Source organism: Felis catus, chromosome E2 (assembly GCF_018350175.1).
Source record: "Felis catus isolate Fca126 chromosome E2, F.catus_Fca126_mat1.0, whole genome shotgun sequence".
Classification (NCBI taxonomy): Eukaryota; Metazoa; Chordata; class Mammalia; order Carnivora; family Felidae; genus Felis; species Felis catus.
Genome location: NC_058382.1, coordinates 26,577,896 through 26,637,992, shown reverse-complemented (window position 1 = coordinate 26,637,992; position 60,097 = coordinate 26,577,896). Strand labels below are relative to the sequence as shown.

The following is a 60,097-nucleotide window of genomic DNA, read 5'->3' as shown; positions in this document are numbered from 1 at the left end:
TCGGTCCCTGAGAAAACCGATTTCTGAGGGCACAGCCCCAGAGAGGAGAGGCCGCTTGTTCATCATCGCGCTTGCATCTGGCCGGCCCAGGCCTCAGCACCGCCCAGCCTGTGCCTCTCTGTCTCCTGTAGGCTCCAGGAAATCACCAAGTCCCTGCTTTCAGCGAGGGCCTTCCACAGGCCTTCCTTTGTTACTCTCAGTTTCTCTTTAGCTGCTTGAAGAGTCCTACCCTCCCAACATGAATTAGAAGGCCTTTCAAGAACTGTCCTGTGACCCATGGGGGAGGGGAAGGAAAAAAAAAAAAAGAGGTTAGAGTGGGAGAGAGCCAAAGCATAAGAGACTGTTAAAAACTGAGAACAAACTGAGGGTTGATGGGGGGTGGGAGGGAGGAGAGGGTGGGTGATGGGTATTGAGGAGGGCACCTTTTGGGATGAGCACTGGGTGTTGTATGGAAACCAATTTGACAATAAATTTCATATATATAATAAAAAAAAAAAAAGAAGCCAAAAAAAAAAAAAAAAGAACTGTCCTGTGTCTCCACCATCCACATCCTCCTTCAGTCTCTGCTCCCATCCCTCACCACATGTCTGCAGCCAGCCCAACAGAACTGTAAAATAATAGCTAAGATTTACCATGTGCTTACCATGTACACTGTCTCATTTATATCCCATGAACTGGGTGCAGTCATCAGTCCTGTTTTATAGATGAAGGAATTGAGCACAGAGAGGTTAAATAACTTGCCTAGGGTCACACAGCCTGTAGGAAGTAGAGTTGGAATTAGAACTCAATGTAACTTGAGAAATCTTAAGGGCCTAACCAGTATGTTTGTCATCTCTTGCAGATGCCGTTTCTGTTCAAGTGTTTCAGTGGGCTATCCCTTGTCTGCCTCCCTATCTTTACACTTGCATTTCCCTTTTCCTAATGTGCCCTCCACCTTGCCTAACTCTACTCACTCTTCAGATCTCAGCTAAAATACCACCTCCTCTGGGAAGCCTTCCCTGATTCCCTGGTTGGTTTACTGCCCAGCTGGTTGGTGCTATCCCATAGCACCCTCTGATCTCCTCCTTGTCCTTAACTGACATAGCTGTTTATAGGCCTGCCTCCCCCACCCAAACTGTAGGCTCTATGAAGCCAGGGAGCATGTTTGTTATGTGAACAGTGACCCAAACTAGGCACTTCATATGTATTTGTTGGATGAACAAATTTAGCAGTGAACTTCTCAGCAAAACCTTTACTGTGGGCCAGCCTGAAGGTAAAACTCAAATCATATTTTCAGGCTACTTGTATGATCTACATGTTGGGGGGGGGGTGGCGGGCGGAAGGAGGAGAAAGAAAGAGACAGAGAGCTGGAGTCAGCCTATTGCTGGTGGCATTCACAGCCCTGCTTTCCTTCACCTCCATAAATCACCAAGAATTAGTTGTATTAAATTTATATGTTTTTAGCCCTGATCAAAACCACTGGCCCTCACCTTCAACAATGCAGCCATTCCAAGAGTCGTTCCATCCAGGCCAGAGCCAATAAGCAGCCCAGGGACGCACTGGTGGTCACGCCACCTTGCAGCAGGTGGAGCAAGGGCTTTTGACTCAACTTCAGGTGAGGAGTGAGGTAAGGACAGTGGGGCCACATGGCATCACTTGTGTATAAAGGAGGGGCCTCCACATGGCTTGGTTCCCAGAAACAAACATGCCCTGGGAGACTGCAGGACAGGAGTGAAAGTATTCCTTTTTCCTTTGACATGGGAAAAAAAAAATCCCTTTGAAATGTTGGAATTTCACTTAGTTTTTTACTATGGGCATGTGTTGTCTGTTTAAAAATAACCAGAATGTTGATTTTTACAATAAAAGTATGTAGTCATAATACTTGCAAAGTTCCTAACTCAGGGATCCTGCCCTCGGAGACTGCGAGGAGGCGGCCCTGGCTGCTGGCCCTGAGCACATTCAGCGGGTTTGGCTAACTGGGCAGCTCAGCCTCACAGCCTCCCCACTCCTGACACTGCAGTTCCTGCACCTTCTTAGAATGGCAGACTCTCTCAACTTTCTCCCCAGTGACTCACAGAGGGTGTTTCCCAGGCCCTGGTTGTCTGCTGGCAACCCCAGGCATTTTAGGGAAGGATACACCACGTTCAGGTCCCAGGTCTGGCCAGTTTAGACCACCTTGGTAAGAGCCCAAATGGAAACATGGGGATTAGGAGGGACTCTTGCTTTCTAGAGCTTCTTCTTTTTTTCCTTTCTTTTTTATTGTTTTTAAAACTTTCTGTATTATTTGAATGTGTACAATGTGTACGTGTTAACTTTTGCAAAGAGAAACATTTGAAGGCATAAACAGTGTGTGGTGAACTCGTGGTTGCAACCAGTCCCCGTTGCAACCAGTCTGCTGAGGACAAATCCTGTGTCCTGTGGGAAAGGCCCTGGCCCTAAAGATGAGTAGGGAGCTGCCTGCATCCAGAGGGCTTGCTTTTGATTCAGAAGCACAGCCAGGTTAGAACCAGTGCCTTAGGCAAGAGGGACCACTGACCACGGTGAGTTTTAAGTGAGGCAGGAGAGTACCGTTCGTGGTCTGCTCGTGGTAAGCTTCTTTAAATTTCTTGTAAGCATTCCAGACTTTGATTTTTCCCATTCCATGATGAGTGCCACCTCCCACCCTCCCTGTCTTTACCATCCCAATAAATAAATGAATTCACCGGATGCTCAAGCAGGACACATAGGTGTATTTATCCTTTTCTCTCCCCTCCCAATGACTAGTCCTTTGGATTTCCTCTCCAGAAAGTATTTCCAGTTCAGCCTCTGCTCTCTACACTCAAGCCCAGACCACTCCCCTCTCCCATCACTGCTACAGCCTCTCACTGGTCCCCTGACTCCACTCTTGCCCCTCTGCCCCTCTCCATCCCTCTCAAACTTAGCTGCCAGAGTGCTCTTCCTCAGATCCAGTTAGTTACTCACTTGTCTCAACTCTCTGATGGCTCCCCAACACACATAAAATAAAATAGAAACTCTTTGCAGGATATCCCAGCATTGTCCCAGAACTCACTGCCTGCTCTTTCCCCCACATGCATTCCACCCTCCACATGGACATTTATTGGCAATTTTGTGGATGAATTTTCATGCAATTTCATGTCTTTGCATGTGCTTATTCTCCTAGGATCTGGATTTCTTCACAGTAATCTGTTGCTTTGCTCTCCCCAACCCTCTCCCAAAATTATATCCACTTGATCCTATCTATACTTACTAACAACAACAACAACAAAAAGTCAATATTTGATTTCCGCATCAAACCCTCCCCTTCTCCTTGATCAATCGATTAGGTCCACTTAAACTTGATAAATCACCTGGCTGACTTTTTTTTTAATTTTTAAATTTTAAATATTTAAAAGCATTGGCTTCAGGAACAGAACCCAGTGATTCATCACTTACATACAACACCCAGTGCTCATCCCAGCAAGTGCCCTCCTTAATGCCCATCACCCATTTAGCCCATCCCCCTTCCCACCTCTCCTCCAGCAACCCTCAGTTTGTTCTCTGTATTTAAGAATTTCTTAATGGTTTGCCTCCTTCTCTTTTTTTATCTTATTTTTCCTTCCCTTCCCCTATGTTTCTGTTTTGTTTCTTAAATTCCACATATGAGTGAAATTATTTATTTTTCTCTGATTTATTTCACTTAGCATAATACACTCTTGTCCCATCCACATTGTGGCAAATGGCAAGATTTCATTCTTTTTGATTGACCTGGCTGACTTTTTTAAAAAATTAAAGCAAGTTAAGCTCAGAATTCAAATTGGGAGATATCATTTGACAGCTCCTAGGAGGGATTTGAGAAAGGTGCCATGCGTGCGGAGAGGGTGTCTTAGTGCGGAAGCACACTTCAGGAAGGCAACAGCAGCCTGACCTGCACTCTCTGACGTCATGGTCACACAACCACTACCGTGAGGGCTGGTGTTGAGCAGTGCGGGAGGTTTTCCCCCTGAGTCATCTACTCATCTGGTGTAGGGCCCTTGTATAGTAATGCTAGTTAACTAACCCCCAGAATATCACATCTACCACCCACCTTCGCTGAGCAGGCTAACTTCTTCGACCACAAATATATTTTTCAGCTGTTTATTCTCTAACCCAACGCTTACATACTTGTTTCCAACAAAGACACACATTGCTACATTCTAATGACTCCACATTTGAAGACCCCTCGACAAGACTGGGGTCACAGATGGTTTTGGTATACAGCTTGAGGTAGGTAATTTTCTGAAGGAGGCCAAATTGCTTTGATCGCTAAATAACAATTTGTTTTTAGTGGCAAAATTGGGCGAGGTGAGGCTTGTGCAATTGTGTCCTCGCCCTGACTGCCTACATTTTTAGTAAGTTCATTTCCATCAGCAGAGGCTGCCATGCACCTTGCTGAGCAGTTGTTTGCAGACATACGCCCATAATGGGCGTTTAGAGGAGCAGAGCCATGTCACGAACTTCTTGTACGAGTGCCAGGAGGGGGCAGGTCAGATAGAGGAGACTTCTGGGCTGACCTGGGAGCTCCAATGGCTCACCCGTGTTGTCCATCCTCAAGCTCCGAAGGGCCTCATGGAAACCACCTCGCTGACTCTTCAGTCTCCACAAAACAGGAGCTCCCAGACAAGACGGGAGGGGGTTCAGGAGAGGGGAATGCACTCAGCTACTTTGAGGCCTTTTTTCAAGTTAATGTTTGCACCATGACCCCTGGCCTATTTCTGATCTGTTGTTACACGTTAGGTAATTAGTATGTGGAGCAGCCCAGTTGACTCACCAAAGTGACTGATAAACCCTCTCTCTTTGCAGTAAGGTGAAGATTTGAATCTACTTTGGGAAGAAAGGTATGTGAAGTCAGTTTAGAGTATTTCAGGCCATGTGGAATGTCTCTTCTGAGAAGATCCTCCTACGTTCCACCTAATAAACACATTTGTCTATTTTGTTTTGTTAAAAAAAAAATGGAAAAAAAAAAGGTCTTATTTTTACCTTCTAGCATTGTAAGAATCATTGCCCAAACTTAAAGGACCACAAATTCAATTTTTAAAAATTACATAATAGGGGCGCCTGGGTAGCTCGGCTGGTTAAGCATCTGACTCTTAATTTCAGCTCAGGTCTTGATCTCAGGGTCATGAGTACAAGACCCACATTGGGCTTAAAAAACAAAAACTATATAATAAATAAGGGTCTGTGGAAATGAGATACGATAGCCATAGAAGTTTCTCCAACTCTAACTTTTTAAAATGCCATGAATCCCAGAGATTTGTGCCACTCAAACCTGTTCAGCAAACTTGAATGAAGTTGACATACCAAAATGTAGGACTTAAGAATTCACTCAAATTAAAAGAATCTGTAACTTAATTGAACTGATGCCCTGAAGTAAGAATCCAGGTGAAGGACTTCTGTTAATCCTGCCTTCAGTAAACCAACTGTCTGTGACTAGGGAAAAAAGAGCAGGTTTCCTGAGGTGGAGGCATTTCGTAGATGCCCTGGCTTCCGATCTGCCCTGTTCCCTTTCTTCTATATTTGCCTTTTCCTTCACCGTGACTTTCAACCTTCCAGCAAGTCCCCATTCTTCCATTTGTCACCCTTGGATGGCCTTCTGTTTGGCAGCTTGAGTCCACACATTCACAAAAGCACGCCAATAAACTAATGCAGTCCACATTTCTTAGGTATTCAAGCCCAATCTGACTCTAATGTATGTGTCGAGAGGCAGCTCCCCTCCTCGCCAGCTAGGACTCTTGCCCAGCACTCAGACCTCTGTGCCCCTCCAGTATGCATGGCCCCTGGGGGGGGGGGCTTGTCTCCCCGCCCAGCTGCTTCCAGCCACATGATCCAGGTTAAATGCTGCTGTTTCCATCAAGATGTGCCCCCTACCCTGCATTCCTGCAACTTCCGGGGCATGCCTCACCTTTGCTTTTATTTAAATTATTTGTGCACAAGGTAGCTCCCTCATAACACGGTAAATGCCTTTAGCGTAGGGAATGGGAGCTGGTACATTTTTCTATTTCCCACTGAACTTACTACAGATAGGAAAACAATATATATATTTTTAAATGAGTGAATTAAGGTTTGAAGAACTTCTCTTTGCTCTATTTAGGTCCAGTCATTGCTCTCCCCCAACAGAACAAAGAAACTAATCTCTTTATAAAATAAAGGAGGAGAGAGGACTAAGACTCCAAATGTTTAACAGGCTCTGAAATTTTCTTTCCTTTTATTTGATATTGGAACTTACTTTTGTCATTATAATGGATTGTATTTTTTAGTATTTCAAATCTTTTTTAATTGTAAAGTCATATAGCTAATTGTAAAACAGTATAACAATATACAAGTACACAGAGTTACCCCTCCCCCAAACCATATTATTCAGGATCATGGAAGGGAAACCCCATGGTGCCATCCAGTGCCTTGAACAGAGAGCAGTCAGCTGACACAAAGTCACAAAAGGATCAAGCAAGGTGTACAATAAGCTTCATGCTTTCTCCTCTTACATTTGGTGATGTTGCAAATTGGTAACATCTTGATACTTATAAACATCTCAGTACTAATGAGATTCCCTTATAGTATTATAAATAAGTTTCTAAATAAACTCCCTGGCAATTTTCTACCCCAGAAAGATCACAGACTTCAGGGTTGCTGTAACTCTGTGCTGTCACTGACGGCTGGAGCATGAGTGAAGCAAAAGTGTGTCACCTGGAGCAAAGTTTGGCTGTGGGTGTCAAGAATATGAAAGGTTTGGGCCTTTACCTTACTTGCAAGTCAACTAGTTAGCCTTCCACAATTTCATGGATGTTGGAAGAAGACAGAGACTCCTGGGTCAGAGGCAAAGGACTTTATTAGTCATAGCAATAGCCATAGCTCTTGTGTCAGCAATGTCTTGTGTCAGTTCCCTAAGTCCTGTTCCCAGGGGTGATGTGGAGAGGCCAGGTGGCACTTGCAACTCACAGTGGGTTGCATTGCTGCATGTATTTGGGCATTCACATCTTTTATAATGGGCAGCGAGCCCATTTCCTCCATCTCCAGATCAAGCCATTATCTCTCTCTCTCAAGGCTGTCCAGCAAACCCGCTCTTTGCTCTGGAGGGAGGGTACTATCTCTATCTCCAAAGGCTATTCACTACACAAACACCCTTGAAAACGAGTGAGAACAAAGGCAGTTGTGCCTCTGTTCTGTTTAAGAGATCCATGGAAAATTGCCTCCAAAAAGTAGGCTTCCATTCCTGATGATGCTCTGGGTTAATCAACAAGGATCAGAAACAACAAATGGCAGAAAATTCAAACAAATCAAGTATTTACCGTGTGCTCCTTAGTAGGGGAGGCTAGGGTGGTCATAAAATAAATTAAGAAACAAATTAAAAGGGCTCTTTAAAGACATGACAAAGGCTGAAGTCAGATTTATTCAGTCATGTGACCAAGGGTAAGAGAGGTAGGCGAGGGTCAGATCATGTAGAGCAGGAGTTTGGATTTTATTCCAGTGTGGTGAGAAGCATTTGGAAGTATAGCTGTTCAAAGGGGCATCTCCTTATGCTGGCATCCAAGGCTTTGGTTCATCCATGTGAATAATGGGAACATTCAGCCAAAGTCAGTTAAAAACCCAGTTTCCAGGGGTGCCTGGGTGGCTTAGTCAGTTAAGCACCAGACTTTGGCTCAGGTCATGATCTCACAGTTTGTGGGTTCTAGCCCCACATCAGGCTCTGTGCTGACAGCTCGGAGCCTGGAGTCTGCTTCGGATTCTGTGTCTCCCTGTCTCTCTGCCCCTCCCCTGCTCATGCTGCGTGTGTCTCTCTCTGTCTCTCAAAAATGAATAAACGTTAAAATATTAAAAGAAAAAAACCAGTTTCCAGTGAGTCCTCATGGAAAGGCAGAAAGATGTGGCCTCTGCCTGGAAGCAGGTGGTGCCCCCTGTATTTGCAGAATGGGCACCCAGAGAATAACTGTGGGACAGAAGGAATTGAACTGACATCCAATTTGCAAGTCCTGAACCATTGGCTTTTTAATAGTTGATCTTGTCTGGGTTATGGACCATGCACAGTGCTAGGGGAATGACCCTTTTGTCTCATCAAAGGGAAGTTCTATAGCCTAACAGATCAGACCCTCTGGACTCCTATCTCAACCTAGCTGTGCCGCCCCTGACCAGTTACTTAACCTCTCTGAGTCTGTTCTGTCCTCTGAGACGTGAGATAACGACAGAACCTATATCAGAGGGTTGTAATGAGGGTCAGAGGAGTCATGTGAACAGCTCAGCACAGTGCCTGGCGCAAAGTAGGGTTCAACTCATATTTTCAGTCAAGTCAAGAGAAGGCAGTGGCCCAAAGATCAAGGTTGCTGGAGAACAAAGTCTGCAAGATGTAAACACAAAGCCAGACTCTGAAGGCCTCCCAGGATTACAGAATGGCTTCATCTGTGATTTCTATCAGGTTTTCCAGGGCTGGTGACTTATAATAGAAAGTGGTAAAGACATAAAAGGTGATAGGGAGCAGAGTGGTATAAAGAAATGGACTTTGGACCCAGACAGACCTCAGGGTGAAGGCTGGTGTATGCCTGCCTGACTTTAATGACCTCAGTTATTATATTTCCCAAACCTAATTTCCTCATTTATAAAATGGGAGAAACAATTGACAAAACGGACAAATCCTACTTGAGTTTTGAGGATTAAGTGTTAATAAGAAGCAGCTGACACATGGTAGCTATCCAGTAAATAGTAAGTCTTCTGAGAGCTTTTTTTTTTTTTAAATAAAGATTTGCCTCTCCACACAGAATTAAAGCTGAAAAGTTTCTAGAACAACACCTTCACTTCACAGATGGGGAAGCACAAGGTCTCAGTAGGCTGGTCTTAGGGTTCTTGTTCAGCTTCCTGGCCATTGCTTTGCCCATGTGACCCAGCTTCCCCGAGTGAAGGGAGGCTATCTGAGATCCCCAACTAGGAAACGAGGTGGGGAAACCTAACCCAGCTGGGACTTTTGTCAGCTCTCCAGCAGGGCCTGCGTCAATTAGTTTAATGGACTCTTTTGTGCAGCCCTGGCCAGGGGGCAAGAGGGGACAGTATTTATTTGCTTTTTCCTTTCGCTACCTGGGCTTCACCAATGCTCATCCTTATATTGACTTAGAGGCCTTCAGCATTTGGAAATCTATGCTTACCCATCCCTGTTACCGTAACAACGAGGCCCCTAACAGTGCCAGATGCATAATGTCCTACCTTGTTCTTTAATACCCAGGAAAAAAAAATGTGACCACTCTCAGATCTTATACTTTTTCCAAGGGGGAGAAAAAGCCCCCTCTGTTGTTAACATAGTTTTAAAATATCAAAATAAAAAAAAATTGGGGCACTTGGCTGGCTCAGTCGGTGGAATGTGTAACTCTTGATCTCGGGGTTTTAAGTTTGAGTCCCACACTGAGTATAGAGATTACTTAAAAAAAAATAAAATCATTTAAAAAATCCACCCCCCAGCCCCCTGACCAAATTATCTGCAAGCTGCTGAGCAAGGTACTTACCTACCCTGGCCGTTTGCTTCATGTCTCATCCTTGGCTGCTCTCTACCACGGCCTTCAGGTCTTGTACTACTTATCAAGCTGGCAAAGGACGCCTGGAAATCTGACAATTCTCCCTGTCATCCCTGTACCAAGGGTCCAAGTTCAATGGCAAGAGCTCAATTCTTCATTATACGAATAACTTCACTTTCTTGGGCCCAAAATTTAACAACTTACTGGGGATTCAACACCCTAAACGCATTTTCACATAAATATTCAGTGCCTTTTCACTAACTCTGATTCTATCAGGTGGGCGTGGGCAAGAAAAGTTGCATCGTTACTTACAGGAGGAAACCAAACTGGGTAGTGGAACCCAATTTTTTTGTTCTTTTTATGTTTACAAAATGATTTTGGTTGGCATGTTTAGCCAGCAAGAGGCGCTCCGGGAATTATCTGCAAATTGGAGCCTTTTAAATTCTGGAATCTCTTAAAGATAACCCTGACACAGTGATCTCTGTTTTTATATTTCTAGTCTGTTTTCATCCTGTAACTTCCCTTCAGGGAGTCTAAGAAAGCGTGAACTCCAAGGGAACAAAAAATGGACACATATTCTAAGGAAGGTGCCCAAGACAGAATGAGGAAGGAAATGTTTGTTAAAGGTGTGGGTGAGGGTACCAGAGAGTCTGTGTTCCGGCATAGCCTTGATTGCATAGATGACCTCTTTAACATCCCTGCTTTGATTCCACCAACAGCACAGACCACTCAGAGATGTTGTACACATCACCAGCCTGAAATTGCCATCAGGACTCTAGAGTTAAGTCCTGTCTCCTTCCATTTTCCATCATACTTACTTCCCTGCCTTTCTTCACTGAAAACATTTCTATCATCTGTTATGGGAAAACTAGAGAAGTCACAATGCATGTGTGATTTAGTGACGGAGACAACACATACAAACAGCTAACAGAGAACAAAAATGAGGAGATGCTGGCCAAATTTTGTCTGCCTGCCGAAAGGGGATAGAGCATAAGGTTAGTCACAACACAGCTGGGAAGATTTTCCAGAAAGGGCACCCTTTGGATTGGCTCTTGCAAGACGTGAGGAGGTGGATTGTCAGAGAGGTGGCCTTCCTGATAGGGAATGCAATGAAGTGTAAGGGAAGGAATAATCAATTGGGAGTTAGGAGAACTTGGGGTTTGTCCAAGGTCTCTTGATGTGGGATCTATTTGAGGGGGTGGGGTGGCTCAGCGTCCTCAACACCATTTTCCAATGCTAACAATCTCTGATTAGGCTATGATTCTGTGATGGGTCAGGAATACAAGAAGGTAGGAATGAACCTCAGCTGTCAGCCAGCAAACAAACAGGGATCTCAGTCCTGTAACTGCAAGGGAGTGAATTCTGCCAACAACCTGAATGAGCAAGGAAATGGATTTTCCCCTAGAACCTCCAGAAAGGTACACAGTCTGCCAACATCTTGGTTTTAATCCTGAGATCCTACCTGACTTCAGGTGGGATCCTACCTGTCTTCTGACCTACAGAACTGCAAGACAATGAATTTGTGTTGTTTTCAGCCACTAAAGTTTTGCAACAGCAAAGTATTGCAACAGCAGTAGGAAAATGATGCACTACCTGTAACAGACCAGCTTTGGTCCTCCTCTGGCCATGCCCCTCAGGTGTGAGGAGTCTAAGAGACCAGAGAGAGGTGCCCACCTGAAGCTCCCTTCTGGACCATGCTTCAGTGAGTGGGGCCTTGGAATCTCTGTTCAACAGCCCTGTTCAACTCCTAAGGCTTTGGGCACCTCCCCCTACTTTCTCTCCTCCAGGGGATGGACAGAACCTTAAGAGAACACCTGCTTAGGCCTGCGTTTGGGAGTGGGGTGAGGCCAGAGCTGGGATACCGGGCTACAATGTCCACTCAAGCACAGGTGAGTCCCCTCGATGTGAGGCAGAGTGAGGGTGGGGGACATGTGGGGAGAAAAAGGGGTCAGGAGGAGGGCTAAAGGTTGAGCTGGCTCTCTCTATGCTGCTGTGTTCTGGTGTGGGACTCTGGGAAGGCTGCAGATTTTAAATTCATATCATGTATTCCAGGTCTTTATGGGGACATATTTCCCACACAGGATAGTAGAACATATCTTCACAGTCTGTTAGCTTGATTTATACTTCTAAATACTTAGGCATATGTCTGGGGCCTCCATCTGTGCCCTTGGTCTGTCCCTGCAATGATAGCGGCAGGCCTATTGTCTACCTCATACCCATAGTCATACCCTGCCTCCCATCCCAGGAATCTCCCCATTACCTTGTTTTATTTTCTCCAGAACACCTAATGCTGTCTGAAATTATTTATGTGCCTACTTGTGTCATCACCACTGCCTTTCCCCATTAAAATGTAAACTCCAGGTCTGTCTTACTCAATGCTGTTTAGCCAGTAGTCAGATGAAGTAGGTGCTTAATATTTGTGGGATGAGTGGATGGGCAAATGCACTGAGGAGAAGGAGACTTGCAGGGGGGCAGAGGTGTTTCACTGTGTGTGGGGAATTTGGAAATGTGGGTCTTTGTGTAAGCTCTGCCACCAACCCTTCCCCACTCTGGAGAATTGGAATAAGAGTCCCTGTGGCCTCTTTAGGTTTTATGTTTCTAAGATATTCCAGGAAAGGGGGAAACCCTAGTGGTTCCTGGCCAAGAGGCTCCTATTGCTAACTTTATTAATTATCTATTGGTGTCTATCAAATTACCCCAAACTTAGCAGCTTCGAACAACATGCATAGATTATTAAACAGCTTTTGTGGGTCAGGAATCTGGGAGTGGCTTAGCTGGGTGATTCTGATTCAGGATCTTTCATGAAGTTGTGGTTTCATGGGCCTGGGCTGCCATTACCCGAGGGCTCACCCACAAGGCCATTGGCTGGAGGCGTGGGGTCCTTGCTGGCTCTTGGTAACAGGCCTTGGTTGCTGACCATGTGGACTTCTCCAGAAGGTCACTTTAGTGTTTTCATGACAAAGTGACTGGACCCCCTAGAGCAAGTGATCCAAAAAAGGGAGAACAAGAGGAAAACAAATGCTTTTTTTCCCCCTGTGTTGGAAGTGACACACCATCACTTTTGTCTTATTTGCTGGAAATGAGTCACCAAGTACAACCCATGCTGAAGGACTGGGGGATTAAGGTCTACTTTTTGAAAGAAGGTGTATTTGTAGATATGTTTTTATTTTTAATTTTTTTACTTAAAAAAAAAGTTTATTTTTTGAGAGAATGTGCGTGAGCATGAGCAGGGAAGGGGAAGAGAAAGGGAGAGAGAGAATCCCAAGCAGACTCTGATCTGTCAGCCCGGAGCCTGTTGTGGGGCTCTAACCCACAAACTGTGAGATCATGACCTGAGCCGAAATCAAGAGTCAGATGCTTAAACAACTGAGCCAATATGGTTTTTTTTAATTTTATTTTTTATTTTTTAAAATTTACATCCAAATTAGTTAGCATATAGTGCAACAATGATTTCAGGAGTAGATTCCTTAGTGCCCCTTACTCATTTAGCCCATCCCCCCTCCCACAACCCCTCCAGTAACCCTCAGTTTGTTCTCCATACTTATGAGTCTCTTCTGTTTTGTCCCCCTCCCGGATTTTATCTTACTTTTGTTTCCCTTCCCTTATGTTCATCTGTTTTGTCTCTTAAAGTCCTCATTGAGCCGATATGTTTTAAACCATCGTACTGGCCGAGACAGGTATGTCTTACTTCCAGGTCTAACCTTCCTCTCTGCTTTTTTCATCATCACCTCTTGTTTGTCTTGGGCCTTTGAATCTTTCCCTATTTTCTCTTTATGTTGCTTCTCCTATTTTCTCTGGCCACAGAAGTACACAGATTGCTGGCATTCTCAGAAGTCCCTTTCACTCCTAGTTGTTATCCCTACGTTCTAGGATGCATCTCCCAAGAGGGTCCCTCCTCCTCCTGCTCTCTCTCTCTCTCTCTTTTGAAGTTTATTTATTTATTTTTGAGAGAGAAGGAGAGAGAGCTCGTAAGTGAGGATGGGGCAGAGGGAAAGAGAGAATCCCAAGCAGGATTTGCGCTGTCAGCATCAGAGCCTGACATGGGGCTTGAACCCATGAAATGCGAGATCATGACCTGAGCCCACATCAAGAGTTGGACGCTCAACCAATTGATCCACCCAGGCATCCCCCCTCTTTTTTTTAAAGTTTATCTATTTGTTTTGAGAGAGAGCACACATGCATGAGTGGAGGAGGGACACAGAGAGAGAGAGAGAAAAAAATCCCAAGCAGGCTCCACACTGTCAGCCTGGAGCCCAGCATGGGGCTCAAACCCACAAACCTTGAGATCATAACCCAAGCTGAAACCAAGAGTCAGATGCTTAACCAACTGAGCCACCTAGGTGCCCCAGCCCCCTGTTCTTTTGGTCTCGCTCCTCCTGCCTTCCTGTCTGAACATGGGCATTCCCTGATACCCTCTTGTTTCAAATTGACCTGTTTCCAGGGTACCCAGTCCCATCTTTCCTGCTCAGCATGCCCAGACCCATGCTAGTACACCAGGGCTCTGAGTATGTTACTCTCCCTGCTCAGAAAATTTTAAGAGCTTCCCTTGGTTTCAGACATAGGAATGGACTTTTCAGCTCAGCATCACTAGTCTCACAGTATGTGAGGTTATAGTGCTTTGATGTTTAACCTGCAAGGGGCTTGAAATCCCAAGATCTGAGGTGAAATCCTACATGTGTCACTTACTCAAGTTGCTTCACTTGAATAAGCCTGTGTTTTCTTGTCTCCTAAAGCAAAACAGCATTATTTCCAATCAAGTATCTTGATTATTAAATTAAATAATATATATGAAGTATTTGTTCACATTTAATCATAAGCTACACTGTAGCTGCTATCATTAGCATCCCATATAAAGGCGCTTAGCAAAAAGTGCATGGCACAAAGTAAGTGCTCAACAAATCAGTGCTTTCCCAAGGCGTTGCTTGAGTGTGTCCTGCTGGTGTTACTTTTATTTTAAGGGGCGCCTGGGTGGTGCAGTCGGTTAGGCGTCCGACTTCAGCCAGGTCACGATCTCGCAGTCTGTGAGTTCGAGCCCCGCGTCAGGCTCTAGGCTGATGGCTCAGAGCCTGGAGCCTGTTTCCGATTCTGTGTCTCCCTCTCTCTCTGCCCCTCCCCCGTTCATGCTCTGTCTCTCTCTGTCCCAAAAATAAATAAACGTTGAAAAAAAAATTAAAAAAATAAAAATAAAATAAAATGATTTGTTCCAGTTGCTTTTCATTTATAACAAGTGACAGGACTTCCAGATGTATATGTTAATGCATTTACTTTATATCTGAGATTGGCAAACTTTTTCTTTCTGTATAGGGCCAGAGAGTAAACATTTTAGACTAGGTCATGTATGGTCTATGTCACAACTATTCAACTCCACTGTCACAGCACAAAAGCAGCCATAGACCATGTGTAAATAAATGGGCACGGCTGTGTCCCAAAAAAACCCTTTATCATTGGGCACTAAAATCTGGATTTCATATAGTTTTCACAGGTCATGTAATATTATTCTTCTTTTGATTTTTTTCTCAACCATTTAGAAATATAAAAACTATTCTTAGCTGGTGGGCTATACAAAAACAGACGGTGGGGTAGTTGGTCTGTGGGGCCATTTTTGACCCCTGATACAGTGTTCATTATATTTACATAGGGGTGCCTGTCTGGCTCAGTTGGTAAAGCATGTGACTCTTGACCTTGGGGTTGTGGGTTTGAGCCCCACATTGGGTGTAGACATTACTTAAAGATAAAATCTTAAAAAAATTTACATAACACAGTGAGCTGATAGGGAATGACGTGAAGTAGAGTACAGATGATATGTGGATCTGGAGAATATTCAGACAGTGGTACAGGAATAATCTAAGTTGTGGCAACACATCAACAAGTGTTCGGCCCATAAAGCTGAACAATCTGGTTCAAAGCCGTCCATCTGTACTTCTTTGAGGGCCCAGCCAAACTGGGCTTCTATTTGCCCAAGCACACCTTGCACACGTCCCAGTCTCTTGGTATGGAATACCCTCTCTGAGTTGGTTTTACTCACAATACTTCTTACAACAAATGTGTGGGATTTTTCCACTGGAAAAACCATTCCTGGCTTTAGGAGACAAGAAAACACAGGCTTATTCAAGTGAAGCAACTTGCCCAGGGTCACATCAGGAGTAAGTGACACATGTAGGATTTCACCTCAGATCTTGGGATTTCAAGCCCCTTGCAGGTTAAACATCAAAGCACCATAACCTCACATACTGTGAGACCAGTGATGCTGAGCTGGTCTGATACGAACTGGATGTCCCACAACTCAATTCAATTCTGACACTAACTCCCTGGAGCCAGCATCAGATTTCATAGGTTTAAGGGCTCAGTTCCACAAGGATGCCCCCAATTCAGATACCAGTTGCAAGGAATGGGTACCAAGGTACCCACACTTCTGTCTGACTCGGCTGAGAAGTCATGGCTTCCCACAACCCCTCCTTTCAGGTTCAGTAATCTGCTCAGATGGTTCACAAAAGTCAGGAAAGTGCTGTGCTCACCATTCCCGGTTTACGATAAAGGATATTATAAAGGATACAAAAGAACAGACAGATGGAGAGGTACACCGAGTGAGGAATGGAAGCGTCTGGAACACAGGTGCTTCTGTCAGGGACAAGGACCAAATACAAATCTTTTATATTTCTTTTTATATATTTATTTGTATATCATGATGTCACACCTTCCCATTAGGCTCACTAAAATCACATCCTTTAAAGGCTATATTAAATGCCACCTCTGTCAAAAACCTGCCAGTGATTCCTTCCTACCCCCTACAAATGCTATGTTCCCTTCTCTTCACGCCCTTTTCTCTCAGCAATAGCTTGTTGGCACCTCCATTATTGTATTATAGTTATTTGGCTATTTATCTTACTTAAAATCAAGGTTCTTGCAGTCTGGGACCTTGTCTAGCTAGGATCCCACAGTGCCTGGCACACAGCACGCACTCAGAAAGCATTTCTTGAGTTTTGTTTCCTTGAATTGAAAATGGGCTTTGACATTATTGTGGCCCCTGTGTAACTGACATAATGGAGTGAAAGAGATTAGCTAGTCAAAAATATAGTAAATAGAGCAGGCCTGGTGGGAGGCTGAGGAGGGGAAAAGCCTTTGGAACATGGGGCTAACAGAGAGTCTGGCTCGCTCTGCAAGATGGCATGGCTGGTCTATGTTATTGAGACCTTAGGCAGGAAACGGGTCTGAACAGAGAGAAAAGTAGGGCTTCCTAGAGCTTCCCACGCATCTGAGAGGCTAAGCAAAGAGCACAGTGAAATTCAGCGGCTGGCTCCCTCTGGGCCTCAAGAGAGCTGAGGTCTGAGAAGGCCTCATGATACACATCGTGCCCCAGTTCCGCAGAGTGAATCAGTCTCTGAAGCAATTGGCAATCAGCCTTAATCACGAGCCACATCTCGCAGGTTCGGTACAGACGAGCTTTGTCATTTCTCTGAGGGAATCACTGCCATTTCTCTTCCAGGCTCAGAGCAGTTCTCCCTGCCCCATCTAGGCCTGATGAGATGGCAATTTAAACCGCTCCGATTACCAGGTTTCATTAGGTAAGAAGGACCGATTAAGCAACAGTGGCCCAAATAACCTTAGGGGTACAGACACTTTTTCAAAGCCAGCGGAAGTCTTGCCAAATTAAAGGATGTCAGGATGAGATACTATGAATATCAGTTTCCTTCTCTTTGGCAGTGGAGAGGATTAATTAAATGCTTGTGAAGTGCTTTGAAAGTTTAAGCTGTTAAGAATTATTGTTCTGTGTAATAGGGAAAAAATAGAATTCTTGGCTCATTAAAGCTGTAATGTTGTAAGCCTGAGTGCTTTTCTCAGGATATCTTTGAGAGCTACATTTTTATTAAAAGAAATAAAGAACAAAGAAAAGAAATGTCTATGAATACACATATACACCTGGAAAGTCAGCCGGGTTTATCAATGTTTCTGTTGATTAAGGGGTGAACAGCAAGAAGCTGTTTCTTACTGACTACCAAAGAGACAGTTATGAAGAATCAATTGTTCAAATGTGTAGGGACAGTCGCACTAAAATATTAGCAGGCAGGCATTTGCTTTCTCTTGAGGGACTAAAAGGCTGTGAGATTCCCTGCATGTAAACATGCAGCTCAATGAGCTTTGATGGCCTCTTCAGTCCTAATGTCCTGACTAAACCAGGAAGACATCCTTCTGCCTTCACTTTGTTGGCTGATTTGCCCTGGGACGGTTTTTGCTTTGTATCCAGATGTTCTGTGATATTTGAAAGGGTGCCATCCTAGTGGGCTGTCACTTCTGTTTCCATCTTTGTTGACTGAGGGCTTATACTTCCTTTTGTGTCTGTGCTAGCTTCCTAGTGCTGCTGGAGCAAATTACTATAAACTCAGAGGCTTAAAACAACACAAATGTATCTTCTTACGGTTCTGGAGGTCAAAAAGTCTAAAATCAGTCTCACTGAGCTAATGCTAAGGTGTCTGCAGGGCTGGTTGCTTCTGGAGACTCCTGGGGAGAGTCTGTTTCCTTGCCTTTTCAGCTTTCTGGACTCCACCTGCTTTTCCTGCTCAAGGCTCTTTCCTGCCACCACTCTGATCTCTGCTTCTGTCCTCACATGTCCTTCTCTCTGACTCTCTTCCTCCCATCTTTCCTGATTAAAGACGCTTGTGATTACAAGGGACAGTCCAGGATGATTTCCTCATCTCAAGATCCTTAACCCCATCTGCAGAGTCCTTTTTGCCCTGTAAGGGGACATAGTCACAGTGCTGGAGATTACTTGTGGGTGTTTGGGGGGCCATTATTCTGTCTGCCACAGTGCCCATCCCCTTGCCCCTTTCTGTTGTGTTCTCTCTACCCCAGCCAGGCCTTGCCTTAAATGTTTTACATGGATTAACTCATCTAATATTCACAACTACCCTGGAACAGAGGTCTCTTACTATAGATGAGGAAACGAAGGCAACAAGTTTAAATTACTTGTCGAGGGTCACTAATTTAGTACTCAAGTCTAGAATTCACAGACTTTGGACCCACATTGGGCTCCACGCTGGGCATGAAGCCTGCTTGGGATTCTCTCTCTCTCTCTCTCTCTCTCTCTCTCTCTCTCTCTCTCTCTGTCCCTCCCTCTCTCTCTCTCTCTTTCCCCCACCCCTTTTGCCCCTCCCCTGCTCACGCTCATGCTCTCTCTCAAAAACAAACAAAAAACTAAACTCACAGACTTTGTCTTTAAAGACTTTTTGTTGTCTTTATTGTCTTTAATTATAAAAGCAACACAATACAGGTGATTAAAAATAATTCAAATGAAAGTCATTGTCCCTCTCCTTCACTGGGTCTTTATCTGGAACCCCCTTTCCTAGTGGCCATCTGCAACTTCAGTGTTTCTGGTAGTCACCACTACACCCTACCAGTTACACACATTCCTTAATTTTTTTTAAGCTTATTTTTGAGAGAGAGAGAGAGAGAGAGAGAGAGAGAGAGAGAGCATGTGGGGAAGGGGCAGAGAGAGAGAGAGAGAGAGAGAGAGAGAGAGAGAGAGAGATTGAGGATCTGAAGCAGGCTCCACAATGAGAGCAGAAAGCCCAGTGCAGGACTTGAACTCACAAACCTTGAGATCATGACCTGAGCCAAAATCAGATCCTTAACCGACTGAGCCACCCAATTCTCTCTTTACACCTTAATTTTTTAATTAATATAGATAGTTGTATGCAGTTGTCCAGATAATATACCATAAACTTTTATTAATTCTAAAATTATTAAAATGCAAATCCTGAACTTGAAAATAATTCATGTGTAAACCCTTACAGATCAGCACAACTTAGTTGGAACACACAGGCACGGAGCAAAGAGCAAAGCCTTTGGAGTCCAGTGGACTTGAATGTTAACTTTCACTCCACCACTTATTAGTATGTGTCCTTGGAAAAATCACCCTTTCTTGAGTTTCAGTTTCCTCATCCTGAAATGCACCCTTCCTACATATTCCTAATTTTAAATTAAGTAGTGTGTAAATTTAAGCATGTTAGGAGTTCAACAAATGCTAGTTCTTCTAAGAAAGAAGGAAAAGATATCTGCTAATAATGAGTGAAAGCATGGACAAGAAAAACAGTAAATAGATTCCATCTACAACCAGTTTTTAATCACATGGTTCTTGTCTAATAGTCTTCATTTGCTTAACGAAAACTTTGAGGGCCCTGTGCTAGGCACTGCGTTCTTAATGGGGACACAGTGGTGAATGTGTCCTGTCCCTGCCTTTACTCCTTAGCACATAACAGGAAATCAACATATAATTTTTTTAAAGGGCTAAATCCTGATTATAAAGAAAAGATTTGGATCGTTGGAAATGACTATGTGTGTACTGGGGGTGGGGGGGAGCAGTGAGGGTGGGCAGGATTTATAGCAAAAGCCTCAGGACGTATACTAGCTGCATTTCAATGATTTAAAGACTGACCTTTGGAAAATAATTGTTAATATCATGTTCTCCCACAGACCACCAGGTGCATATAGGCCCGCAAGATTTTCTAGCTTCTTGCAAAATTTATTGACTAGCTTGTAATCTTTTTCCTGAAGAAATAGATTAGATGCAAGGAGAAAGAAGTTGTGGGCTAATGCATTTTCTGATCATTTGGGCTTTCTGGAAGTTTCTACAGTTAGTCCCGGTCACCTTTTTAGACATTCATGGTGTATCTCCAATTTCTTCTCTACCATGTTTGGCAGAATTCATTTTGGATGCTGTTTAATACAGTCACTAACCCCAGACAGAGAATGACTTGCAACAGGTGTGTCTGATAAAGAAAACATTGTTTCTGCTCTGCTTCAGGCATGTCTGACATGTTGGGGACCTGCTTTCCTTTGCAAAGCTGATAGGAATCTACTTGGGAGGGAGGAGTGCCTCCCAGTTTCAGGCCAGAAAGCCTCTCCGTTTGGCTAGCAGCAGAGTTAAGCTTGGAAGGAAATGCTAACATGTCTTCAGAGCTATCCTGAAGGAGCTAAGCTGAACGATAAATGGGTATTGATGGTCTAACATAAGAGGAGTTAGCAGTCATTTCCTGGGCAGGAGTTCTCTATGACTGCCTGGAAGCAAACAGGCCATCAGTGATTACAGAGTGATGGGTTTGGTCGTGTGAACTGGTCCATAGTAAAACAACTGTATTGACAACTTTGACATTATCTGAGATTGTGTATAATCCATGCAAAGGACAATTTGCTTTGACTACAGGACAGCCTGTGTGCCTTGATATTAATGCATTCACCAAATTAGTCAGTGAACTAGTAGAGGCTTGATGGAAGAGAAATTTGAAGTATGGGCCTTCTAAAAATTCAGGGATTGCAGAGACCTATTCAGAAATCCACTAATTAGAGCAGCACCAAGCAAGGACTAAACAAAAGCAGGATTTGTGCTTTGGGAAAAGGGCAGTGGTGACTGGGGGGAGGGAGAGCTATGCTAAGAGAGACTAAGGCTTTGAGCTTTTGGGAGCATTTGGAAAGTTACTATAGCATTGTATTGTATTGGAGGGATGATATGGAGTATATCTGAGTATAACATATAATATAACACAAAATATTTGTAATTTGACTATATATAATTTGAACTCATGTTTCTTAAATTAAGTACACTGGTATGCCCAAAGATCTGGCTAGACAGATGTGTCCAAGTGCTTTTAATTAATAGAACTGTTTAAAAATAGTCATGTAAGGGAATGTGGGGTGAGGAAGAATGTGTGTGTATGTGTGTATTTTTAGAGAATTCCCATGTGAAAGAAATAATGATAGCTAATGGTGAACACGATTCAGTTGTTAAAAATCATGGACCAATGTAGTAAAACACTTTCCACTTATTCTACTTGCTCCTACTTCATCTCTTGGGTAGAATCTCACCAGGCATCATGAAAAGAACAATTGTCTTTGAGAAGATGCCAGTGAGTTGGTATCTGACCCATATTAAATATCTGGTTATTGTGAGTTCATTTAAGATCCCAAAGTGTTGATGTGTCATCAGTGTCTTCTTTATTCATAAGTAGGAAAGAGGAAAGTCAAGTTGCTTAGTATCACCAGAGCAGTTACTAGGGGTCAGCTACAGGACTAGCACTGTATGTTTCATTGGAGTAGATGGAATTACCATTTGATGTGATTTGAGGGGAACAGGATGTCTCCTTACCTTGAAATATTTTCCCTGCATGGCCTGAAAATATTTAGCACTCATCCTGAAATACTATCAAGTAGAGCACTAGTGGGGTTGGCTTTACAGTTTACAAAATGATTTTCTACAGATTAGATGTCCTGGAAGGAGAGTTGTCTTTTTTTATTTTTTATTTATTTTTTAAAAATTTTGATATTGTAAGTAGACTTCACGTCCATTGCGGGGGCCCAACACGGGATTTGAACTCATGACCCAAGATCAAGACCTGAGCTGAGATCAAGACCTGAGCTGAGATCAAGAGTCGGAAGCTTGTCCAACTGAGGCATCCAGGCACCCCTACAGTTGTCTTTTTATTCAGAAAAGGATGCCTAATTACTTCACGATTGGGCTATTTTCCTTCAAATGTTTAACATTGATAGTAGTGATGTTTGTGTCTCACCTATCAGCTATTCATACCTCCAATAGGAATGAACTAAATCTGACGGAGCCCCTCCTAGATCTGGTTAAGATTAGTACAGATGAAATTAATCAAATGAGATTAGTTTTGCATAACCAGGAAGCTGGAGAAGGAAGAAGTAATTTTGGCTCTTCTAGCTGAGAGCAGACACGATCAAAGCCAAGGAAAGCAAGTGCTAGAATTCCAGGGGCAGAGTTGCTTCTGAGTAGCTGAGGTAAAAGTTCCAACCCTTTGAGATTGCTGTGTGGTGTCTCCAGGGAACGCTTTGTCCTGGGAACCCCTGTGGCTTAAAAGAGTCCACCAGCTAATAAGGTGACTTCCCTCCTGTCAGCAGTGGGCCAGGTGAGACTGCTATTTTCAGATGGACAAAATGCTGTTGGATAGGAGACTGGTCAGGGACATAAGGGGGCCAAAATTTGATTTTGGCAAAGCCGGGTGTGTGGAACTTTGGCAAGTTTCATATTGGCAAGTTTTCTTTGGTTAATGCCCATTGCACTGTTAGCACAGGCCAAGAGGTCCTGAGGAGCAATTCCCCAGTGTTGCTCCTCCCCCTTAGGGCAAGAAAGTGACTGCTTGCATCCTTTACAAACCAGTATGAAGCCACGTGACTATTCCCAACACATCACCTGTGAAAATGAAAAACTTACCTCCAAGCTGCAGTGAAACTGAACTCTGTTGACCTTATAACAACTCCCCACCTCCAAAAAAATGTGAGAGGAAACTGCAGTTTAAATAATGTAAAATTATATTTTGTGTAAGTAATGTTGGGCATCTATACGTACATATCTGGTATGGGATTGTATTAACAGACAATGTAGGCTAATTTATGGGCAATTGAAAGGATTTTTAAGGGTTATTTTGATTACATATATTTTTCTTTATGGGTGGAATTTAGAACCTAATCCCAATAAGAAATGACACCTTGGCTCTTGGCTCTTCCTCACATCCTATCCTCCCCTAAATCCAACTGATTTCACTCCAGATCCAACTGTCTCTTGAACACCCTCCTGAACATGTTCTTTGCCATCTTTTGGTTCAGGCCTTCGTTTCTTTCTTAGACAGATGTGTTCTCCCTGGTCAGCCTTCACTCATTTTGGCCAATCTCCTTAGTTGAGCCCTACATCCCTATCATGTTCAGTTCTGGACATAACCATTCTTTTTTGTGATTATGGCTTCCCGTATGTTACCCTAGCTTGGAAGGCCCTTTCCATCTTCCTCTGGACAACTCTTACCCTTTAGCCAAAGCCCAGTTCCAACTTTATCCCTCAGTAAATCCTTTCTTGGCCTCACCAGTCTGAGAAGTATTGTCTATTACATAATTTGGATACCTTGACCCACAAAGCCAAGATCTGTCCTGATCTCACTGACTTCAGCATTGTCTATACCACATACCCATGACTTGTGCCCTCTCAGTCCCTTCTCCATCCCTCCAAGGGAAAAAAAAAAAAAAAACCCACAGTGGAGATTGTTTTTCAGTTCCCGCAACTGGGCAGGCTTCTTAGCATGCAAGGCTTTCTGCTGAAATGCTTTTCTCCTTTTCAAGTCTTCCAGTTACCCCACAATGTGGTTAATTCCTTCTAAAACTTCTGTTCTAACTCAATCACCTATCCTATATTATCTATCTGGCCTGTTATGTATCTTCTTGGCATCAGATACCTTTTTATTTCTTTTGTAACATTTTCCACAGTCCTAGTGATATATTTGTGAGATTAATATTTGTGTACCTCATTAGATTGTATGCACTCCATGAATGCAGGGCTACTGTCTCTATTCTCAGAACTATTCCACTGCATCTGTCATTGATGGAATGAATGATTGAAGAATAAATGAGTTAATGTCTTCCTGACTAGGTAAGCTCCATGCATGTCCAAGCACAGTGTATGACAGAACATATTAGAATCACTATGTAAATACTTATTGTTGAATAAGTGAATGATATAACATATCAATAACTGCACATAACTCAACCAAAGTTCTTCATCTGACTTTTGGGCTTTGGGGACAAGCATAACAGAAGTATATTAGTATTATAGCTTGCAGCTAAGAACATGTGGTCTTTTACTTTCCCAACCTCAAGAAACACTGGATGTGATAACGGTTCCATAGAAAGAGAGCAGCCACAATAAGTATTAGGTTGAAAACAGAAGTAGAGGTATCAACACACAACAGTCTACAAATTTGTTGAGGGAAGCCAGAAATTAGCAGCTTGCACCAGTACCTAAAATAACTGTGTCTTTGGCTTTCGATCTGAAACTTTCAGTTTGTTCTCAGTAAAGTGATTGCATAAAAACTTACCATTCCCAAAGCTTTCCTATTGGTGAAGAGTTTGGAGATAATGGGGAGACTACTCCCTGGATATTTTCTAATACCCCATGTAAAAAGTACCTTCTTAGTTTTCGTATAGAATAGTATTTTTATGGAGCATCTTACATGGAAACCCAGTTTGTAAATGTCTCAGACACTGGCGTTTGCTCAGATATATGCATTGTACCCATCAAAGAACTGTTAATGACTTTTCATTTTTTATTTAAAAAGAAATGCAGTCCCATGAGTGGGACTTCCGGGGAAAGGCGTGCTTTCCACACTACCCACTTTTCAGCTAAAATAAGCCTTTGAAACTCATCCGGGTTTTGCTGAAGAGCTGCTCAAACCAAAGGGAGGGGCTTGGACTTCTTGTTTAGGGGTGGGGTCCCGGTCGGTGGGCACCGCAGCCGGCTTCTTTTCCTTTGGCAAAGAGTGGAGTTGGGAAGGGTCGGTGGAGGCACTGCGTGAAACCAGCAAACCCGACAGGAGGGGCGGTAAATAGGGGCGAGGGTGCAGGACTACCCCCTTGGGCCGCGCGCGAAACAAAGCCCCGCGGGGGACGCTCGACCACGCGGCAGGCAAGCGCTAGCTTCCTCCGGGCGGAGATGGTTGCGGGCGAGAGCGTGACGTGCCCGCGTTTGTCGGGCGCGAGCTGTTAGTAGCAGCAACGGTAACCGAGCAGCCAGAGCGCCAACCGCCACCCTCGGAGACCCGCACCACGATGCCCACGCAGCTCGCCGCCGGCCGGACGAGTGCCTCTGCGCCTGCGCGCCCGCGGGAAGCCCCGCCCCCTCCGGGCTGCCGGCGCGCGGGGCCGCGCCTCCTCATGGCGGCCGCCGCAGTGTGTGGTATTTAGCGGGGGCGCGCGGCGGGCTCGAGGACGCGCGAAACGACGGCGGCGGCGGCGGCGGCCAGGGGGGAGCCGGGACAGCGGTTGCGGGGCGCGCTCTCGAGCGGCGGCGGCGGCCCAGGGTGTCCCGTCGGTGCCGGCACGGGGAAGAGGCGGTGGCACTGCCCGCGGTGGCGGGAGTTCGCGGCAGCGACGGAGCGCGTTTGAGCCAGGACTGGGGTCCGAGGCGCGCTCTCCGCCCACAGGTAAGTGGGGCCCGGCCTGGAGGGAGGAGCCGGCCGCGAGGGGCTCTCCGGGAGGAGGACGCCCAGGCCCGGTAATGGCGGCGGGCGGGAAGGGCGGCGGGGCCGGGTCGCGCCACTCGGGCGGGGGCGCGGGTAGCCCCTGGCGCCGGGCGCCTTTGTCTCGGCCAGAGCCCGGCCGCTCGGCCGAGCGCCGCCCCCCGCCCCTCCCCTCCCCTGCTCGGCCCAGCCCGCGGTAGCGAGCCGGCTCGCCCCCGCCCCCGGCGCCCCGGGCCCGGCAGGCCCGCGGTGGGGGTCGGCCCCGCGCGGTCGGGCGAGGGCGGGGAAGGGCCTCCTGGCCGCCCGGCCCGGCCCCCCTGCTCCCGGGAGGCGGGCCTGGCGGGGGGAGGCGCCGGGCGCTCCCCGCGCCCCGGTGCCGGCCTTTGTTGTCAAGGGTCCCGGGGTGTGCGGCCAACATGGCGGAGGTCAGCTGAGTGCGGGCAGTGGCCGGCCCTTCGCTCCGGCCCCTCCCGGTGCCGCTCTGGGCCCGGGGGCCGGCCGGGGCGACTTGGCCGTCCTTGGCCTCCTCTGCCTGCCCGCGACCCCGGGAGCGGCCGTCCCCAATGGCGCTGCGTTCTTGCTCCCGCTCCCGGCCTCAGCCTTCATTGTGCGGTGGGAAGAATGCAGCCTCCTCCCTTGTTTATGTCTTTAGAGAGGAGATCGCGTGAACGGCTTGCCAGGGAAGCCCTAGTTTTTATTGTAAACCTTGGTTTTCCTAGGCTTCATTTTTCGGGTAGTTTGGGGGCCTTTCTTGAGTCTCTGAGATTATAACTCAGGAATGTGGGAAACCTGGGCCACAGTGTTGCGTAGGTTTTTCTTTTCTCCATTCCTGGAAAGATTCAGAATTTGTTTGCTCTGACATCCAGAGAGGTCCCAGTTTGTGTGTTCAGAAAATCAGATTGTGTAGCTGATTTGTCAAAGTCACGGAAGCCGTGAGTCTGGATATAGGGCAGCGATCAGACTGCCTGTTCTAGCAGTTGAACATTTACCATTTCCAGATAAGCGGCTGTCAAGGGTAAATTGTTAACTCTTTAAAGCAGTTGAATGTTGGGAGCACAGACTCGGAAGTCGTATTGCCAGCTTTGGTTCCATCCTGTCCCACCCGTTTGTGACCTTGGGCAAGATGCTTAACCTCTCTGTGCTTGATTTTCCTTATCTGCAAAATGGGTGTTATGACAGTACGTACGTCCAGTAGGATTGTTGGGAGAGTTGATAAGATGATAGTAGGTGAAGGGCTTAGAGCAGTGGGGTTAGTGGTTAATAAATGTTTGCTGCTTGGGCTCTTGTTCTTTCATAATTAATGAGTTCATTTTGGCATGATGGATATGTTGGAAGTACACAGACCAAAATATGTGAGCTCACATTGTACGTTGTTAGTGCTTTGGTTTTTATTTTACTGCATTTTTTTAGTTAAACAAAATGAACAGAGGTTTAGATAGTAAATTGACAGGCACTCTGAGATAGTGGCATTTGGAAATTTATATAGTAAGGAATTTGGATAGGTCTTGTGTGGTCTGGAATTATAAAAAAAAAAAACAACCAAGTGCTTAAGTGAGGTTTCCTTTTAGCACTTTCACATTTATGGATCAGTTCACTTCCAAGGGCTTGTGTTAACTAACTTGGAAGAGTGGAATAACGAATCCTTTTGAATGTTAGGTGTCTATGGTGTTACCACCCCTTTTAGACATAAGGGAAGAGCAAAGGGTAGTATGGTTATAAATGTAATGGTCTGGGGGCGCCTGGGTGGCTCAGTCAGTTAAGTGTCCGACTTCTGCTCAGGTCATGATCTCAAGGTTCATGAGTTCCAGCCCCGTGTGGGGCTCTGTGCCAACAGCTCAGCCTGCTTCAGATTCAGTGTCTCCCTCTCTCTCTACCCCTCCCCTGCTCACTCTCTGTCTCTCTCAAAAATAAATAAAGATTTAAAAAAAAATTTTTTTAAATGTAATGGTCTGGTAATTTTATCAGGGAAATATTGGTTCAAATTGTGGAGGAGAGAATATTGGTAGCTGTTAGGAGAACTTTATGATAAGTACGTTTTGAGACTTAAAAGTGGATTATACGAATTGTGTAATTTTTCATTCTGGAAATTACAGAAACTTGTGATTTGGAATGGTTAAGTGGCAACCCTAAAGTTAGTTTTGCCAAAATCTTTTCTTAGGTATATTATAGAATTGGTTCAGGTGCCCCCTGTTGGGATCTTTTCAGCATAATTTAGTAACATTTATTAATATTTCAAACTGAAGTACAGTATAATTAATAGATGTTGAACTTTTCAGGATAAGTAGTACACAAACTACAAATTTAGAAACAAACTTAATTCACTTTGTTCATTCTGAGCTTTGGGAAGCTCTTACAAACCTGATGTAGAGCAATATTCTTTAATTTCTGTAATTATATTATAATTAGGCTACAGTTAATTGATATTACAAAGGAAATATTTAGCCAAGACAGCAGTGACATAATGTGAAGACTAGGATTTTATTTTCAGTATATACGGTGTTCTGAAAACAAGTCTTACATAACCCTGCAAAGTGACCCCTTAAATTGTGTTTTAAAGCTTTGATTTATTCAGTTTCCAAAAGATTGGAGGTTTTTCTTTTTTTGCTTAAAGAGATGTTACGGACTTTTGGTTATGATTATGGAATTTCTGTACACATGTTGTAAATGTATAAATTCTGAATATTTTTGATATACACCACCTTACAAATAAAATCAATATATGAAAGCCTCAGACTTCCCATCCCACCCTGCCTCCCTTCTTCCCCGCAAAACCAACTGGAGTTATTTTTTTCACTTTATAATAGTATGATCCTTAATCATTTCTTTTAAATAGTGTTTTTTCTAATGCCCTTTAAATTATTTGGTTTTCCATGGCTGTGGCTATAGTTATTAGAGCACCTGATGCATAAGGGCAAAATTGTGTTTTGTATTCCTATCTCCTCAGTGCCTAACACTCAATACTTATTTGTTTCCTGACCTACTCCTATCTATAATGCTGATAACCCATGTATTATCCTCTTGCCTGCAGGTAATTTGTTTTAATGAATTTTTTTTAGAGCAGTTTTGCGTTCAGAGCAAAACTGAATAGAAGGTACAGAGATTTCCCATATTCACCCAGCCCCAGTGATATCCTTCCCCATTATCAACATCCACCACCAGAATGGTATATTTGTTACAATATGATCTACCTACATTGGCACATCATTATCACCCAAAGTCCATGGTTCAGTCTTGGTGTTCTGTATTAGGAGTTTTGACAGATGTATACTGAGTGCTGTGTATTCACCACTGTAGTGTACAGAAGAACAGTTTCTTTGCCCTAAAAATCCTCTCTGCTCCACCCACTCATTCATCCCTCCTCCAAGCTGATCTTTTTACTGACTCCATAGTTTTGCCTTTTCCAGAATGTTGTATAATTGGAATCATACAGCATGTAGCCTTTTCAGATTGGCTTCTTTCACTTGGTAGGATGCATTGAAGGTTCTTCCATGTCTTTTCATGGCTTGATAGCTCAGTTCTTTTTAGCACTAAATAATATTCACTGTCTGGTTGTACCACTTTATCCATTCACCTACCAGAGGACAACATCTTGGTTGATTGCAAATTTTGGCATTTATGAATAAAGCTGCTATAAACACCCTGTCAACTCCTTTGGGTAAATAGTAAGCCACAGGATTGCTGAATCTTATGGTAAGAGTATGTTTAGTTTTGTAAGAAACCTCCAAAGTGCCTTTTATAGTTGCATTTCCACCAGCAGTGAATGAGAGTTCCTGTTGCTCCACATGCCCACCAGCATTTGGCGGTGTTGGTGTTCTGCATTTTGGCTGTTCTCCTAGATGTGTAGTGGTATCATCTTGTTCTGATTTGCATTTCCCTGATGACCGGTGATGTGGAGCACCTTTTCATATGCCCATTTGCCATCTGTATATCTTTGGTTAGGTGTCTTTTAAGGTATTTGGCCCGTTTTTAGTTGGGGTTGTTAGTTTTATTGTTGAGTTTCAAGAGTTCTTTGTGTATTTTGGGTAACAGTCCTTTATCAGATAAATCTTTTACAAATATTTTCTCCTAATCTGCGGTTTTTCTTGCTATTCTCTTGACAGTGTCTTTCCCTTCAGGTCATTTTCCACTTTTATGTACCAAGGTATACTTAAAGTTTACATGTCGAAAAGTAAAACCTTTATTATTTCCAACTGTCCAGGGCTCTTACCCCCTATATTCGGTTAGTCTTAAGGTCCTGACTTTTCTGCCATCTGGTTATCTCAAATATGGCATTGCTTCTCTCACTCATTTTCACATTTGCATTCAAGTCTTCTACCTTCCACGTGGTCTGTCTGCATTTGGTCTTTGCCTCTTCCCTTCAGTTCTTCCTATTGTAGTTTAAGAGAGCTTAAACTTGTAGGTGACTTACAAGAACTTAGAAGAACTTCAGTATAAAGTCCAAAATTCCTTGATGGATGATAGTCAGTACACAGCCTTTCCTGAGTTTGCTCTGGGTACTTCCTGCCATTTGCAATTATATACTTATAAGTGCCTATGTGCACCATATTCTCTCTCTCCCTGTTAAAGTGTGTAATCTCAGCCTAGACATCACTTAGCTGAGACACTGTTCCTGGACTTCCCACCCTGAGTTGGGTGTCCTTTCTTTGTGTTCCCATAGCACTCTCTGCTTTGCTCCACTCTAACAAGTATCCCTCTGAACTGTAAGTGTTCTGTACTACTTTGCTCCCCAATAGACTGTAATCTCTGTGAGGACTTGGTCTTCATCACCCTTGTTTGTCTAGAGTTTAGCATTGTTTCTGGCATGTAGTTGGTGCTCAGTAAATATTTATCGCATGCCTGATAAACTAATACCTCACACTGTTCTTAAAATGTGCTAGAGCCATATCCTCCAACATTTCCTCTTGCCCTACCTGGTCAAGCTGGATTCTTTTTGTTTCTTGAACGCTTTCTGTACTTTAAAGCTCTGTGCCTTAGCTGATGATTGTACTTAATCTCTCAAATATCTACCTGTGCAGCTTTGGACAGATGATTTAAACTCTCCAAGCCTTAGTTTTCATTAGCATGTGAACAGCCAATTAAGCACATTGCTGCTTCCCCCATCCCAGATATCCTAGTGCTAGAGTGGCAGTATAGTTGAAGGGTTAAGGAGATAGGGCTCTGAAGAATCAGACCTGGATATGTCTCTTGACTCTATCACTTACTAGTTGTGTTTGTGACTCTAACCTCCATGAGAGCAGGGACACTGCCTACTTTTGTACCTTAAAAGCACATTGCCTATCCATAGAAAGTGCTTAAATAATTAAAAAAAAAAAAAGTTTTTGAGTAAGTTACTTAATTTCTCTAAATATTACCATTTACATTCTAGTGAGGGAATAAACAGAATTACAGATTGTGATATGTAAAGATCTTCCTCCACTTACTATGGGGTTATGTCCTGATAAACTGTTTGCAAATTGAAATTGTTGTTAAGTTGAAAACACATTTAATACAGCTAATCTACTGAACATCATAGTTTAGCCTAGCCTACCTTGAACATGCTGAGAACACTTGCATTAGCCTACTGTTGGGCAAAATCATCTAACACAAAGCTTATTTTATAATAAGGTGTTGAATATTTCATGTAGTTTATTGAATACTGCACTGAAAGTGAAAAACAGTAGTTATAGGTGTATTGATTGTTTATCCTCCCAGTTGCCTGCTGACTGGGTGCTATGGCTTGCTGCTGCTGCTTAGCATCATGAGAGGGTATCATACTGCACATTGATAGCCTGGGAAAAGATCACAATTCAAAATTCAAAGTATAGCATATCGCTTTTGCACCATCATAAAGTGAAAAATCATAAGGGAAACCATTGTAAGTTGGGGTCCATCTGTACTATAAAGGAGTTAAAAGTGCTGAAGTAAAAAATAGTGGCGGTAGGAGGGACACCTGCTGTCAAAAGTGGTGACATTTAAGCTATGATACAAGCTAGCTCTTTGAATGAGGGAAGGGAGAACCTCTCAGAATGAAGGAGAAGCAGAGGTAAAGGCCCAGATGCTGGAATGAGCATGTACTTACTGTTCTAGAAGTTGAGGGAAAAGAGTGTTCCTGGAGCCAGCGGATGATGGGGAGAGATGGCCAGGGATCAGATCCTGCAGAGTCAAAGCAAGGAATGTGAGTTTTATTTTAGGGGTACTGAGAAGCCATCAGAAGGATTTAAGTAAAGGAGTAGTATAATTCACTTCTAACTTTTAAGATAGCTTTAGCTGTTGTTTTGGAGAATTGATTGGTCAGACAGGCTCTTTTTTTATGACCTGGATTAAGGTGATGGCAGTGAAGATGAAGAGAAGTGGATGGATTTGAGATATATTTGGGAGACAGAATTAACAGGATTTGTTGATGGATTAGATGTGAGAGGTGAGGGAAGGAAGGAATTAGGTGGTTTCTGGCTTGAGCTGCTGTGTGGAACATGGTGCTGTTTACCAATATGGGAAAGACTAAAGGAGGGGATGGGACAGAAGGATAGCAATAAAATTCAAAGTTGTGATATGTTGGATTTGAGGTTCTCTATGAGACATCTAGAATGATTCAGTGCAGTGGAAGGGATATCAGGGGGATGTGGTCTTACAGAAGCCGGATGGGAAATATTAGAGCATGTTTAGGTGTTAGGGGGATGGTCTGGTAGCAAAAGAGGGAGGAATTGATGTAAGAGGAAGGGATAATAGAAGGGGTGTGAAGTCTGAGTAGGTGAAGGGATAATAGAAAGGGTGTGAAGTCTTGAGTAGGTGAGAGGACAGACCCAAGTGCAGGGTCACTTTATTCTAATGTGAGGGAAGGAGGTGGTAAATCAGTATTTGATGGCTTCTCTGGTATTTTCTGAAGGAAACATGGGTGAAGCCATCAGTTGAGAGTATTTGTAGTTAGTGAAGGAAACATGGGTGAAGCCATCAGTTGAGAGTATTTGTAGTTAGTGAATACCGGATGGTGGTAGGTTAAAGGTGTAATAGAGAAAGACATATTGAGAAACTGAGCAGAGGGAAAGAGAGGAGAGATGCTGTGATCTATTAGCTAGTGAGAATGCCTGATGCTGTTTCAGTAGATTCTAGGAGACTATCTAGAGCAATAGTATTTTTGTTTCTTTTTAAATTTTTTTAAATGTTTATTTTTTAGAGAGAGAGAGACAGCATGAACGGAGGAGGGGCAGAGAGAGAGGGTGACACAGAATCCAAATCAGGTTCCAGGCTCCGAGCTGTCAGCACAGAGCCTGACATGAGGCTTGCGTTCATGAACTGTGAGATCATGACCTGAGCTGAAGTCAGTGCTTAACCAACTGAGCTACCCAGGCGCCCCAGTATTTTGGTTTCTAAATGTAAACTTTTTTGTTGAAGTATAGCATAAATAGATAAAGCAAAGTGCTCAAACTATACCTATAGCTTGATGCATTTTCACAAAGAGAGCACCCTGTTGGGACCAGCTCTCATGTGTCCCAATTACTTTTACTTTTTTTTAAGTACCTTTTTTTTTCTTAATGTTTATTTGTTTTTGATAGATAGAGTATGAGCAGAGGAGGGGCAGAGAGAGAGGGAGACACAGAATCCAAAGCAGGCTCCAGGCTTTGAGCTGTCAGCACAGAGCCTGATGCGGGGCTTGAACTCACAAAGCGTGACATCATGACGTGAGCTGAAGTCAGATGCATAACCCAGGTGCCCCCCCAAAAAGTACTTTTTAAAATCTTCAGGGACTCTAGGCTGAATAATACAGATAAAATAGTCTGTTTTGGTTCAATTTATTCCTTAAGCTTGAGCCACAATGAGCAGAATGATATTGACGAAGACCTTTCATTAGGTCTTAGCTTGCCCAGTGGCATTGAACTTATTTGTGGGTTTTGTTTTTAATTACAGAGGTTGTGGGGAGCACATGGGAGGAACTAGAAAGAGAAGGTTGGAGGGAAAACCTTTGGACAACTAATCTGTATTTTTGAAGTAGATATTGGCAGTGAGAAGTATTTTCTTAAAAAGTTAGAGGAATTTAATGCCAGTCTTGAATTTTATAGGAAGCATTATACTGTCCTTGTTATAGTTATTTATTATTGTCATGTTGACAAGCGTAGCTAGTGATGGTTGATAACAGTGAAATTTAATGTACATTGGCTTCTTTGCAAACACTCTGCCTTGGAAAGATTGCTTTAGTAGTTGGTTTAAATAAGTTGAATAATCTCATTGTTCAAAACTTGCTTTTTTCTTCTTTGCGTTTTACCTTTTGCTCTTTTGAGTTTGGTTAAAGCTCAGGCTTTGTGTGTGTGTGTGTGTGTGTGTGTGTGTGTGTGTGTGTGTCAAGGACCCTTTGTCAGGGACAGCTTCAGACGTTTATATAGTTGTGAATTAATTTCTGCACACTGTATTCTTTTGGTTTTTTTAGGAGAGATGATCGAACATGTTATTTTGTCTTATAATTTTAAAATGGTAAATTTTTATAACTATAAACTAAAATATGTATATATGTATATGAAATATGTGGATTTTTAAAAAAATACTTACTTTGAGATAGAGTGTGTGCACGTGTGTGCTCATGCAGGGGAGGGACAGAAAGAGAGGGAGAGAGAGTCTGAGCTTGTCAGCACAGAGCCCAGCTCCATGGCTTGATCTCACAAACTGTGAGATCATGACCTGAGCCGAAATCCAAAGTCAGATGCTTTACCTGGCACCCCTGAAATATGTGGATTTTTATGTGAATGGGCTGTTTCAAAAATTTTTTCCTTGTTAGTACCCATATATTTGAGTCATTTTAAGAAAGAAAGAAATCAAAGAAAAAAAGCCATCAAGGCAGGTAGACAGAATTAGCTCTTGGTTTCTCAGTGTTTCAATTTTTTTTTAAACTTTTTTTTTAAGTTTGTTTTGAGAGAGACAGAGGGAGTGCGAGTGGGCGAGGGGCAGAGAGAGAGGCAGAGAGAGAATCTCAAGCAGGCCCCTCGCTGCCAGCGCAGAGCCCAACCAGGGCTCAAACTCATGAAACTGTGAGATCGTGACCTGAGCTGAAATCAAGAGTTGGGTGCTTGACTGAGCCACCCAGGTGCCCCTCTCATTGTTTCAATTTATATATGAAGTCACCAGCAATTTCTTAGCAGGTAAGTGTGGGGACACAAAATATGCACTAAAATTTCCCTTTTTATTACCAAAATAATATATGTGCTTTAATTTGAGGAATATATACAGAAATGCAACCCTAATCTTCCCTATGATCATTCATAATCCCATATTAAACATTTTGGCATAGTTTCTAGTCTCTGTGTGTGTGCTACACTTTTTTTAAGTCAGCAGGAGATATTTTAATTTCTTTGATCTGATGTAAATCCTTGTAGATATTTTCTTGAATGATTACCACTGGTCAGTAACTACATGTTTGAACTGTGTAATTCCAAATGATGATGTTTGTGCTTATAGTCTGTACCCTGCAGTTTTTGATATTTTGTGTACCTATAGTTCGGTGGTCCCATGTCTGATCTCTGGTTTCTGGTTCTAAACTTGACTTGCCTGTCTTCTCTCCTCCCTCACTTTAAGTCTTTAAACCACATTTTGCAGTTTGGATGCCCCTCCAGTTTCTTTTCTGTCTCGTTACATGGAAATACATGCATAGAGACAACAGCCTTGTAAGTGTATATATTTACTTCTTGTAACATAAATAGGATTATGCTATGTGACTTTTTTTTTTTTAACCCACTCATTTAAACAGGTTGATTCTTATATTACTAGATGAGTCCATCTTCTTAAAAACAAGGCAGCATAGTGTTCTGTTGTGTGGACTGTATTTTAGTCACTCCCTTAAGATAGGGCTTGAGTTTTCAGTTTATTTGCTGTTACAAACAGGATTGCTATAGGCATCCAGATACATACACCTTTGCCAACATGTAAATTAGAAGAGGGACTTGGAAGAAATTTCTGGGTGAAGAGTATACACTTACATTTTGAAACAAGCTGTCAGATCTTATTAGAAGCTTCCACGGTGGACATTTCCAACAGTGTAGTTAAGTCTCTTTCCCGACATCTTTGCCAATACTTGGAGTCAAATCTTTGAAAATAAATTTCTGTCCTTTCTTAAGTAACACATGCAATTTGTGACATTTCTTATATCAAGTCTTTGAACTTCTTTTTCCTTTTTTCTAGACTTTTACATGCACCTGTAATTCAAAATAAAATATTCCATTAGCTTTGTGTTTTATTTTTGATTTATTTTTTTAATGTTTATTTTTGAGAGAGACATGAGCAGGGGAGGGGCAGAGAGAGAGGGAGACACAGAATCTGAAGCAGGCTCCAGGCTCTGAGCTGTCAGCACAGAGCCTGAGTGGGACTTGAACTCACAGAGAGCGAATCATGACCTAAGCCGATGCCAGAGGCTTAACCACTGAGCCACCCAGGCGCCTCTAGGTTTGTGTTTTTTTTTTTTTTTTTTTTTTTTGAAGAAAAATTCCCTGGCCTTACTTCTCTCCAGGTGTCCTTTGCCAGAGGCAACTATTTTTGCTGAGCTGATTATTTTTGTATTTACCATCTTTGTCTCTAACATGCTTCTATTGTTAAGTTTTTTTAAAATTTATTTTTGAGAGAGACAGAGTGCGAGCGGGGGAGGGGCAGAGAGAGAGGGAGACACAGAATCTGAAGCAGCCTCCAGGCCCCAAGCTGTCAGCACAGAGCCCAATGTGGGGCTCAGACTCCCCAGCCGTGAGATCATGACCTGAGCTAACGGTGGCCGCTTAGCCGACAGAGCCACCCAGGTACCCTTAACATGCTTCTATTAAATCCAGATTTCAATTTTAGGTGTTATCTATTCAGTTCCTGTTGTAGATTTAACTTGTCTTCCTGCCTCTGTCACATGTACAGACCTTCCCATTTACATACTCCTTTAATTTAGTGACATAATTTTGTATTTGCATTATTATTATGAAAGTTATTCGCAAATTGAGCTATATAGTAAGCTGTTGTGACTTTTTTCCTTATACCGTTTAATTGGAATTTGTATATGTCGCTAATATTTGTCCTTTTTCTTTTTTCTTTGTTTTCTCTGTGCTTACTGCTAATACCGCCCCACATTCCTTACTACTTGTCTTAAGTGTTCAGGTTGCTTGCTGCCTCATGTTGCCTTCTTTGCTAACGTAAAGTTGTCCTTGTCTGTGTTCCCTGTACCTTTCTTCTGGGTTAAGTCTTACTTAACTGTAGCCATGTTGTCCTTTTTCTTGGTTCATTCCTTATCTATGAAAGGCTTGTCCTCCAGGAGCCTCCTGAGAACATTTCCAGGGGAAGTTCAGTTTTGAAACTTTGCATCATTATTCTGCCCTCAACACTTTTAGGATAATTTGGTTGCGCATAGAATTCTAGAACAGTAATCATTCTCTTTGAGGATTTTAAAAAACATGGTTCTATTGCATCCAGCTTTGGATGTGACTACTCAAAGTCCAAAGTTCTTTTGCTTTCTGATTTATTTGTTCAGTCAACAAATAATTTTTTGAGTCTGTGTGCTAGGCACTGTTTTAAGTGTTTTGAGATACATCACTGAGCCTACCTTCCTACCTTCCAGAGTTGGGGGGGGGGCTACTACAACGAGCATAATAATTCAATTGTATAGCCTGATAGAGGGTAATACATTCTGTGGAAAAAAAATAGAGTAGAAAGGGAGGAGGGAAAAGGAGAGAAGAGGAAGAGTCTGGTGGAATAGGTGAGGATTAGGAGTGCATAGTGGAGGGTCAGTGGGCAGAGTGCTGATCACTGTTTGCAATAGAGGGGACAAGGTAGGCCTCATTGAGAAGATAGCAAACAAGCAAAAATAAGAAGGAGGTGAAAGAATCTGTTGTTATGTACATCTAGGAGGAAAGTATGTTAAAGCAGAGGCCCCAAGGAACAGCTTAGTTTTATGGAACCAGGAGGCTAGTGCAGTGAGTGAGGGCGAAAGAAGTGGGAGATGGAGTTGAAGAGTGATCACCATATTATTTAGGGCCTTACAGGCTGTTCAAGATTTTTCTGTTACTTGGATAAGGGTTGCCAATGGGGAGGGTAGTGAGCAGAGGAGTGACATAACCTGATATAAATTTTAACAGGATTTTTCTGGTTGCTATGCTTAGAACATACTGGGATGGGTGTGGGAGACAAGGATGGGAGTGGGGAGACTGCTTAGAAGGATATTGTGGTAATTCAGATGAGTGATAATGGTCGCTTGGAATATATGATATGGTAGTGGTAGAGGTGGTGAGGAGTGGCTGGATTCCGGATATATTTTTAAAGAAGATACACTAAGATTTCCTGGTGGTTTTATTTATTTTTATTTTTTAAGTTTATTTTGAGAGAAAAAGAGAGGGAAAGAAGTTGAGTGGGGGAGAGGCAGAGAGAGAGGGAGACAGAGGATCTGAAGCAGACTCTGCTGACAGCAGGGAGCCTGATGCAGGGCTCAAACTCACAAACCACAAGATCATGACGCCAGCTGAAGTCAGATGCTTAACTGAGCCACCCAGGTGCCCCCTGGTGGTTTTAGGTATATAGCATGAAAAAAAGAATCAAGGATGACTTTAAGGCTTTTGAACCGAGTAACTGGAAGGATGGAGTTGCCATCAAGGGAGGGGAAGGTGGTGGGTGGAATAGTTTGGAAGATAGGGAGTTCAGTTCTGTTCAGCACTTTCCCCACCCCTGCCCCCAGGGATATCTAGGAAGCAGTTGGATGTACAAATCTTGGGTTTAAGAGAAATCTGGAGGGGTTTTTTGTTTGCTTTTTTAGTCTGGGCTGGGCATACACATTTTTAAGTCCTAGGAATGTTGGTGGAATTTGAAGACTGCAAGACTGAATGAGATCAACAAAGCCAGGAACAGTGGACCATGGACAACTCCCAATTTGAAGAGTTTGGGGAGAAGAGCAGGAATCAGTAAAGGCAGCTGAGTTGCTGGTGAGCTAGGAAAACTATGTGTGCAGGGTCAGTGAACAGAGTTTATCAGGCAGGAGCCAGTGATTGATCAGTTCTGTCAGATGCTGGTGACAGATGAAAACTTGCAAATTAAATACAAACAAAACTGCAAAACCAGTGAAATTCAAATTATACTCATTTTACTAAAGCATTGGGTCCTGTCTGCTAAATTGAAATCTTGAAACAAAATGGCTTATAGAATTGACTATGGTTATGCTGTAGGTTCTTTTTGAGTTAAACATACCAAGATTGACCTGCATGGTGTGGTCACCATGTTTTGCATTTTCTTACCAGCATATAAATGCTTCAGGGAAAAACCATGATGCCACTGGGCTTTGCTTCACAGAAATGCATCAATTTCATTTGAGGTTCCCTTCTGCTTTTGTCTTTAGCCTGTCATTATTAGAGTATTGTAGTACTGACTTGGAGCCAGCATGACCATAAATGTGAATGGGAGCATTCAGTTATTTGGCTACCATATGGAGTCAGATGATTCGGAATGTGCTACTACTGCTTTTTAGATTATTAAAAACAGGAAAATAAAACATTCAATTTTTGTAGAGAAATGTAGATCTCCCCCCTCTTCCAAGAATAGAATCTTAGGTTGAGGAAGTTTTTTCTAAGTTTGTTTATTTTGAGAGAAAGAGCGAGCAGGGGAGGGGCAGAGAGAGAGGGAGAGGATCATAAGCAGGCTCCCTGCTGTCAATGCCCAGCCCCATATGGGACTTGAACTCACAAACTGTGATATCATGTCCTGAGCCGCAACCAAGAGTCAGACGCTTAACTGACTGAGCCACCCGGGCGCCCCTTGAGGAAATTTATTTTATTTTTTTTAAGTTTGAGGAAAATTTGAGTATGTTAATTCATGTATTATATCCTTATGTGAAATAACAAATTATTTGGTTGGAGTTTCAAGTACAATGCTTATGAAGATAAATTATAACAATTTCAGTGAAATATGATTTAATTTGAAAAGGATCCATGAATTTTTTGATACGGCATTTCTTTCCCATACATTCCATTGTTTTTCTACTCTTTTACTAGTAAAGAGCTACCTATCATATGTCATGTTAAGACTCTGTAATTATGATTTTGCCTCATTTCTTTAATATCTTCTGTCTCCCAAGCAGTGTATAGTTTTGTGTTTAGCTCAATATCACCAACTCTTTATAGATTACTGCCAATTTTGATCTGCTTTAAAATTTTTGGCCAGTGTGTGTGTGTGCGCGCGCGGGGTGGGGGGTGGGGGGAGGGCGGTTACCCTACCATATTTGTCAGGTGGAATGTGGAGTTGAATGGGTTGTATGTTCTAGTGTAGAACTGGCTAACATAGCTTAATGCCAAGACAGAGCAAAAGAGGAAACATCTATTGGAATGTGTGATAGTTTTACATCCTGAAAGAATATAAAACATAATCATGGTAGTAAACAACAGTTGTAGTAAACCTTGGACACAACTAAGTGAATATTGGACAGTTTTTTCTGGATGCTGTAGGGTTTGGTTGTATTACAGTAGTGATTGTGTTGTAATCATGACTGATACAGTTTTGATAAGTTCAGGTGTGTTACGAAAAATTTTGTTAGCAATATGTGGTATGAAATAAAAATGTTGAGAAAGCCTGTTTGACCCTCTTTTGACTCTCTTTCTGCTTACTCATATTTTTGTGCTCTTGCCTCACTTCTTGATACTTGGATTTAATGTCTAATTGTTAATGACAAACTCAGATTATCAGATTCTACCACTTTGATACAAAAAAATTACAGAAGCAACTACTTGTTAGGGCTAAAGGTTTAAATAACTTAGGGAAATTTTAATTTTTTGGCCAATTTTGTAAATACTGAAAAGGTGTGTTGGATGCTAAATTAAATATTCTGTCCCAGTACGAGGTTTTCCAGTTTTGAGGGTTATTTGAAAGAAATGAGATTTAGGGACAAAGCAGACAATGTGGTTCTGTGCTTATTCTTATTTTTTTTTTGATCTTCAGTTTCCTCATCTACAATATGAAGTTATAACCTACGTTATGAAGCTTAAATAAATGGTGTGTATGAAGCTGACACAGTGCCTGAAAAGTTGATAGGTGCCCAGTTTATGCAGCTTTGTTCACAGCAAACTCTGTAATCTTTATCAGATTTCAGATACCATCCTAAATTGAGGTTATGAAAATGAACACAGTAGTTTGAAACAACAGTTTCCAGCAAAATCCTGTATAATCCAGGTGTTTTTTATTTAGTGATTAATTGCAGGGTTCATGGTATGACTCTATAAACATTACCAGTGGTTGTATTGTTAATAATTTATCAAACATTACCGTGTATTTAATCTGTTAATGTCCAAAAATCTGTTGTTGTTGGTTTTATCATTGTACAAATGAGAAATTTGAGACCCAGAATATTGTAATTTTGCTCAATGTCAAAATAATTAGTAAGAGCTAAAGTAGGAGTTCAGGTTTGAGCTTCTGATTCCAATCAAAGTCATGGTTCTTTTCACTATACATAGGCAACCTTCTTGAGTTATGTTATTAGGGCATTACTAAGAATTGAGGTTACTGTCTAGGAATTGATGGGTTTATGGGACTCTGATGTTATAAACATAAACATTTTGAAAAGTTAGAGAAGTGGTATGGAAGTACATCCATTTCTTTTTTCTTTTTTAGATTCTGTTTATAATGATAAAATTATTTCATACAGTGTTTCTTTTTTAAAGTAGGCTTTATTTCTTTTGGGCAGTTTTAGATTCAGTAGCAAAACTGAATAGAAGGTACAGAGATTTCCCATATTCACCCAGCCCCAGTGATATCCTTCCCCATTATCAACATCCACCACCAGAATGGTATATTTGTTACAATATGATCTACCTACATTGGCACATCATTATCACCCAAAGTCCATGGTTCAGTCTTGGTGTTCTGTATTAGGAGTTTTGACAGATGTATACTGAGTGCTGTGTATTCACCACTGTAGTGTACAGAAGAACAGTTTCTTTGCCCTAAAAATCCTCTCTGCTCCACCCACTCATTCATCCCTCCTCCAAGCTGATCTTTTTACTGACTCCATAGTTTTGCCTTTTCCAGAATGTTGTATAATTGGAATCATACAGCATGTAGCCTTTTCAGATTGGCTTCTTTCACTTGGTAGGATGCATTGAAGGTTCTTCCATGTCTTTTCATGGCTTGATAGCTCAGTTCTTTTTAGCACTAAATAATATTCACTGTCTGGTTGTACCACTTTATCCATTCACCTACCAGAGGACAACATCTTGGTTGATTGCAAATTTTGGCATTTATGAATAAAGCTGCTATAAACACCCTGTCAACTCCTTTGGGTAAATAGTAAGCCACAGGATTGCTGAATCTTATGGTAAGAGTATGTTTAGTTTTGTAAGAAACCTCCAAAGTGCCTTTTATAGTTGCATTTCCACCAGCAGTGAATGAGAGTTCCTGTTGCTCCACATGCCCACCAGCATTTGGCGGTGTTGGTGTTCTGCATTTTGGCTGTTCTCCTAGATGTGTAGTGGTATCATCTTGTTCTGATTTGCATTTCCCTGATGACTGGTGATGTGGAGCACCTTTTCATATGCCCATTTGCCATCTGTATATCTTTGGTTAGGTGTCTCTTAAGGTATTTGGCCCGTTTTTAGTTGGGGTTGTTAGTTTTATCGTTGAGTTTCAAGAGTTCTTTGTGTATTTTGGGTAACAGTCCTTTATCAGATAAATCTTTTACAAATATTTTCTCATTCTCTTGACAGTGCCTTTTGCAGAGCAGAAATTTTTAATTTTAATCAAGTTCATGTGTTTGGTGTTGTTCTTGAAAAGTCTTTGCTAAACCCAAGGTCATCTAGATTTTCTCCCTTTCTAGGAGTTTACATTTAGGTCAGTGATCCATTTTGAGCTAATTTTTGTGAAGGGTGTGGGATCTGTGTCTAGATTCATATTTTGGTGTGTGGATATTGAATTGTTCTAGCATCATTTGTTGAAAAATCTATCTTTTCTCCATTGCCTTTGCTCCTTTGTCAAAGATCAGCACAGATCAGCACACTTATTTTAAAGTGAATTTTTAATCTCAGTTGTGAATTCTCTTTGAATTCATTTAAGTAAATGCATTCTACTTGTAGGGACACCAGGGATAAGTGAATTCTGGTTGTATACATATGCCATTCCTTCTCCTTGGAATCCTTCATGCTGTTTTACTTGATTTAGTCATTCCTTCAAGAAATATTTAAATTATCTAGTCTGGGCTTGGTACTGTCCTAGGTGCTGGAGACATGAGAGTGAACAAAAACAAACAAGGTCTATTCTCATGCAGTTTCTCAGTGCAGAAGTTCTGAACCAAAAGTGAATGGTTCAGGGATCCTGGCAGTTCTCAAGGTCCTTTCAGGGTCAAAACTTTTTTTTCACAATAATGAGACGTGAGAGTACAGTGGAGTTTCCCAGAGGGTACATGGCATGTGGCATCTTAACAGATTAAATGCAGAAGCAGATAATGAATATCCAATTGCATTTTATTGCATCAGACATTAAGAAGTGCAAAAATGTGAAACATAGACATTCTCCCTATGAAAATATTTTTCATAAACATTTAACGTGTAATGGATTTTTACATGTAATTTATAATGATATTAAAATAAAGAAATACTTAAAAATTTATTGGATTGAATTTCTAATATAGTAGAATAATATATTCTAATATAATAATGTATTAGAAATATGTAAATATCATACGTATAAACCACATAGACGAAAAGCTCTTTTGGGGGCCTTAATAATTTTTAAAAAGTACTGAAAGTACTAAGTAATAATTTTTTAAAAGCAGTGAAGACTAAGTTTTTTTTTTTTAAATGGGCAGGTAGGCTTAAAGGGCTTAGAAGTCACAGGGTCAGCTAACTGCTTTCGATTCTAAAGCAGTTATTGGCAATATGTAAATGAAAGGGTGTGACTATGGTCCAGTAAAACTGCTTACAAAAACTGGCAACTGGCTTGCAGTTGTAGTTTGCCAACCATTGATATTAAGTGTTCCTGATACCAAAAACCTTGAGAATTACAGTTGTGAGTAAAAAGTTGGTGGTGTAGTTGGGAGGGAATAGGGGAGAGAATAGACAATAAGTAGTTAGAATTTCATTTTTTTCACACTGTTTTAAAGTTTATTTTGAGAGAGCACATGTGTGCGTGTGGGCAGAGGAGGGGCAGAGAAAGGGAGAGAGAGAACCCCAAGTTGGCTCCATGCTTTCAGCATGGCTCCAACCCACAAACTGTCGAAATCAAGAGTCAGATGCTTAATTGACTGAGCCACCCAGGCACCCAGTAGTTGGAATTTCAAATGGAAATAGATACTGTGAAGACAATGAGAAGGGTCATTTGGCCTTTAGATAAATCGATCAGGAAAGGTGCCTTAAAGAGCTGACTTTAGTTAACTGGTTACTTGTTCAGGACTTGACTAGGTATCATCTCTTCTCCTTTTCCTCCACCTCCTGCCTTCTCCTTCTCCTCCAAGTTTAATTTATTTATTTTGAGAGAGAGCACAAGCAAGGGAGGAACAGAGAGAGGGGAGAGAGAGAATCCCAATCAGGCTCTGTCTGGACTGTCAGTGCAGAGCTCAATGTTGGGCTCAAATCAAGAGTTTGATGCTTAGCTGACCTGAGCCACCTGGGTGCCCCTCATCTCTCTTTTTTGATCTCCCCTTGGTAATTAGGGATCCCTTTTGCAATTGGGAGGCAAAGGAAAAGATAGTTTAATTAAGTATATATATTTTTATATTGAATGTTATTAGACTTAAAGATTAATTTTTCAAGTTGAATTATAAAATGTCTAAAGCATATTTGCTTTAAAAGGATTGAGGAAATTATACAGCCTAGCTTAGAAAATTGACGTAAGTTACGTGACATTAAGCATGTTACTTCTTTATAATTCTTCTTTTCTGAAATTGAGAGTTGGTTAAATTTCTTCCAAGTTTAAAATTTTCTGGTTTGTTTGGTTGCCATTTGTCTCCCTCCCCCATCCCTTCTAAATCTTCCCTGATCAGATAAGCTCCAACTTCCATCATCTACTAATTAATTCTATGATCTGAAACCTTTAATTTGTAAATTTATTTTCTTATTCTTGAGGTAGGGGATAGATGCTTAATTTGGAAGTTCATTGAAATGGTTAAGTCACGGTTGTATGTAAACCTTTGAGGACAATACCTGGAACATACTAGGTGTTTAATAAATGTTTGGGGCAGCTGTTTGAAAGAAAATGGAGGAAAGTCTCTACTTTTCCTTATTTAGCTTGCTGACCCTAGGGCTCCACTGAGACTGGCAAGCTCCAGTGAGAGGCATGAAAATTAAAAATGAAAACTGTAGAGGGGTTAAGGAAGTACAAGAGCAGTATAATCCAGATTTATGTATCCATTCCAACTTTAGGGAAAGGACATGGAAACAGCTATTCCTGCCATCAAAATCTCTGTTCCCTTGTTGAAAAATGCTTTACCATATCAAGACATAAGTAAATTTATTTATTTATTTATTTATTTATTTATTTATTTATTTATTTATTTATTTATTTAAAAAATTAATGTTTATTTTCTGAGAGAGACAGAGTGTGAGCAGGGGAGGAGCAGAGAGAGAAAGGGAGACACAGAATCTAAAGCAGGCTCCAGGTTCCCAGCTGTCAGCACAGAGCCCGATATGGGGCTCGAACTTACTAACTGTGAAATCATGACCTGAGTTGAATGAAGTCAGATGCTTAACTGACTGAGCCACCCAGGCACCCAAGACATAAGGTAATTTTAGCAAAATCAAATTCATGAATTAGAACTTAATGAGTTCTTTTGGAACGCAGTGCAAAAACAAAGACTGGAATTATGAGGGGAAAAAATATGTGATTGGAAGATAGATCCAGCAGAGAGTCAATATCAGAATTAGGTGCAGAAAAGAACCGAGTAGATGGAAAGGATTAAAGAATAATTAGAAGTCCACAAAGGTGAAAGATTTGAGCATTTGGATTGAAGACTCACCTAGCGTTTTGTTCAGCAAGTGCTGATGGCACATATTTAGATGTTTTGGTGATAATTTCTTTCAGAGACCAGAGCCACCTGTCGAGGGACATGTTACCTGCAAAGGAATAAGAAAAATGGCATACATTTTTCATCTACATCATTATATGTCATAAGACTGTGAGCAGAATTTAAGAATTTTTATAGTTCTTAGGGGAAACGGGTGTGTGACAAGAATGGTAAACTTGTGCAGTTGCTGTAAGAGCTTCAGATTGCCAGGCCCTGAGGCGGTTTCTGCAAACTTTCTTGAGGTGTGGTGGCTGTATCAAAAAATGAACCATAATTAAGGATTCAGGGGGAAAAAAAGATAGGCATTTGCCTTTTTTTTTTTTTTAAGTTTTTATTTTAATTCCAGTTAGTTAACATGCAGTGTTATATTTCAGATGTACAGGATAGTGATTCAAAACTTCCATGTGTCACCTGGTGCACATCACAAGCACAGTCCTTAATTCCCAAGGATGGGCATTTGTTTTGTGATGTAATTGTGAGAAATGAAACCAGAGTTGTTGCAGTTGGGTTTAAATGATTGTTTTGACACAGTTTTGAAGTTTCATACAATCTTTACCTTGGCAGGTGGGAAAGGGGAAGTTTTACTATTAGCCTGTTAAAAGCAGGCTTCCCTTGTTTTGCAAGATGTTAGTACTTTCATTCTTGATGTTAATAAATTGTAGGTTTGATATAAAATGAAAATATGATAATTGCTAGTAAAATAGAATTAGGATGTAGAACCAGGTGTCCGACAGAACTTTCTGCAGTGAAGACATGGATGTACTGTGACCTCCCCCACGCTCCCACTAAAAGAGGATGCAGAGACCTTGTTGAGAAAATGGAAACTCTCATATTGAAACTTTCTTAACTTTCAACTTCCTGAACTAGACATCTTCTATCTTCTCTGTTCTTACCATGGAGAAAGTATTTCTTCTAACGAAGTCTAGTCACTCTGTCTTGAGTTTTGAATCCCTCGTCACCAAAAACTTTATTGTTCCATTTCTTGGGATTATCCTCTTTTCTGGACTCATCATTCACTATATCAGCATTCACTATATTCTGGTCCCTCCCATTTCAAAACAAAGAAAAAAGAAAAACAAAACAAAAACAAAAACAAAACCCAAGCAGATAACTACCCTGGACCTTTCAGCTACTTCTTAACTTGCCTCTTTCTATAGCCATGCTTTTTAAATTTACACAGCATCGTGTTCAGTCTCTTTTGGTCTGATTTACACACCGACCTTATTTCCAAGGTTGCTTTTGCAGAGGTCACCAGTAACTTCCATATCGCCAATCCATGAACACCTGTTCGGTCTGATCATATTTGACCTCTCAGCAGATTCCACATGGTTGACTGTGCCATTATTTTTACTACTTCTCACTGTAGATTTTTTATTGTTTATGTAATTGCACTTTGCCAAAGTTTATACTGTTTGCATTCTAATTTGTAATTCTAATGCCTGTGGTTGGTGGGCTTATTTCCATGTTTAAATGGAGTCATTAACTAACTTTAATCCTTTTAAAAGATCACCATTTCTAAATTGCTTATTTTGATTCATTGCTTATTTTAAATAAAGTAACAAAGGTTCATGGGTGCTATATTCCATGAGTTCTTGAATGTTTAAGCATGTGTGCTTATTACCTTTATTTTTTTTTCTGATTACAGAAATAGTACAAGCTCCCTATAAGTATATAATAAAGCATAATTTATTCTAATATTTGTACATGTATCAATAGATCTTCTTCTTAAGTCTGTACCTTCCCTTGACTTCTGAGTTACTGCCCTTTCCTCCTCAGTTCTTTTAGGCTTTTGCTACTCATGTTAGCCTCAGCCAGCAATTGGCCACACCTGCGGTTAAAAATTTAGAGTCTCAGGCCCAGCCTTGGCATAATTCTGATTCTGAATCAGAACCTGCATTTTAATAAGATCCCTAGATGATTAGTGGGCACAATAAAGTTTGAGAACTGCTGCAGGCTAAGGGCCACTGCCTCTCTTTAAGGAACCCTTCAATCTTTAAATCTTGGCATTTGTCTTGTTTTAGGCAGGCTCCTCATCTCTGAGACTTTAGATGACATTGTATGTTAATCCTCCTCATCTGCACCCTGAGCTCTCCTGTCAACTGCTTTTCTGCTTAAACATCTCACTCCCACTTTGCATGTCTTCTGTTACTGCATTTCTGTATCTAGCACAGTGCCTAATGGGTTCTGATTCAGTATGTGATGCTTTTTACTGGGGTGGAAGTCTCAAAATAGAGTGATTTCAGCAGTAAAAAGACAGATGTGTAAAAAGACAAATGTGTACTTTGCTTTACACATTTGAATCAGGGTTTGCACTTTTCTCTCCATTTATTGGGCTGTATCACCTTTGTTCAGACTTTCTGTTTTTCCAGCAGCCTTTTACCAGGTCTTTGTCCTGGGCTTTCCCCATTTCAAATTACCAGTCTTACTAGACATATAAATAACTCTTCTTTTGTAGCAACAGAGTTTTCAGAGTTATCTTCAGGAAAATAGAGCTTTTAGGAAAATACATACAATTTAAGTTCCTCTTATTACTTTGCTACAGTTTTGGAAATTAAAATAGGTTGTTTAATTTTTTTCTTAGCATCATTGTTTTATAACAGTGTTTGAATTTTTTTTTAATTTTTGGCATTTTAAGCTGTTAAGGTTTTTTTTTTTTTTTAATTTTTTTTTTTTTTCAACGTTTATTTATTTTTGGGACAGAGAGAGACAGCATGAACGGGGGAGGGCAGAGAGAGAGGGAGACACAGAATCAGAAACAGGCTCCAGGCTCTGAGCCATCAGCCCAGAGCCCGATGCGGGGCTCGAACTCACAGACCACGAGATCGTGACCTGGCTGAAGTCGGACGCTTAACCGACTGCGCCACCCAGGCGCCCCTTAAGCTGTTAAGTTTTTAAGGAGACTTGTGTTAAGTTTAATTTTGTCAATATGTGAGAAGTAAATCTTAAAAAATGATTTTTAACATAACATTTTCTGCATATACCCTTTGCAATGTCAAAATATAGAAAGTACCTCTTTTTCAAAAAGGAGTTGTAATTATAAAGAAAGGAGGAAAACACTTAAATGTTTGAATGGAAGAGTTTTATTTAACTCATTGATTCCTAACAGAGCAAATACATAATCTGAACCTGTACTTTATTTTTACAGTGAGTATTATTATATTTATTATTAATTATATCAGTTCTAGGAATAGTTTTTGGAGAAGTAAAAGAGGTATGGTGATATTTGCATCCTGTCTTTTTTACTAAATTAAGAATGCAAATTTTACTTATTTTGACAATTGTTTTCACTTCACCACTCCCAATCAGGCTAATCTTGATAAAGCGGTTTATTTATTGCCCCCTCTGAAGAAAAAAATGCCAAAAATCACACATCCATATCATGACCCAGCCGGTACCTCCCATGTATGTTGTGTTTGAAACTTGCTTTACAATAATACACTAGTCGTTTTTCCCTGTGTGACTACATTTCTCCATTTTAAATGTTTCCTTTGAAAAAAGTAACTGTATTAGCTTCCTGTTACTGCTGTAACAACATTTCCACAAGTGTTAGGATGCAGACATAGTTGAGAGGGGCATTATTTGCCTGCTATAGTAACATTTTGTAAACTGCAAAAGGTTGTTATATATTAATTACTAAGCATGAGGTATGACTAATCAGAGAAATTGTTCATCAGCCCTTGATAAAAGGAAACTAAGGTTCCCGCATGAAATTGATAATAAAAGTTTAAATCCAGGGGAGCCTGGGTAGCTCAGTCAGTAAAGTGCCCCACTTGGGCTCAGGTCATGATCTTGCAGTTCCTGAGTTTGAGCCCCACATGGATTGGGCTCTGCACTGATGATGCAGAGCCTGCTTGGGATTTTCTCTCTGCCCCTCCCCCACTTGTGTGCACACGTTCTCTCTCTCTCTCTCTCTCTCTTTCTCTCTCTTTCTCTCTCTTTCTCTTTCTCTGAAATAAGTAAACTTAAAAAAAAGTTTACATCCATCTACTTTATATAGTATGTTAATGTGACAAAGTAATGGTTAAATGCTCTGAAATTACTGAGATAGCATTAAAGGCTGATTATAAAATATTTCGATGTGGATTAAAATTTATTTAAACTTTATACCAAACTGGGCTTGAGATGTAGGCTTTAGAAAGTATAGGTAATACAGGGGATGAATCACTGGAATCTACTCCTGAAATCATTATTGTACTATATGCTAACTAACTTGGATGTAAATTAAAAATTAAAAACAAAAGAAAGTGTAGGTAATAGGTCACTCTTGCTAAATTTTGTAACTTTTTAACTTTGTATTCTGTGGGTTTGTCTTAGTGTAATGTAGTTTTTGTGAAATTTTCAGCTCTGTAAAACCAGTGTAAATATTCCACCTGGTCGAGCAATTCTATTAAGGTTTATTGTGCTAAAAATTAAATTGCAGTTGATCTTTGGCAGACATGGTTGATCACCTTTACAAAGTAAACGTATCTTTTGGAACCCACACTTTCTAGGTTTCTTGTTGATGAACTCAGGCGAGGCAAGAAACTTTGGGAGGTGTCAGGTGAATACTTACGTATTTTGGACTATGTACCATCTATGATATACATAAATACCCATCTCCCTTAGTCCAGACAAAAGCTATGTGAGGCTGGAAATACTGTCCCAGTTTTACAGCTGAGCAGGTGGTGAAGACTAGGTTTGAATCCCAAGTGTGTGTAGATGACTCCAGAATGCTTCCTCTTTTATTGTCCTGACTCACTTGTTGAGTGGTTTGTCTGTAGATTAATGGTTTTCAGATGGTGCTGTAAGGCTCTGTACAGATCCTTGGAAGTTTGGGAAAAAATGATTTTTTTTTTTTTTTTCTTGAGGAATCAGTCCTTCCCTTTGACTTGTTTTTTATATTTGGGTTTGGAAAGAGTTGCTCTGCCTAAAACATTTGAAGCTTCCTTCCCTAGAAACCTGAGACCTATCTAGAATGAATATGTATCAGAAAATAAAAATGTAAGTAATAGTAATTTATATTTGTTAGCAAACAGACTATTTTCAGTGATCTTTCTATTCCTAATGATGTTTTGTGTAGCTTAATGTTAAAATAAGTTTGAAGTGATCGAATGTACTATTAATAGGGTGGGGAAGTGATTAGAATTAAAATTTGATGTGGAAAGTGGGTAAGCTACAATTTACTGCACAGGGTTCTCTTCCCACTACCAGCTCCTGCCGTGTTTAAAGGCTGCCCTATAAGCATGATGTAATGACAGGTTAAACCCCTGAGTGTACTACCTGACGCAGTGCAAATCTGAGGCCCAGGACTTTATTGGGGCACGGGTAATGCTTCTTTAAAAACAAAACAAGCTTCTCTGTTTAATGAGGCCATTTAAGATGCTTTTCCCAGAGTGGGAAGAGAATATAATCTCCATTTGGAGGTTGAAGAAGGAATTTAATATGGTTATGTGTGTTTACTACTCTCACTGTAGTTTTTTCAAAGGGAGAGAAGGTGTTTGAAAGTATGGTGCCAACAGGGGTAGAAGTGAAGTGAGTTAGAAATTGAGGAAATATGGTAGTTGACATTTGGTAAATAGTTACTGAATGAAGAGAGGAGAGTGCTTTCATTCTATAAACACTTAAGTGTTCACGGTTAACCAGCCACCGTGGTGGCCATATATTTCCCAAATACTCTCTGTAGGTCTTAGTTTGAAATCATACCAAATTGTTAGTATCTGTTTTGTTCTACAAAAAGGCATGTTTCCGCCTAAATGTAAGCTGGTGGAAATATGCTGAGGTGTGCACATTGTCTTTGGGGGTCCAGGGCTGGGTCTGAGTTGCACAGTGCAGTGCCCTAGAGCAGTCCCGGAGAAGTCCTGAGCTGGGAGGGCGGAGCTTGTGGGCGTACCCACCGCGTCCGCCCCGCCCCGCCAGCCCCGCCCCACGCTAGCTGCGGCTGGGCGCTGCGATCCTGAGGCCCGTTGGCACTGTGGACTGGAGCAGGCTTTCCCAGCAGTGGGCAGGCCCCAGCCCCGGGCTCCGTGTGGATCTCCCCGCCGGCCGGACCCTGCAGTGACTCCAGAGCTGGCTCCAAGAGCACGCTTGCTCCAGCCTCCTCGCATCCTAAGGCCCTGTCCTTCCCCGGAGCTGGTTAGCTAATGAATCAGGGGAAGACAAACTTCCAGGACCGACAGTTTAGGGCCCAGTAGAAGACAGCTCGGTGATGGCGCCCATTTTTGGAAACACAGGCGAATTTGAGCTCGCATTGGAGGTGTGGTCGATTCCTGTTGGGACGGGAGAGGCTTCATTTCTCCGCTGCTGCGGTAGCCTGTGCTTCTGAAGAGTGAATGGAGTGTTACAGAGCAGGGCACTTACCTTCGCTTCTTGAAAACTTGACATCGGACATGGTTAGGAACAGAAGGTGTCCAGGAGGAGCCTCTGTTACAAATCGTATTTGCTTCTGGGGGAAAGGCTGTGAGCTGGCTGGCTTCTCATGACCGGGAAGTCTACCTCACCTTTTCTGTACTCCTGGAGAGGCATCTTGCTCACATGTTTACCTGCAGCTGGGACAAGGAAAAGAAAAGGTATTGACATTAAGAGACTGAGTGGGTTTGCTTAAACTATGAAATGGGAAAGTTGTTGTAAGCCAGTGGAATCTGGATCAGGGAGTGGCTGCAGCATAATTGAGCTGGAGTTTGCAGTGATGTTTCTTTTGATCTGCTGTACTTTTCTCTGTTTAAACCAAGCTTCAGGTTACGTCATCACTCCTGCAGCGTTGTCCAAAGTCCCTTTAGTCCTTGATTCCAACTGCAGGGCTGCTGTAGGGTCAGGATTCTTTTTGTTGGAACTGGGTTCTACCTTTGGAGTTTGGGGAGGTTTTAGCAGCTGCTGTCCTGTAATATCTCCATTCACGAGAAATACTGGCCTCACTTCACTTGTTTTCATGCTTTAGATATGGATTTAAATCCAGCTTTCTATGGTGTTTGGGAGAATAATAAAGATACATTGTAACATAAGCCTGAATGATTGATGGTCAGTGTATAGCTATTTTGCTAGGTCAAGAAATTAAGCAAATATTTTTCTTGCTTATATTTTCCTAGTTGTATTAATGTTGAATACAAATTGAGTTTATAGTCCCTTGATGTAATTAGCTGTTTTGGTTTAGGGATTTGAAAAGGCATTGGTAGATTAGACTGTTTTGTGCTCTGGGAACCACTTTCCAATTTTAATGTTGCTCACTTAAGTGAGCAGTATAAAATAGGCCATGAAAACAAGCATACAGCATATATAGGGGGTGTTTTGGCAATGCTAAGCCCATTGTTTCACAAGTGATGGAAAATGCACACAGATCATCATATGCACAAAGAATCTTACACCTGGGTTATACAGTGTTTCAGATGAGAACTGATTTCTGTTGTCCCTAAGTGCATGTGATAAGACACATTATGATGGAATTCTGCAGTTTTATAAACTTGAATTTTAGAATATTAACTTTAGTGACTGTGGGATTAATCTTTTTTTTTTTTTTTTTTTTTTTTTTTGCCACTCTGAGCCCTCCATTGAGGTGTCTATCCTTGAGTAATCTGGAACCCCAATTGCATTTATATGGTCACATTGGTAACCAGCATTGGTTTTTCAAAGTTTAATTCTTTGCAACAGAATAATGATTATAATTGGGAAAACATTAAATTTCAGACAGTTTTCATTTTGTAGAAGTAAGGCTTATACAGTTACTAGGAATATACTCTTAGGACATCAGTAGACATCTTTTGTTACCCCTGAGATAAATAAGACCTGGTATCCCAGCAAAGGTAGATTCATGGGAAAGGTATTTGCTTTATCTTTCATTTAGTCTGACAAGTTAGTTATATTGTTGTCATTTCTTCAAGATGACATTTATCTCTTTTTAAAAAATTTTTTTTAATGTTTATTTTTGAGTGACAGAGAGAGAGACAGAGAACTAGCGAAGGAAGGGCAAAGAGAGAGAGAGAGAGAGAGAGAGACAGAATCCAAAGCAGGCTCCAGGCTCTGGGCTGTCAGCACAGAGCCCAATGCAGGACTCGAACCCACAAACCATGAGATCATGGCCTGAGCCGAAGTTGGAAGCTCAACCGACTGAGCAACCCAGGCTCCCCGACGTTTATGTCTTGAATAATTACTGCTGTGCTGATAAATGCTTCCACAACACTGGTAGGGTACAAGGAATTCTGAATCTCTTGACTATACTGTCCCCAATGTTGTGTCTCTCGTGTCTCTCTCTGGTGCTTTTATATTTATTTACCTTCTTTTTCTTTTTTGACTCTTCTTCCCCTTTGCATACTATATCTGATTTATATTGGGGAATGGAATTAGACTGGAAAGATGTACCTTCTCTAAGTACCAGACTTAGAACTTTTGAAGATGGCCCTCCATTTTTCTCTTCTCTTCCCCCCACTTTTTGAGGTGTGGGGCACTGATCAGTGGGAAACAAGGTTAATACCTAGCTGATGTTAACGTTCTAGGGGAAGACTTACTAGAGGAACATGGATGATGGGATGGCAGCAGACCCCCTCCATTCCCCAAATCCATGTCTAAAGCAGGTAACTGTTTACCATTAGGCGGTGTTAACCAAAGCTAGTGCCCTGGTGATCCTTTGGATCACTTGTAGCTCCCTGTAGCTGCTGGTGGCTGACTCAGAATGGGCAAGAAATAGACTGAGCAGGGGAATTGAACACAGAGACAGAGGGAGGAGAAAGTCCAGTCAAAACTGATCTGATTGGGCTTAAGCTATTTAAATGGTGTTTCTTAGTAGTTTATGGCCCAGTTTCTGTTTCAGCATTTATTCCATGTCGTCTAGCCCATCCAAGGAGATTTTTAATAGTTCTTAAAAAGGAATTCTGCATGTGTTCTGGAACATTTTGATAAAGAGCTTTGTCTGGTATACAACTCCTGATAATCAAAATGTGTAATTAGTGTAATTTATGGTTTTTAAATCTGGTGTCTGTGTTCCTTTTGCTCACAGTACGTTTTGCATGAAACTTAAGTATTTCTGGCATGTAAACATTATTTGTGAAACAGATGATAGTTGTAGTTATTTTTCTCCTGCCTCTTTTTATTTTTATTTATGGTTTTTGTTACAGAAATGAGCCGCCAGACTGCAACAGCATTACCCACTGGAACCTCAAAGTGTACGCCGTCCCAGAGGGTGCCTGCCCTGACTGGCACAACCGCATCCAATAATGACTTGGCGAGTCTTTTTGAGTGTCCGGTCTGCTTTGACTATGTGTTACCACCCATTCTTCAGTGTCAGAGTGGCCATCTTGTTTGTAGCAACTGTCGCCCAAAGCTCACATGTTGTCCAACCTGCCGGGGCCCGTTGGGATCCATTCGCAACTTGGCTATGGAGAAGGTGGCCAATTCCGTACTTTTCCCTTGTAAATATGCCTCTTCTGGATGTGAAATAACTCTGCCACACACAGAAAAAGCAGACCATGAAGAGCTTTGTGAGTTTAGGCCTTATTCGTGTCCGTGCCCCGGTGCTTCCTGTAAATGGCAAGGCTCTTTGGATGCTGTAATGCCCCATCTGATGCATCAGCATAAGTCCATTACAACCCTACAGGGAGAGGATATAGTTTTCCTTGCTACAGACATTAATCTTCCAGGTGCTGTTGACTGGGTGATGATGCAGTCCTGTTTTGGCTTTCACTTCATGTTAGTCCTGGAGAAACAGGAAAAGTACGACGGTCACCAGCAGTTCTTTGCAATTGTACAGCTGATAGGAACACGCAAGCAAGCTGAAAATTTTGCTTATCGACTTGAGCTAAATGGTCATAGGCGGCGATTGACTTGGGAAGCGACTCCGCGATCTATTCATGAGGGAATTGCAACAGCCATTATGAATAGCGACTGCCTAGTCTTTGACACCAGCATTGCACAGCTTTTTGCAGAAAATGGCAATTTAGGCATCAATGTAACTATTTCCATGTGTTGAAATGGCAATCAAACATTTTCTGGCCAGTGTTTAAAACCATTGCATTCAGTTTCACAGAGAATAAGGCACCCATCTGCCTGCCAACCTGAAACTTTTGGTAGGTGGAAGCTAGACACATGAAGGTAAATAAGAGGAAAGGCTGTTAAATACAGGAAACAGTTGCATGTAGTAACACTAATATATTTAAAAATAAGTCAACAGTAAACCACTGAAAAAAATATATATATACACCCAAGATGGGCATCTTTTGTATTAAGAAAGGAAGCATTGTAAAATAATTCTCAATTTGTGTTGTAGATTGAGTGTACTGTTGAAAAATACCGGGTTTTTGTTTGTGTGTGTGCCTGCAAGTTTGTGGGCGTGTGTGGGCGTGTGTGCGCGTGCGTGTGTGTGTGTGTGTGTGTGTGTGTGTGTGTGTGTGTGTTTTTCTTTAACCGACAAGCCATGTTGCGTGGTCTTGGGCCACTGCTTTTCCCTTTGTGAGTCAATACATAGTGCTGCTGTGTGTGTATATTTTTTTGTGTGTATTTGCTAATTTTTATTAATTCTAGTTTTTCATTAAATAAATTTGACTTTCTTTTCTGTAATTCAGGTTTTTCCTCACTTTATTTTGTACCTTTTTAAAGTTAGTGTCTTTTTGATATGCATAATTGTTTATGGTAAAGTTTATACATATGTGTTCAGTACGTATTTTCCTTTCCCTCATTAATCAGTTCATTAGAAATATTTTCAATTCAACTCTTTTGTGAAGATATGAATTCCAGAAAGGAAAGGTAACATCAGAATTATCAGGAGGTATTTAAAGCAGTTATAAGATGGTCTCTGTCTCTGTCTCTTTTTCTCCACTTGAGTCATATCTTTGAACTTATTCTTTCAAAGGTTAGGGAATACTGATTTTTTTTTTTTTTAATTCTGGAAAAAAAATCAGGCTTTTTTCTTCCAAATATCTTGGACAAATCACTTGTTTAAAATTTGTTCTTGTATTTATTGGTTTTGCAAAAGAAGGCATCGTCTTAGACAGTATTTGTAATCAAAAGCAAATCATTTGTTTAAAAAAAGGCAGTTTGCAAAAAATGTTTTTGGTCTTTTATAATTCTCATTAAAAGAATATCTGGCAAATTAAAAACTCTTAACGTGTCTGCTTTAGCTCTAAGTTTGATTAAAATCCAAATAGTTTTCCCATTCAATTCTGTACTTCATAACTGAAAACAGTGTGCTGCATTTTGAAGTGTGATAGAATTATTCTAAGCAAAAGAATAAGTATATGGCCTCCGTTACACAGTCTTGTTTTTCTTCCCTCTTGCTTACATTTGTATTCTCACAATTCTGTTAGGAGACTAATTGTAATTAGTTAAAATGCTGATCACTTTTTCCCCCTTAAGAAAAAGAAACACAATAAAGATGAGTTAGTATTTCATAGCAAAATGGTTATGAGCCTGGGCTCTACAGCCGACTTCCAAGGACCTACATGCCGTTCTAGTTCTACTGTACTTATCAGCCATGGGACCTTGGGCCCCAGTTTCCTAATGTGTATGATAGGGTTAATTATGGTAGCTACCCCAGAGGGCGAGATGTGATACCAGTAAGTTAACCTAGAACAGTGCTTTGCACACAATAAGTACCCAGCAAATGTTAGCTGCTGTTATTATGCCTTTAACCAGAACTGTATCTTTAACTTGCTAATTACCCTGAGGCACCTGACAGGATTCTGAAATTGCCTTCTGAATGGCCAAAGATCATTTTGTGTGGTTTTTACAGGTGCACTGAACTTAGAAAGTCAGTTAAAATTAATTTGGACTACCCCCTTATCCCACCACCAATTCTGGATACCAGAATTTACTTCTGGTAACCATTTCCAGGAAATGAGATATGTGTAGTCTCTTCCCTGACATAAGCATTATTTTTTGAATTGGTTGTAACATCTGCTTGTATAGCCATTTTTATGGTGAAAGGTCAACCACAAAGGTGTATCTTGGTCTATTCCTGTTAGCATGTTTTTAGAAAAGCAGTTTTCCCTCCTCATTTGATGTATTGAATACTTTGGTGGAAGTGTATCATTTTGTTTTTAAAATATTTTGAAGTGTTTCTCGGATTATGAAAGTAGTGTGTCCTCAGTGTAGGGTTTGGGGGTTAGAAAATGGCACATGCAAGAGAGAGATGTAGGCGTCCATTCAGAGATGACTGGGAACATTTTTATTTTTCTAGTCCTTTGTGTATTTACGTGTGTTTTGATTGTTTATAACCCCTTCATGCCCTCACACATAACACAGCCAATGCATAATTTTAGACACCATTTTGGGAAATGTTTGTGAGGATTAATTATAATTTTATCCAGTTTCCTGATGTTAGATACTGCTTTGTCCAATTTATCCATGTAAATCTTTTCTGGCTATTTATAAATAACCTGTGAACATTTCTATATGTTTCCTGATTCTATCCTTGGGATCCTTTTTTTTAAGATCTTGTTACTTTTTTTTATCATCACTTTCTGGAGAGGTTTCAATGGACACAGAGTAGCAGTGTGTAGGATTTTCTCTTTCATTGTAACCTCATGTTTTGCTATTTTATGCAAATTAAGATAGTAAATTTTGTCTACTATAGTAAACAAAATGTAATTTGACAGCTATAAGGTTGACATCTTAATCTTAACTATATTTTAAGTCATCTTCATATTCTTGGTCTAGAGGGATGATGAGATCTATAGCCATTTCTTGGTCCACTTGAGATTTTAATCATCTTTGTTATAATCAGTGTTCTTTCTCCTATTAATGCCTTGCCCTGTCATTTGGTGTCTTGGTGTTTTCTTTCAGGGAATTGTATAGGGTGGGATAGGTGATCTTCTTAAACTTTGTTCTTTTGCGTTTATACATACATGTATTTTTTAATGTTTATTTTTGGGAGAGACCGGGGGACAGAGGATCCCAAGTGGGCTCTGCACTGACAGTGAGTCCAATGTGGGGCTCGAACTCCATGAACCTGACATCATGACCTGAGCTGAAGTCTGACACTCAACCTACTGAGCCACCCAGGTGCTCCTCTTTTGCGCTTACATTCTTAAACTTGAATTTGTTCTGTTGGGTTGAATCATGGGCCAGTTTTGTATGTTGATTGTTGGAGAACAGTTTTTTGTTTTGCTGATTTTTATTATAATGATTAGTTTTTTAAGGCCCACATTTCTTTCTGCAAACTACATGTATGGGAGTGGCTATAGAAAAATCGTGTCCTCCTGCACTTAATTATGGGAAAGTTTACTTCATTTTAGTGGTTCCTAATTGGAAAATATGAAGTCAGCCTACTATACCCTCAGCACTTGATTACCCCACAACATGGATGGCATCTAGTCCAGTGAGCTCCTGGTGGCGTAGACATCACTAGGCACGGTGTCCAAAGATGGGTGTCCGAATCCTGTGCATTTCAAGCAGCCACTACCAGAGATGGCACTGGAAATGAAACCCATTTGCATCCCACTCTTACGAAGAGAATTTGTGCTATGAGCAGAAAGCAAGTCTTGACTGATGTCAAGGAAGAGAAGGAAAGAAGGAAATCTTGGTGTTTCACTCAGCACACACACATTTTTGCCCCCTCTCTTACACTAAAAAAATTCAGGTAGGTTTAGCAGCCTTTAAATACCACTCATATAACCAGGAGATCTTATTTGTGATCACAGATTTATAAACTATTGTTAAATACTTTATGATCAGATGCCATTTTTCACTGTAATCTAAAGCACTAAAAACCTCTGCCCCTGATATATGGTTAGTGGTCAGGTTCAAACAAAAGAGGCAGAATCAAGTAAAAAATGTGTATTCCTTAAGTAGACCATATAGAATTTCTTGATTACCAAGACACCTAAAGCTTTATTTAGTTTTCGTATTTGAAGAGTTTTAAAAGCTCATACGTAAAAGGCATGCAGAGTACTGGTTAAATACATCCCAAGGCCTCTCTAGCCCTACTGAATTAGAATTTCTGAGTTATTCAACATTTTCAATAAAAATCCCCAGCTGGTTGTGATAAAAAGGGTGTTTAGGTAACACTTTAAACATAATGCTAGGAAAAAATACTCAACATCATTAGTCATTAGGGAAATGCAAATCAAAACCAAGAGATGCTACCTCACACCATGGGGATGGCTATTCCCAAGGTGGAAAAGTGGTGGCCAGGAGTGGAGAGACTGGGATCTGTGTGTATTGCTGGCAGGAACAGCAGATGGTGCAGCTACGGAGGCGAACAGTTTGGTGGCTCCTCACAGTTAAGCAAGGACTCCTCCTAAGAACAGCAAGTCTACTACTGGGCATATACCCCAAAGAATTGGCCAGCAGGGGACATGGCTAGTCGTACACTCATTAGCAGAACTCTTCACAACAGCCAAGAGGTGGAAACAACCCAAAGTTTCAACAGATGAATGGGTAAGATGGGGCTCGTGCACACAGTGTCATGTTATTTGAAGAAATGAAACTCTGATGCATGTGGTCAGCATGGATGAACCCTGACAACACACTAAGTGAAGTAGGTCACATACGAAAGGTTACATAATTGGCAAATTCATGGAGAAAAGGGGGTGGCTGGAAGACGGGAGTCATGGTTCAGAGGGTAGAGTTTAGGATCATGAAAAAGCTCTGGATAGTGCTCGCTTCGGCAGCACATATACTGAAAAAGCTCTGGATATAGATAGTGGTGATGGTTACACACCATTGTGAATATAATTTCCCTGAATTACACA

At 41.5% G+C, this 60,097-nt stretch overlaps 1 protein-coding gene and 1 long non-coding RNA gene across 5 annotated transcripts; one reads left to right on the top strand and one right to left on the bottom strand.

The window, feature by feature from the left end:
- The first annotated feature begins 25,327 nt into the window (after positions 1–25,327).
- On the top strand, positions 25,328–56,503 carry SIAH1 (siah E3 ubiquitin protein ligase 1). Of its 4 annotated transcripts, none has more exons than XM_045046513.1 (3): positions 25,328–25,459; positions 49,937–49,986; positions 54,527–56,503. In XM_045046513.1, the coding sequence occupies exon 3, from the start codon at positions 54,529–54,531 to the stop codon at positions 55,375–55,377; it is 849 nt and encodes a 282-aa protein (XP_044902448.1). In that variant the 5' UTR covers positions 25,328–25,459; positions 49,937–49,986; positions 54,527–54,528; the 3' UTR covers positions 55,378–56,503. The 4 variants fall into 4 exon arrangements, with proteins under 4 accessions (XP_044902448.1, XP_023100919.1, XP_023100918.1 ...); XM_023245150.2 differs by lacking the exon at positions 49,937–49,986 and adding an exon at positions 53,909–53,986 and having other exon boundaries at positions 25,339–25,459; XM_023245151.2 differs by lacking the exon at positions 49,937–49,986 and having other exon boundaries at positions 25,331–25,459.
- On the bottom strand, positions 31,069–45,641 carry LOC109494838. The gene is made up of 3 exons (XR_006590533.1): positions 45,399–45,641; positions 35,434–35,649; positions 31,069–31,627 (listed from the first exon to the last, which is right to left on the bottom strand). It is a non-coding gene; the product is annotated as an uncharacterized LOC109494838 (long non-coding RNA).
- Positions 56,504–60,097: the final 3,594 nt, after the last annotated feature.

Coding starts and splice junctions, on each gene's coding strand:
- SIAH1 (XM_003998013.6), top strand. CDS start 51,901: ATGACCGGGAAGTCTACCTCACCTTTTCTGTACTCCTGGAGAGGCATC. Junction 51,992..54,526: donor TGGGACAAGGAAAAGAAAAG/GTATTGACATTA, acceptor TTTTTGTTACAG/AAATGAGCCGCCAGACTGCA.